Raw genomic sequence first — 72,089 nt, forward strand, 5'->3', positions numbered from 1 at the left:
TTTATCCACAGTATACTGCATCTGCCAAATATTTGCCCATTCACTCAACTTGTCTAAATCGCCTTGAAGCTTCTTTGCATCCTCCTCACAACTCATGATCCCACCGAGTTTTGTATCGTCAGCAAATTGGAAATATTACATTTGGTTCCCTCATCCAAATCATTTATATATATTGTGAATAGCTGCGGCCCAAGCACTAATCCCTGCGACACCCCGCTAGTCACTGCCTGCCACCCCGAAAAAGACCCATTTATTCCTACTCTCCGTTTTCTGTCTGTTAACCAATTTTCAATCCATGCCAGTATATTACCCCCAATCCAATGTGCTTTAATTTTGCACAATAACCTCTTACGTGGGACTTTATCAAAGGCCTTCTGAAAATCCAAATAAAACACATCTACTGGTTCTCCCTTATCTAGTCTATCAGTTACATCCTCAAAAAACTCCAGTAGGTTTGTTAAATATCTTTTCCCTTTCATAAATCCATGTTGACTTTGTCTAATCCCGTTGATATTTTCTCAGTGTTCTGTTATCACATCCTTTATAATAGGCTCGAGCATTTTCCCCACTATTGATGTTAGGCCAGCCGGTCTGTATTTCGGAGCTAAAAGAGGTAAATTATGAGGACAGGTTGCATAGACTAAGCTTGTATTCCCCTGAATAGAGAAGATTAAAGAGTGATCTAATGAGGTGTTTAAGATGATTAAAGGAGTTGGTAGGGTAGATAGAGAGAAACTATTTCCTCTGGTGAGGGAGTCCAGAACAAGTGAGCATAACCTTAAAATTGGAGCTAGGTCGTTCAGGGTGATGTCAGGAAACACTTCTTCACACTAAGGGTACTGGAAATCTGGAACTCTCTCCCACAAAAGTCTGTTGAGGCGGAGGGTCAATACGAAATTTTAAAAAATGAGATTGATAGATTTTTTTTTAGACAAGGGGATTAAGGATTAAGGAACCAAGGCAGGTACATGGTGTTAAGACACAGATCAGCCATGATCTAACTGAATGGCGGAACAGGCTCGTGGAGCTGAATGGTCTCCTCCTATTCGTATGTAAGAAGCTCGAGGGGCTGAATGGCATCCAGATCTTGTATAACAGTCTCAAAGGGCTGAATGACCTCCTCCTGTACCCGTGTAACAGGCTCGAGGAGCTTAATGGCCTCCTCATGTTCCTGTGTAACTGGTTTGAGGGGCTGAATGGCCTTCAGTTCCCAGATAACAGGATCGAGGAGCTGAATGGACTCCTCCTGTTGCTATCTGACAGACTTGAGTGATTTGTTGGCCTCCAGTTCCTCTATAATAGGCTCGAAAGGCTGAATGGCCTCCTCCTGTTCCTATGTGACATGCTTGATGGGCTGATCGGGCTCCAGTACTGTTGTAACTGGCTCGAGTGGCTGAATGGCCTTCTCCTTTTCCCGTGTAACCGGCATGAGGGGCTGAATGGCCTCCCTTAACTGTGCAACAGGCCCAAGGGGCTGAATGGCCTCCTCTCTTCCTGTCGACCAGCCGTGAGATACTTGCCGCTATTTCGTCCAAGATGGCTGCTGTAATTGCCGCCATTTTGCCCAAGATGGCCACCTTACTTGCTGATATTTTCTCCAAGCTGGCCGCCGTGGTTTCCAACATTTTGTCCAAAATGGCCGCCGTACTTGCCGACATTTGTGCCAGAGAGCCGCAAAACTTGTGACCATTTTGTCCAAGATGGCTGCCATATTTATCGTCACGCTAGTCTTGCTTAAATACACAAATATATATGTATATATATATCATTAATTCAAGTTGTTGTTCTGGTAATAGTAGTTGTTGTGGTGGTGGACAAAATGTAAAGACTGCCACTCTAGGATCACTCTGGGGTGTCTGGGCGCTCTCTGGGGTCACTGGGTGCACCCTGAGTTCACTCTGGGTGACTGTGTGCAATCTTGGATCCCTGGGCGCACTCTGCGATTAATCCGGGGTGACAGCGTGCAATTTGGGATTCCTAGGTGCGCTCTGGGATCAATCCGGGATGACTGGATGCACTTTGGGATCCCTCTCGGCTGACTGGGTGCACACTGGGGCCATTGTGGGGTCACTGGGACATTCTGGGGTCACTATCGGATCACTGAGGACAACCTGTGCGGTATTTGCCGTCATTGTGTCCAACGTAACTGCCGTAGTTGCCGCCATTTTGTCCCAGTTGGCGGCCGTACATGCCGCCATTTTGGCCTTATTTAAATACATATATATATATATATATATACCATATATATATATATGAAATATGTATAATATAAATACAAGTTGTTGTTCTTGTAGTAGTAGTTGTTGTGGTGGTGGTCTAAATATAAAGTTGTATTAAAAACAGATAACTTTTTACGCTACACGTAACCCCACCAGCAAAAAAAAAGTTATCTGTTTTTAATACAACTGGACATTCTCTCTCTCTCTCTCTGCCTTTCGGGTCTCTTTCTCTCTCTGGCTTTGTGATCTGACCCAATGTGTATTCAGTATTCTGGTATGTACTGTTTTCCGTGGCTAACCTGTCTGAACACCAACGACACCTTTGATTGGTGTGATCATGTCCCAGCCTAATATAAGATATGCGATTTGAGAACCTTCCATTCACTCACCTGACGAAGGAGATAATCTCCGAAAGCTTGTGATTTTCAAATAAAACTTTTGGACTACAACCTGGTGTTGTAAGATTCCTTACATTTGACAACCCCAGTCCATCACCGGCATCTCCACATCTTGAACCTCTGCAGCCCGTGTGGTGAAGGTTCTCCCACAGTGCTGTTCGGTAGGGAGTTCCAGGACTGGGTGCACTCTGGTGTACTGTGGAGTCACTGGGACATTCTGGGGTCACTGTGGTATCTGCACGGTACTTGCTGACATTTAGTCCTACATGGCAGCGTATTTGCCGCCATTTTGTCCAATATGACTTCCAACTTGCTGACCTTTTCTCCAAGATGGCGGCCGTACTAACAGGCATTTTGTGCAAGACCACCGTAATTAAGGCAATTTTGTCCAGGATTGCCGCCGTACTTGTCGCCATTTTGTCCAAGATGACCGCTGTGCTTCCCGCCATTTTGTACAAGATGGTCGCCGTATTTGCTGCCATTTTGACCAAGTTGGCCTCCGTACTTGCCGCCATTTTGTTCAAGATGTCCGCCGTACTAGTTGCTATGTTGTCGACGATGGCATCCGTTCTTGCCGCTACAGTTTCAAAGTGCGCCGCTGTACTTGTGGCCATTTTGTCCAAAATGGCCGCCGTACTTGCCGCCAATTGGTCCAAGATGGCCGCCGTACTGGCCGCCATTTTGTCCAAGATGGCCTCTGTAAATGCCGCCATTTTGTCGAAAATTGTCGCCGTATTTGCCGCCTTTTTGTCCATGAAGGCCGCCATATTTGCCGCCATTTGTTCCATTTTGGCCGCCGTACTTGCCGCCATTTTGTCTAGGGTGGCCGCCGCACTTGCGTTCATTTTCTTGAAGATGGCTGCCGTACTTGCCACAATTTTGTCGATTATGGCCGCCGTACTTGCCGCCATTTTGTCCAAGGTTGCCTATGCACTTGCCACAAATTTGTCGAAGATGACCACTGTTCTTGTGGTTCTTTTGTCCAAGGTGGCAGACTTCCTTGCCACCATTTTTTCGAAGATGGCCGTACGTGCAGCCATTTTCTCCAAGGTGGCTGCCCTACATGCCGTAATTTTGTCCAAGATGTCCTACGTACTTGCCGCCAATTTATCCCAAGATGGCTGCTGTTCTTGCCTCCATTTTGTCCTAGATGGCTGACGTACTTGCTGCCAATTCGTCCAAGATGGCTGGTGTTCTTGCCGCCATTTAGTGCAAGATGGCCGCCACACTTGCGGCCACTTTGTACAAGATGGCCAACATACTTGTCGCAATTTTGTCCAAGATGGTGTCTATGCTTGCCACCATTTTGTCCAAGATGGCTGCCATTCTTGCCTCCATGCTGGCCGTGTGCAAATACACATATATATATATTATAAATTCAAGTTGCCGTGGTGGTAGTCTAAATATAAAGAATGCCACTCTTGGATCAATCTGGGGTGAGTGGGTGCAGTGTGGGATCACTAAGTGAAGTCTGGGATCCCTGGGTGCACTCAGGAATCCCTGTCTGCACTTTCAGATCAATATGGCGTGACTGGGTGCAATCTGGGTTCCCTGGGTGCACCCTAGGATCACTCTGGGGTGACTGGGTGCCCTCTGGAATCCCAGGATGCGCTCTGGGATGACCCTCGGTTGACTGGTTGCATTCTGTGGTCACTGGGTTCACTCTGGATTCACTGTAGGTTCACTGCGACATTCTGAGGTCACTGCGGTATCACTGGGGGCACTCTGCGCGGTACCTGCCGCCATTTCGACCAAGATGACTGCCGTACCATCGGCAATTTTGTCCAAGATGGCCACCGTACCAATACAAGTTGTTGTTGTTGCATTAGTCGTTGCTGTGGTGGTCTTAATATAAAGAATGTAATTCTGGAATACCTCCAGTGCGACCGATGCCGCCCCCAGTGGGGACGAACAGAGGTCTCCTTCCCTGGAGGGGACGGATGGAGGCCTCCCTCAGAGGGAACCAACCGAGTCCTCCTCCCGCAGAGTGGACTGACCGAGGCCGCCTCCAGAGGGAACCGACCGAGGCCTGCCCACAGGCTGCACTCAAATAAGGTCCACGTGAGTTCGGTCTGTTTATTGCCCTGTGGTTTAATTTCCTCTCTGGGTCCTGGTTTTGGGGCCTCGGTTTAACATGTTCCTGTTCGATTGTGACCGTTGTGATTTAATCAGGTTAAAGCCTGGGGTTAAAGTAGCCCGGCCTGCAATGTTATACAAACACGTGAACCCAGAGTGAGACAAACAGGGGCTGAGAGGAAATTAACGACAGAAACGTGAACCCCTGTACGGGCTTTGAGGGTTTGTTATAATTTCAAAATGATGCTTGTGTTTCGGGGAGATTCGACATCTTTGAGGGGAGAGCGGCCATTTGAGGGGTTTTGATGGAGTAAATAAGGAGAAATTGTTTCCAGTGGCAGGGGGTCGGTCACCAGAGGACACAGATTCAAAATAATTGTTAAAAGAGCCAGGGGTGACATGAGGAAGGATTATTTTTTTATGCAGCGAGTTGAAATGATCTGCAGTTGAGTGTCCGAAAGGGAGGTGGAAGCAGATTCAATAGTAACTTTCAAAAGTGAATTAGATAATTACTGGAAAAGAAAAATGTTTTGGCCACGGGGAAAGATCAGGTTAATGGGACCATCTGGTGAGCTTTTTAAAAGAGCCGACACCGGCACGATGGGCCGAATGGCTTCCTTTTGTGATGTATCATTCTGTGATTTTGCGACGGGTTCACGTCAGCCATTTTGCGACAGGTGCATGGCGGCCATTTTGTGTTGCATGTCGGGAGGCCATTTTGTGTTGCATGTCGGGAGGCCATTTTGTGGGGTCCCAGCTGAGCTCTTTTGCTCACAGTCCATCACATCATTTTGTGTAAACTGCATATCCAGCCTCCCGATTAAAACCCCCCACAAACACACAGACACACACAGTTCACCAGACCAAACAGTCACGTCTGCGATGCCGCTTGGAGGAGGAGGGATGGAATTTCCAGGGGCCTTTATTGAATATTTTAAAACACGAACACCATTTAAAAAGAAATAACGAGGTCAGGCCTGAGCTGAAGTAAGCGGTGGAATTTTATTAACACAGCACAGAGACAACAACTTACATTTATATTGCACCTTTGTAGCAGTACAACGTCACAGGGCGCTTCACAGGAGCGATTCATGTGACACCGAGCCACACAAGGAGTTATTAGGACAGGTGACCAAAAGCTTGGCCAAAGAGGTAGGTTTTAAGGAGAGTATTAAAGGAGGAGAGAGAGGCGGAGAGGTTTCGGCAGGGAATTCCAGAAATTAGGGCCTGGACAGCTAAAGGCACGGCCGCCAATGGTGGAGCAAAGGGAGTGGGGGATGTGCAAGAGGCCAGAATTGGAGGAGCGCAGAGATTTTGGAGGGTTGTAGAGTCACTTGTTGCAGAGTCCGACTCCTCATTGGGAGGGACACACACTGTACAGAGGGATACTTGTTACCCTGAACACTTCCTGTCTGCACATTGACCCAGTTATCATGTCCAATTTAACTACTTTCTGTAACTTTATTCCCCTCTGTTTCAGTTATCATTTTCATTTTTACAATCATCTGTGACGTTATTACTTCTATGATTCTATGAAGATCAGAGAACGAGAAATAACAAATAAAAACAGAGAATTAGGGAGAAACAGAAGGAGAAAGAGGTGGAAACCGATAGAGGGGGAGCAAGAGAAACAGACAGCTCATCCTCCCTCGAGAAAGCAATGGGGAGGGAAAGTGCAGACTGTTTCTATCGCGTTATAACTGCGGCTTAAAGTGCTCGCTTAGATCAGGCAGAGACTCTCTTTCTATAATGGGGGGAGGGGCTGCATCTGAACATAGAGTCAGACACACACTATTTGATAACCAGGTATGACATTTGCTCTCCGTTTTTAGCAGATAACCAACAATGAATCATTTTTTGAATTTGATCCAGAAACATTGAGGTTTATTTAATGATGCCAATGGAGGATTGGATAACTTGAGGAGATACAGAGCTGTATCCTCTCCTCACTGGGCAGACTGATCCTGGGTTTGTACCTCCACAGATTCGGCTTTTCCCATCCTGTCTACTGTCACGATGCACTGGTTTAGTTCTCAGTCCTGAAACTGGGGTCTTCCCCGAGACCAGGTGCTGTCACTCTGAGATCTTCATGTACATTGTATCTTCAAACTGGTTCATATCTTGAGATCTGTAGCGTGGCTCATTCATACAGGTGGATTTAGATTTCATTCCATACTAGTGTTAGCTGTGGTTCAGTGGGAGCACAATCACTTCTGAACCAGAGGGTTGTGTGTTATTAGCCCGTTGGAACGCTGATATTCAGTGTCCCAACAAATACATGGTAAGGGGCCAGATGAACCTTTGACCCCTTCACCTTACCTGCTCACCAAGAACCGTCTGGGTTTAACCTCCCAGCCTATGTCTGGAAGTGAATGAAGCCTAATATTGCTCGCTGAACTGTGTTGCATCTCCCAGTTCAGAATGAATGAGTTCACCTCACCAACCATTAATTAGGATCCCCACAAGCTACTGAGTGAATGGATTCACGCTTTCTTACCAAATCTTCAAAGAAGTCAGTCAGCAAATCATGCACAACAATGGTTTATTGACTTGAAAATCATAATTATTATAATATAAACATTGAATACGCCAATGATAAGTAAATATAAACAGTTGTAGACAGGGTCAAGTAGCAATTTTAATAACAAATAATCAATCAGCAGATAATTAACACAATGAATAACCGATTGTAAAAGCAGCTGAGAGTATTACCGTAATTTCACATTAGCTGGATCACTGATGATCACATTATAGTTCAGATCAGTATCTCACACGACTGCAGATTGGTGAGATGAATTTAAGATTCACGATCCAGATATCTGACAATTTAACCCCATTAGATCGCCAGCCTGGGGAACAGATTGAAAGAATAAATTCACCTCGGGCGTTAGAGCAAAACGGGCGACAGCGAATCGGCAGCTCGTTTTCCACTCTGCTGATTCTATTTTCCATTTAACGCTGCGTTCCCTGATGAGATGTTAAATCAGGGCCCCCTTTGTTTCAGTGGATGTAAGAATGCAGCCCCACCCTGGGCCCTTCCTCTCTGTACATTGACCCAGTGTCCCACTGCAGCCCAGAATGAGCCCCACCCTGGGCCCTTCCTGTCTGTACATTGACCCAGTGTCCCACTGCAGCCCAGACTGAGCCCCACCCTGGGCCCTTCCTGTCTTTACATTGATCCAGTGTCCCACTGAAGCCCAGACTGAGCCCCCACCCTGGGCCCTTCCTGCCTGTACATTGACCCAGTGCTCCACTGCAGCCCAGACTGAGCCCCACCCTGGGCCCTTCCTGTCTGTACATTGATCCAGTGTCCCACTGCAGCACAGACTTAGCCCCACCCTGGGCCCTTCCTGTCTGTACATTGATCCAGTGTCCCACTGCAGCCCAGACTGAGCCCCCACCCTGGGCCCTTGCTGTCTGTACATTGACCCAGTGCCCCACTGCAGCCCAGACTGAGCCCCACCCTGGGCCCTTCCTGTCTGTACATTGACCCAGTGCCCCATTGGTGACCATCCAGCCCCGGATATCCGGCAGAATCAGCGCTGTGGGACCGGGTGACTGAGTCTCGTGACCCTGTCGCTGGGCCTCTGACGTCACAATTTGAGACGACGCTCGCTCAGCTCGAGCGGGAAAACGTTAAAGGGCCGTTCGGATTCAAACCTGGAGCGCGGCCGGTTAAAGGGGAGGGATAGAGAATCGGCCAAAAATGTTCATATATTGAGACCAGGAATGGTTATAAATTGAAATGTTCACACTGTCAAACTCAGTCCGGGTCTGGATTCCCGCAGTGACTCCAGGTTTCTCTTTCCGTTTGGTCGGAACTGATTCCCCCCCAGACTGAAAGAGATGAAAGAGTAAACAGGAAATAAACAGATTGAACAGTGTAAATAACAGGGTGACTGGGGTTAATATTTCAAAAATAATTACAGACAAATATTACCCATGAAAGGGACTGAATCCCATTGATATTTTATTTATTACGTTAAACATTAACACAAACACTCACCAGATCCGCTCCAGACTCCTGCAGGTCTGTAGGAGGGAGCGGAGAGCGGGGACAGATCGGTCTGTGAAGGAGTTTGATCTCAGGTTCAGAACCGTCAGTGACCGGTTTGTACTGAGAGCGGTGACAAGATCATCGGTACAAGAATCTGTGAGACCGACACATTCCAGACTGGGGAATCAGAGAGAGAGAAATGACAGGGAATAATCAATGTTTGTTAATAACATTATTATTAATACGAATAATAATGTACAGTGTTCATTAAAAAACACTACCACTGATATTAATAAAATGTACAGTCTCTATTAATAACACGATTACTGGTACTAATAAAAATGTACAGTGTTTACTAATACTATTAATGATACTAATAATAATGTACACTGCTTATTAATAACACTATTACTGATACTGATAATAATGTACAGGGTTTATTAATAACACTATTACTGATACTAATAATAATGTACAATGTTAGACATCCAGTTATTATAAACACAACCTCACACAGTCTAATACTTACTCCAGTTCCTGTATTTTACAATCCGGGTTCCTCAGAGCCCCAAACAGTAGTTTCACTCCTGAATCTCCCAGTTCATTATTATTCAGGTTCAGAACCGTCAGTGACCGGTTTGTACTGAGAGCGGAGGAGAGATCCTCGCTACAAGAATCTGTGAGAAAGTTCTCATCGAGACTGAGGATCAGAGAGAGAGAGAAATAACAGGAAGCAGGATAAATATTCAGTGTGTATTAATACACTATTATTGACACTAGTAATAATGTACAGTGTTTATTAATAACACCATTACTGACACTAATAAAAATGTGCAGTGTTTACTGATAACACTACTAATGATACGAATAATAACGTACAGTTTTTATTAATAACACTATTACTGATACTAATAATAAACTACATGTTTATTAATAACACAATTACTGACACTAATAATAATGTGCAGTGTTTATAATAACTCTATTAATGATACGAATAATAATGTACAGTTTTTATTCATAACACTATTACTGATACGAATAATAATCTACATGTTTATTAATAACACTATTACTGATAATACTGTACAATGTTTATTAATAACACTATTAGTAATACTAATAATAAAGTACTTTTTTTAGTAACACTATTACTGATACTATTAATAAAGTACAGCGTTCATTAATAACACGATTACAATCACTAATAATAATGTACAGTGTTCATTAATTACACTATTACTGATACTGATAATAGTGTACAGTGTTTATTAATAAGACTATTAATGATACTAATAAGAATGTACACTGTTTTTAAAGCACTATTAATGATACTAATAATAATGTACAGTGATCATTAATTACACTGTTATTGATACTAATAATAATGTACATTGTTTATTAATAACATTATTATTGATGCTAATAATAAACAGTGTTTATTAATAACACTACTACTGATACTAAGAATAATGTAGAGTGTTTATTAATTGCACTATTACTGATACTAATAATCGTGTACAGTGTTTATTAATTAGACTGTTATTGATGCCAATAATGATATACAGTGTTTATTAATAGCACTGTTACTGATACTAATAATAATGTACAGTGTTTAATAACACTATTACTATTACTAAGAATAATGTGCAGTGTTTATTAATACGACTATTACTGATACTAATAATCATCTACAGTGTTTATTAATAACACTATTACTGATACTAATAATAATGTACAGTGTTTATTAATAAGACGATTATTAATACTAATAATAATGTTCTGGGTTTATTAATAGCACTATTACTGATACTAATAATAATGTACACTGTTTATTATTAGAACTATTACTGATACTAATAAAAATGTACATTGTTTATTAATAACACTGGTACTGATCATAATGAACACTGTACATCATTATTACGATCAGTAATAGTGTTATTAAAAACACTATACGTTATTATTAGTATCAGTAATAGTGTTAATAATAAACACTGTACATTATTATTAGTGTCAGTAATAGTGTTAATAATAAACACTGTACATTAGTATCAGTAATAGAGTTATTAATAAACACGGTACATTATTATTAGTATCAGTAATAGTGTTATTAATAAACACTGGATATTATTATTAGTGTCAGTAATAGTGTTATTAATAAATGCTTTTCATTATTAGTATTAGTAATAGTGTTATTAATAAACACTCGAGATTATTATCAGCGTGAGTAATGGTGTTAATAATAAACACTGTACATTATTATTACTAACACTATTACTGACGCTGATAATAATCTCTAGTGTTTATTAATAACACTATTACTAATACTAATAATGTACTGTTTTCATTAATAACACTATTACTGACACTAATAATATTATCCAATGTTTATTAGTAACAATATTACTGATTCTAATAATAATGTACCGTGTTTATTAATAACTCTATTACTGATACTAATAATAATGTACAGTGTTTATTATTAACACTATTACTGACAATACTAATTATGTACAGTGTTTATTAATAACACTATTAATGACACTAATAATAATGCACAGTGTTTATTATTAGCATTATTACTGACACTAATAATAATGTACAGTGTGGGACAGTCAAGAACGACAACAACTTGCAATTATGGAATGCGTTTAATGTCGTAGAACGCCCCCAGGTGCGTCACAGGAGAGTTATCAGGCAAAATTTGACACCGAGTCACTTGAGGAGATATTGAGACAAGAGGTCGGTTTCAAGGAGCTTCTTAAAGGAGGAAAGAGAGGTCGAGAGGTTTAGGAGAGAATTCGAGAGCTTGGGGTCTGGACTGCTGAAGGCACGGCCATCAGTGGTGGACGTGAGGAAACTGGGGATGCACAAGAGGCAAGAATTGGAGGAACGCAGCGATCTCGGGGGGTTCTACAATTGGAGAGGGTTACAGAGATAGGGATGGGCGAGGCCATGCAGGGATTTAAACACGAAGATGAAAATTTTAAATTCGAGGTGTTCCTTGACCGGGTGACATTGTCGGTCAGCGGGCAAAGTGGGGTTGGGTAAATGGGACTTGTTGCGAGTTAGGATACAGGCAGCAGAGTTTTGGATGAAGTCGAGTCGAGGCCATTGGAATAGTCGGGTCTGGAAGTAAGAAACGCATGGATGAAGGTTTCAGCAGCAGATAGGCTGAAGCAGGGGCATGGACGGGCATTAATACGTAGGTGGAAATGACGGTCTTAATGGTGGATACTGAGTTGAAAGTTCAGCTCAGGGTTAAATAGGCCCCTGATGTTGAGAGCACCCTAGTTCAGACTTTGATAGTCGCCATGGAAGGGCATGGAGTCGGTGGCAAGGGAACAGAGTTATTAGTGCGACAGAAGACAGTGGGTTCAGTCTTTCCAACATTTCATTGGATGAAAGTTCTGCTCATCCAATGCTGAATGTCGGACAAGCAGAGGAATAAATCAGAGGCAGTGGGGGGAACGAGAGAGGTGGTGGTGAGGTAGAGCTGGATGTCGTCAGCGTTCACGTGGAACCTGACGTTGTGTTTTTGGATGATGTCGCTGAGGGGCAGCATGTGGATGCGAAATAGGAGGGTGTCAAGGATAGATCCTCGGGGGAAACCAGAAGTAATGTTGCGGGAGCGGGAAGAGAAGCCATTTCAGGTGATTCGCTGGCTATGACTGGATAGTTAAGAATGGAAACAGGCGAGCGCAGTCCCACCCAGCTGAACGATGGAAGAGACGCGTTGGAGGTGGTTGGTGTGGTCAACCGTGTCAAAGGCTGCAGACAGGTCGAGAAGGATGAGCAGGGATTGTTTCTCATCGTCACAGTCACATAGGATGTTGTTTGTAACGTTGATAATGGCCGTTTCAATACTGTGGCAGGGGCGGAAACATGATTGGAGGGATTCAAAGAGTTGCGGGAAAGATGGGCACGGATTTGGGAGGCGACGACACGTTCAGGAAATCTGGAGAGGAAAGAGAGATTGGGGATGGGGCGGTTGTTTGCAAGGACAGATGGGGCAAGGATGCTTTTTTTTAAGGCGGGGTGATGATGGCACATTTTACAATACCTGAGGAGGGGGAACTGTTAACAGCATCAGCGAGCATAAGGACCAGGAATGGAAGTTGGTTGATTTGCAGTTTAGTGGGAATAAAGTCAAGGGATGAAGAGGTGCGTCTCGTGGATAAGATGAGCTCCGAGATGGCATGAGGGGCGATTGGGGAGAATCTGGAGATAGGTTCGAGCTCAGGGACAGGGCATGGGGGAACCTTGGGGAAGTTTGGTGCGCGAGAAGGGGGGAAATGGTCGAGGCAGCTGAACGGATGGTCTCAATCTTAGTGACAAAGAAGTCGATGAGTTCCTCGGAACTGTTGTTGGAGGTGAGGCTGGAGGGGGCAGGGGTGAAGGGTTTAAATAGCTGGTTGGTACAGGAAAAGAAAAGTCGGGGTTATCTTTGCATTCCAGGATGATCCTGGAGTAGTGAGCAGTTTTGGCAGAGGAGAGCAGTGCTTTATATGGTCCAGCCAGATCTGGTGATGAATGGTAATTTAGTTGTCCATAATAAACGTTCAAATCTGCAGCCCTTGAACAAGGGAGCGGATATCGGGACCGTACCATGGGGAAAGACTAGGGTCGGGGAGAGTAATGGTTTTAATGCGGACAAGGGCATCACAGGTGGAGGTGAGAGAGTGGTTGAGCACTTAGGCAGCTGCAGAAGTGTCGGGGTAGGAGAGTTTTTATGGAGAGAGAGGTTATGTCAGAGAGGAAAACAGAGAACTCAGATGAGATCCAGTTATTATAAACACAATCTCACACAGTCTGGGACTTACCCCAGTTTCTGTATTTTACAGTCCGGGTTCCTCAGAGCCGCAGACAATAGTTTCACACCCGAATCTCCCAATTTATTTTTACCCAGATTCAGTACCGTCAGTGACCGGTTTGTACTGAGAGCGGAGGATAGATCTTTGGTACAAGAATCCGTGAGACCGACATCATCCAAACTGGGGACCAGAGAGAAAGAGAGAGAGAAATGACAGAAATCAGCGTAAATCACAGCCTAAATTAATTAATACTTTTTTTTTATTCGTTCACGGGATGTGGGCGTCGCTGGCGAGGCCAGCATTTATTGCCCATCCCTAATTGCCCTCGAGAAGGTGGTGGTGAGCCGCCTTCTTGAACCGCTGCAGTCCGTGTGGTGACGGTTCTCCCACAGCACTGTTAGGAAGGGAGTTCCAGGATTTTTACCGAGCGACAATGAAGGAACGGCGATATATTTCCAAGTCGGGATGGCGTGTGACTTGGAGGGGTACGTGCAGGTGGTGTTGTTCCCATGCGCCTGCTGCTCTTGTCCTTCTAGGTGGTAGAGGTCACGGGTTTGGGAGGTGCTGTCGAAGAAGCCTTGGCGAGTTGCTGCAGTGCATCCTGTGGATGATGCACACTGCAGCCACAGTGCGCCGGTGGTGAAGGGAGTGAATGTTTAGGGTGGTGGATGGGGTGCCAATCAAGCGGGCTGCTTTATCTTGGATGGTGTCGAACTTCTTGAGTGTTGTTGGAGCTGCACTCATCCAGGCAAGTGGAGAGTATTCCATCACACTCCTGACTTGTGCCTTGTAGATGGTGGAAAGGCTTTGGGGAGTCAGGAGGTGAGTCACTCGCCGCAGAATACCCAGCCTCTGACCTGCTCTCGTAGCCACAGTAGTTATATGGCTGGTCCAGTTCAGTTTCTGGTCAATGGTGACCCCCAGGATGTTGATGGTGGGGGATTCGGCGATGGTAATGCCGTTGAATGTCAAGGGGAGGTGGTTAGACTCTCCCTTGTTGGAGATGGGCTCCCTGGTGGTCTAGTGGTTAGGATTCGGCGCTCTCGCCGCCGCCCGGGTTCGATTCCCGGTCAGTGGAAGCAACTTTTAATTGGGGGATTATTTCAAATTGTCGAGCGCTCGCTTAGCATGCGTAGAAGTAACAAGAGGGTGGTTGTCGAGGGTTGTTTTTCAAACTGGATGCCTGTGTCCAGCGGTGTGCCTCAGGGATCGGTGCTGGGTCCGCTGTTACTTGTTATTTATATTAATGATTTGGATGAGAATTTAGGAGGCATGGTTAGTAAGTTTGCAGATGACACCAAGATTGGTAGCATTGTGGACAGTGAAGAAGGTTATCTGGGATTGCAACGGGATCTTGATCAATTGGGCCAGTGGGCCGATGAATGGCAGATGGAGTTTAATTTAGATAAATGTGAGGTGATGCATTTTGGTAGATCGAATCGGGCCAGGACCTACTCCGTTAATGGTAGGGCGTTGGGCAGAGTTATAGAACATAGAGATCTAGGAGTACAGATTCATAGCTCCTTGAAAGTGGAGTCACAGGTGGACAGGGTGGTGAAGAAGGCATTCGGCATGCTTGGTTTCATTGGTCAGAACATTGAATGCAGGAGTTGGGATGTCTTGTTGAAGTTGTACAGGGCATTGGTGAGGCCACACTTGGAGTACTGTGTACAGTTCTGGTCACCCTATTATAGAAAGGATATTATTAAACTAGAAAGAGTGCAGAAAAGATTTAGTAGGATGCTACCGGGACTTGATGGTTTGACTTACAGGGAGAGGTTAGACAGACTGGGACTTTATTCCCTGGAGAGTAGGAGGTTAAGGGGTGATCTTATAGAAGTCTATAAAATAATGAGGGGCATAGATAAGGTCGATAGTCAAAATCTTTTCCCAAAGGTAGGGGAGTCTATAACGAGGGGGCATATATTTAAGGTGAGAGGGGAGAGATACAAAAGGATCCAGAGGGGCAATTTTTTCACTCAAAGGGTGGTAAGTGTCTGGAACGAGCTGCCAGAGGCAGTAGTAGAGGCGGGTACAATTTTGTCTTTTAAAAAGCATTTGGACAGTTACATGGGTAAGATGGGTATCGAGGGATATGGGCCAAGTGCAGGCAATTGGGACTAGCTTAGTGGTATAAACTGGGCGACATGGACATTTTGGTGCGAAGGGCCTGCTTCCATGTTGTAACTTCTATGATTCTATGATTCTATGATTCTATGGTCATTGCCTGGCACTTATCTGGCGCGAATGTTACTTGCCACTTATGAGCCCAAGCCTGGATGTTGTCCAGGTCTTGCTGCATGCGGGCTCGGACTGCTTCATTATCTGAGGGGTTGCTAATGGAACTGAACACTGTTCAGTTATCAGCGAACATCCCCATTTCTGACCTTATGATGGAGGGAAGGTCATTGATGAAGCAGCTGAAGATGGTTGGGCCTAGGACACTGCCCTGAGGAACTCCTGCAGCAATGCCCTTGGGCTGAGATGATTGGCCTCCAACAACCACTACCATCTTCCTATTACTGATACTAAAAGTAATACACAGTGTTTATTGATAATACTATTGCTGATAATAATGATGTACTGTGTTTACTAATAACATTACTAATGATACTGATAATAACGTACAATATTTATTAGTAACACGATTAGACTTTATCGCGAGGGGTTTGGAGTGCAAGAGTAAGGAAGTCTTGCTACAATTGTACAGGGCTTTGGGGAGACCACACCTGGAGTCCTGTGTACAGTTTTGGTCTCCGCACCTAAGGAAGGATATACTTGCCTTCGGGTGGGTGAAACGAAGGTTCACTGGATTGATTCCTGTGATGAGAGGGTTGTCCTATGAGGAGTGATTAAGTAGAATGGGCCTATTTTCTCCGTAGTTTCGAAGAATGAGAGGTGATCTTATTGAAACACATACAATTCTTACAGTGCTTGACAGGGTCGATGCCGAGAGGCTGTTTCCCCTGGCTGGAGAGTTTAGAACTAGGGCGCATAGATTCACGGTAAAGGGTCGGCAATTTAGCACCGAGATTAGGAAAATTTCTTCATTCAGAGATTTGTGAATCTTTGGAATTCTCTACTCCAGAGGGCTGTGGATGCTGAATCCTTGATTATATTCAAGGCTGTGATCGATAGATTGTTGGACACAAAGGGAATCAAGGGATACAGGGATCGGGCGTGAAAGTGGAGTTAAGGTCGACAGTCAGCCATGATCTTATTGAATAGAGAAGCAGGCTCGAGGGGCCGGATGGCCTACTCCTGTTCCCATTTATTATGTTCTTATGTTTTTACTATTACTGATATTAATTAACACTGTACATTATTATTAGTGTCACTATTACTGATACTGATAATGTCGAGTGTTTATTAATAACACTATTACTGATACTGAATAATCTACACTCTTTCTTAATGAGACAATTAATGATACTAGTAATAATGTACAGTGTTTATTAATGGCACTATTACTGATACTAATAATAATGTAAAGCGTTTATTAATAACTGACACAAATAATAATGCAGTGTTGGACATCCAGTTATTATAAACGCAAGCTCGCACAGTCAGTTATTTACCCCAGTTCCTGTATTTTACAGTCCGGTTTCCTCAGAGCCGCAGACAGTAGTTTCACTCCTGAATCTCCCAGTTTATTATTACCCAGGTTCAGAACCGTCAGTGATTGGTTTGTACTGAGAGCGGAGGATAGATCCTCGGTACAAGAAGCTGTAAGATCGTTCGCCCCTAACCTGGAGATCAGAGAGAGAGAGAGAGAGAGAGAGAAATAACACGAATCAGGGTAAAACCCAGGAGTTATTGACAACAATATTACTGATACTACTATTAATGTACAGTGTTCATTAATAACACTGCAACTAATACTGATAATGTACAGTGTTTATTAATACTATTACTGATACTGATACTTCCATTAAAGTACAATGTTTACGAATAACATTATTACTGATACTAATAATGATGTACAGTGTTTATTAATAACTCTATTACCGATAATAATAATGTACAGTGTATATTAATAACATTATAACTGATATCAATAATAATGTACCGTATTTTCAATAACACTATTGCTGATACTAATAATAATTTACATTGTTTATTAATAACACTATTACTGATACTAATAATAATGTACAGTGTTTATAAATAACACTATTACTGACACTAATAATAATCTCCAGTGCTTATTAATAACACTATTACTGATTCCAATAATAATGTACCGTTTTTATTAATAACACTATTACTGATACGAATAATAATGTGCAGTGCTAGACATCCATCCAGTTATTATTGGCACAATCTCACACAATCTGATACTTACCGCAGTTCCTGTATTTTACAGTCCGGGTTCCTCAGAGCCGCAGACAGTAGTTTCACTCCTGAATCTCGCAGTTTATTGCTCCCCAGGTTCAGAACCGTCAGTGACTGGTTTGTACTGAGAGCGGAGGCGAGATCCTTGGTACAAGAGTTTTTAAGACCAACATCTTCCAGCCTGGAGATTGGAAAGATTAAAAATCAAGGATATCAGGGTAAGGCACAGCCTGGGTGAGATTCTACATGTGCGGGGACACAGAACAGACGGTATCACATTGGGTCCCTTTCATATGATCCGTCCGAAATTCCGTTCCACTGACTTCAATAGGACTGGATATCGGGTGTGTCCGATAACGGGCTGCAAATGGGATTACGTCTATTTTGCGTCCTCGCCCATGTCCAATTAAACTCGCAACATTTTTTATACAATTACTGATACTTGTAATAATGTACAGTGTTAGACATCCAGTTATTATAAACACAATCTCACAAAGTCCGGTACTTACCCCAGTTTCTGTATTTTACAGTCCGGGTTCCTCAGAGCCGCAGACAATAGTTTCACTCCTGAATCTTCCAGTTTAATAGCCTGCAGACTGAACACAGACAGAGAGTGAGAAACAGATTGGGGGAAATTTTAACACGGAGACGGGAAGAGGGGGCCCGGGGGATTTCCTGACGGGCGTAACAAGACACAAATGGGATACCGTCAGATGTGAGCAAAACATAGAACTCTGGGACTGAATATTGAGCAGAGTGAATAACAAGAGACCAATGGGATATCGTCTGTTCTGCTCTGCGTCCCTGTTCATGGGCAATTTTAGCCACGCTGACAATTCACTAACACTGGTTTCACGTTATTAGTGAAGACCAATCTCACCCCTCTCATTATGTATTAAATAAGCTGCTGTCTGTGTGAAGCCTTTAAATGTCCCTCAGTCCGGTCTAAGTCCCTGATGATCAGAATTACCCTCCTGGAGGTCAGTGATCAGCCCCGTTATGTTTGGTCCTCGCACACGGTGGGCGGATTACCGGGAAATCCCTTATCCATTACCGGCGGTTTTACTGGAAACCGTCTACGGTGTACGAAACCCAGCTGGCGGTGCTGATTGTACAAAAATGTCACCCGGTCGGGGGATGGGAACCTGAGCGGGGAGTCAGAAGGGAATAAAGTTGAGAGCAGCAAGAGAGGGGAAGACCCAGGGGAAATCTACAATACAAATAGTACAAACAGTTGTTCAAGAACAAGTGAAAGGGAAAAGCATAGAGCAGCGGAAAGAAAGTGTACTTTAGGCACTTTAGGTACTTTAGGCACGACAGATAAAATGAAAACTAGAAGGCGTAAGGCGATTAACCCAGCATCAAAGCTGTGGCAGGGGGTTGGGAACCTGAGCAGGGAGACAGAGGAAAGCGTATCAGGAAGGGACAGAAGGTATGGAGTAAAAGGTAAATTGTTAAAAAAGGAAAAAGCAGGAACTGAGTGTCACAAAACATATTTGAAAGTTCTTCATCTGAATGCACGTCGCATTCGTAACAAAATGGACGAGTTAACGGCACAAATAACGACGTATGGGTATGATCTTGTGGCCATTACAGAAACACGGCTGCAGGGTGACAACGACTGGGAATTAAATATGCCAGGGTATTTATCAATCCGGAAGGACAGGCAGGAAGGAAGGGGAGGTGGGATGGCTATGTTAATAAGGGAAGGAATCACTGTAATACAGAGAAAAGATATTGGGACAAAGGATCAGGATAATGAAACAGTTTGGGTAGAGATAAGGAATAATAAGGGGCGTAGTATATCGGCCTCATAATAGTTGCAACTCTGCTGGAAGAAGTATTAACCAGGAAATAGTCGGGGCATGTAATAAGGGAACAACTATAATTATGGGGGATTTTAACTATCATATTAACTGGACAAATCAAATTGGGCAGGGTAGCCTTGAGGAAGAGTTTATTGAGTGTATTCGGGATGGATTTCTTGAGCAGTATGTAACTGAACCTACAAGGGGGCAAGCAACCTTGGACCTGGTCCTGTGTAATGAGCCAGGATTAATTAATAATGTCCTAGTTAAGGATCCCCTTGGAATAAGTGACCATAACATGGTTACATTCCATATCCAATTAGAGGGTGAGAAGGTTGGTTCTCAAACAAGCGTACTGAGCTTGAATAAAGGAGACTATGATGGTATGAGAGCGGAATTGATTAAAGTGGACTGGGAAAATAGATTAAAGGGTAAGACGGTACATGATCAGTGGTGTTCATTTAAGGAGTTAGTTTACAACTTTCAAAAAATATATATTCCACTGAGGAAAAAAGGGTGTAAAAGAAATGACAGCCATCCGTGGCTCAGTAAGGAAATCCGACTAAAAACAAGGACATATAATGTAGCCAAACTTAGTGGGAGGATAGAAGATTGGGAAGTCTTCAAAAGACAGCAAAAAGTAACGAAAGGATTGATTAAGAAAGGGAAGATAGATTATGAAAATAAATTAGCAAAAATATAAAAACAGATAGCAAAATTTTCTACAGTTATATAAAAAGAAAAAGGGTGGCTAAGGCAAACGTAGGTCCCTTAGAGGATGAGACCGGGAAATTAATGGTGGGAAACTTGGAGATGGCAAAAATGCTGAACAAATATTTTGTTTCAGTCTTTACGGTAGAGGACACTAAGAATATCCCAACAATGGACAAACAGGGGGCTCGAGGGGGGAGGAGCTAAATACGATTAAAATCACGAAGGAATTGGTACTCAGTAAATTAATGGGACTCAAGGCGGATAAATCCCCTGGACCTGATGGCTTACATCCTAGGGTCTTGAGGGAAGCGGCAGTGGGGATTGTGGATGCTTTGGTAATAATTTTCCAAAATTCTCGGCAAAGGTCCCGGCAGATTGGAAAACTGCCAATGTAACACCCTTATTTAAAAAGGGTAGTAGGCAGAAGGATGGAAATTATAGACCAGTTAGCTTAACATCTGTGGTGGGTAACATTTTGGAGTCTATTATTAAGGAGACAGTCGCAGAACATTTGGATAAACATAATTTAATAGGACAAAGTCAACATGGCTTTACAAAGGGGAAGTCATGTCTGACTAATTTGCTTGAGTTCTTTGAGGATAGAACGTACAGGGTGGATAAAGGGGAACCAGTGGACGTAGTGTATTTGGACTTCCAGAAGACATTCGACAAGGTGCCACATAAAAGATTATTGCTCAAGATAAAGAATCACTGGATTGGGGGTAATATTCTGACATGGGTGGAGGATTAGTTATCTAACAGGAAGCAGAGAGTTGGGATAAATGGTACATTCTCGAACGGGCAACCTGTAGCCAGTGGTGTTCCGCAGGGGTCGGTGCTGGGTCCCCAACTCTTTACAATCTATATTAACGATTTGGAGGAGGGGACCGAGTGTAACATATCAAAGTTTGCAGATGATACAAAGATGGGAGGGAAAGTAGAGAGTGAGGAGGACATAAAAAACCTACACGGGGATAGAGACAGGCTGGGTGAGTGGGCGGAGATTTGGCAGATGCAATACAATATTGGAAAATATGAGGTTATGCACTTTGGCAGGAAAAATCGGAGAGCAAGTTATTATCTTAATGGCGAGAAACTGGAAAGTACTGCAGTACAAAGGGATCTGGGGGTCCGAGTGCAAGAAAATCAAAAAGTTAGTTTGCAGGTGCAGCAGGTGATCAAGAAGGCCAACGGAATGTTGGCTTTTATTGATAGGGGGATAGAATATAAAAACAGGGAGGTATTGCTGCAGTTATATAAGGTATTGGTGAGACCGCACCTGGAATACTGCATACAGTTTTGGTCTCCATACTTAAGAAAAGACATACTTGCTCTCGAGGCAGTACAAAGAAGGTTCACTCGGTTAATCCCGGGGATGAGGGGGTGGACAAAGGAGGAGAGGTTGAGTCGATTGGGACTCCACTCATTGGAGTTCAGAAGAATGAGAGGCCATCTTATTGAAACATATAAGATTGTGAAGGGGCTTGATCGGGTGGATGCAGTAAGGATGTTCCAAAGGATGGGTGAAACTAGAACTAGGGGGCATAATCTTAGAATAAGGGGCTGCTCTTTCAAAACTGAGATGAGGAGAAACTTCTTCACTCAGAGGGTGGTAGGTCTGTGGAATTTGCTGCCCCAGGAAGCTGTGGAAGCTACTTCATTAAATAAATTTAAAACAGAAATAGAGAGTTTCCTCGAAGTAAAGGGAATTAGGGGTTACGGGGAGCGGGCATGAAATTGGACATGAATTTAAATTTGAGGTTAGGATCAGATCAGCCATGATCTTATTGATTGGCGGAGCAGGCTCGAGGGGCCGATTGGCCTACTCCTGCTCCTATTTCTTATGTTCTTATCTTATGTAAGTCTGTGTCCTGCGATACAATCGGGCAACCGGGGAGTTTTGGAGCCTTTAAAACAATAGCATGTTGTGTTATTTAAAGAAGAGTATTGGGTAAAATGTTAAACAAGTAACCGCCGAAAACGTCCCTTGACCTCATTTTCTCAATCTCACACATTATTGGCCCTCGGCGGAAGCCATTTTATGTATCCTGATACAAAGGACTTATTTTACCTGGTGTTCTGTGTACTTGATATGGTAAATTATTCGTACTTTTAAAATTATTTTTAGCTGCACTGGTGTTGGGGAATTAATAACCAATCCTCTTATCGTTTGTAATATTTGTGTTGAATCTGTTTCTCTCTGGTTTTACTGAACTGTTTGTTTCCCTTCATTACGGAGCAAGAATACAATCCGTGACTGTTCTACACTTGGCCGAACAGTTGGAGACAAATAAACAGTTACCTCAACACTTGGCATTTGTGTAATGCGGGTCCCAGCCGCTGGAGTCCTTCAGATTGAATGGAGCAGTGCTCTAGATTGAGGTGCTTTATTGTATCACAGAGTCCAATAACATGAGACAGCACCGTACAGTCAATCGGGGTCAGTCGTAATGCCCGCCGTGAATCCCAGTGTCCAAATGTAAGTGTTTCCACAGATCCCACTGTGGCCTGAGCCAGTGTTTTATTCTGAGACTCAAACAGGTAGTGGAATGTGTTCAGGAGGTCCCTTTTACCAGCTTGACTCTCTGTATTTCCAATCTGTCCTTCAACCTTCTCCTTCACCCAATCAATCACTCCGCAGGTTGTTTGATGGAGGAATGGGCCCAGCAACTCCTCCAGGGGCCGAGCTGACTGTGAGGAGGAGAGACCAACAACAAAACGGAGAAATATCTCAAATCGCCCATCTTCCTTGTTCTGGGCTTCATTGAGGAGTTTCCGGATGTCCCATGGATTTGGAGTCAGGAATTGTGCGAGTGCGGCTACAAACTCTTGGATGGTGAGGTGCGGGAATGTGTAAACCACACTCTGGGCAGAATCATCTCTCTCCAAAAGTTCCATCATGAACCCAGACAGGAACTGGGAAGGTTGCAGATTGTACTTGATCAAATCTCCATTTCCAAACACAATCTTCTTCTCGGAGACTCCTGTGAAGGCCATCATACCGATCGTCAGTAACACATCACGGGGGGATTCAATCTCTCGGCCATGGTTTTTCAGAATGTTGTAAATATAGCAGGAATATAGTTGGGTGATGGTCTTGGGAATTTGTTGCTGTTTTATGTCTCTTTGTGTGAAGAAGGGACCCAGTGACAGACCGAGGATCCAGCAGTAGGAAGGGTTGTAACACATGGTGTACAGGATCTCGTTCTCCTCCACATGTTTGAAAACAGCTGCTGCCACCGACTGATCTTCAAAAAACTTGTTGAAATATTCCTTCCGTTCTTCACCAACAAATCCCAGGATTTCAGCCCAGACACTGATCTCAGCTTTTTCCAATAAATGTAATGCAGTGGGGCGGCTGGTCACTAGCACTGAACATCCTGGGAGCAGCTTGTGCTGTATTAAACTGTACACAATTTCAGACACTTCGCACTGGTCTTCCGGATCTGTGCACATGTAATCAGCCTCTGTATTTCTCCGATTGTCACCAAAATCGATACTGTCCTTGAATTCATCTAAACCATCGAATATGAACAGTAATCTCTCTGGATTCTTCCAGAGCTCTCCCAGAATATTCCCAAAGTAAGGATACAGATCCAGTATCAGATTCTTCAGGTTTATTCTACAGTTAATAGCGTTCAAATCCCGGAATTTAAAGCTGAAAACAAATTGAAAGTGTGGGTATATTTTCCCAGTGGCCCAATCATAAACAATCTTTTGTACCATTGTTGTTTTTCCAATCCCCGGGACTCCGTTCACTGCTGCTGAACTCCCAGAACTGGATCGCTGGAATGAGCTCCTCATTTTCTGCACCAAACTGCCACTTCTTGAAAAGCTGCTCTGGAACAATTGATCAGTTCGGATTTTTTCCAGTTCTCTCCGGAGATGTTTCTCTCTCCACTTTTCATGGTCTCTGCCTCTTGCCAGCAGTTCATGTTCTACAAGTGTCCGATCTCGAACAGTAGAAATGACCGTTAGCTCAGTGTATAGAGTGACCAGCTGGAAAATCTTAACCTTCTCCTTTATTAGGATCGTGTTCACTCTCAGTGTTTCAGTTTGTCCCCGAAGTGTTTCCTTGTGTTTCTTTTGAACAGCTTCAATTAGAACGGACAAAATGGTTCTCAATTTTAGTTATTTTGACAACTTCTCAATATCACTTTACTATTCAGTGTTATTTCGTCAGGCCTTGGGCAGGTTATCTTTGGTATTGTGGGCACTGGGAGAGGGACAGACTGTGAACGGACAGAAGTTCCACTGTTATTGTATCAAACCTCGGGCAGATTATCTGGGATGTTGTGGGCATTGGGAGAGGGACAGACTTTGAATGAACAGAAATTCCACTGTTATTGTATCAGGTCTAGGGCAGGTTATCTGGGATATTGTGTGTACCGGACAGACTGAATGGACAGAATTCCATTGTTTTAAATCAGTTGTGGGGATGCTTTTAGAAACGATAATCCTGAACAAAATTAATTTTCACTTGATCAAGTGTGGATTAATTGACTGAAGCCAGCACCGATTTGTTCAAGGCAAATCGTGTTTAACTATCTTGATTGAGTTTTTAAGTGAGGTGACAGATAGCGTTGATGAATGCAATGCGATTGATGTGTATATGGACTTTCAAAAGGCGTTTTATAAAGTGCTGCATAATAGGCTTGTTAGCAAAGTTGAAGGCCATAGAATAAAAGGGGCAGTGGCAGCATTGATGGGAAATTGGCTCAGTGACAAGAAATGGAGAGTTGTAGTGAACGGTTGTTTTTTGGCCTGGAGGAAGGTATACAGTGATGTTCCCCAAGGGTCGGTACTAGGACCACTGCTTTTTTTGATAGATATTAATGACTTGGATTTGAGTGTGCAAGGCACAATTTCAAAATTTGCAGATGGCACAAAACGTAAAAATGCAGTAAATAGTGAGGAGGATAGTGATGGACTTCATGAGTACATAGAAAGGCTGGCGGAATGGGCGGACACATGGCAGATGAAATTTAATGCAGAGAATTGCGAAGTGATACATTTTGGCAGGAAGAATGAGGAGAGGTAATATAAATTAAATGGTATAATTCTAAAGGGAGTGCAGGAACAGAGAGACCTGGGGGTGTATGTGCTCAAATCTTTGAAAGTGACAGGACAAGTTGAGAAAGCAGTTAAAAAAGCAGACGGGATACTTGGCTTGAAAAATAGATGCATAGACAACAAAAACAAGGAAGTTACGTTGAACCTTTATAATACCCTGGTTTGGCCACAACTGGTGTATTGTGTCCAATTCTGGGCACCGCACTTTAGGAAGGATGTGAAGGCCTTGGAGAGAATGCAGAAAAGATTTACTAGAATGGTTGCACGGAAGAGGGACTTCAGTTAAGTGGATAGACTGGAGAAGCTGGAGTTGTTCTCCTTACAGCAGAGAAGGTTGGGAGGAGCTTTGATAGAAGTATTCAAAATTATGAAGGATTTAAATAAATTAAATAAGGAGAAACTTTGCCCATTGGCAGGAGGGTCGAGAACCACAGGGCACAGATTTAAAGTGATTGGCAAAAGAACCGAAGGCGAGATGAGGAAAAACTATTTTTAAGCAGCGAGAAGTTATGATCTGGAATGCTTTGCCTGAAAGGGTTTGTGGAAGCAGATTCAATAGTGGCTTTCAAAAAGGGATTCATTAAATGCTTGAAGGGAAAGTTTTGCAGGGCAACGAGGAAAGAGAAGGGGAATGGGACTAACCTGATAGCTCTTAAAAAGAGCCGGCAGGGGCTCGAGGGGCCGAGTGGGCTCTTGTGTGCTGTAAACATTTTATGATTCTAATGTATCAGATCCTGGGCAGGTTATCTGGGGTATTGTGAGCTCTGCGAGAGGGACAGGCTGTGAATGGACAGAAATTCCATTGTTATTGTATCAGACCTCGGACAGGTTATCTTGGATATTGTGGGTACTGGGAGAGGGACGGACTGTGAATGGACAGAAGTTCCACTGTTATTGTATCAGACCTCGGACAGGTTATCTGGGATATTGTGGGCACTGGGAGAGGGACGGACTGTGAATGGACAGAAGTTCCACTGTTATTGTATCAGACCTCGGGCAGGTTATCTTGGATATTGTGGGTACTGGGAGAGGGACGGACTGTGAATGGACAGAAGTTCCACTGTTATTGTATCAGACCTCGGACAGGTTATCTGGGATATTGTGGGCACTGGGAGAGGGACAGACTGTGAATGGACAGCAGTTCCACTGTTATTGCATCAGATCTGTATTTCTTTAGTCACCATATCACAGGTAAATATTACTGCCGTTCTAAAAGTACAGAGGGGAATCAGAAAGACGATTAAAGGTATTAGGAGTTTAGGGTGAGGGAATGGTGAGCGGGTTTGATGTATTTCGATTGAGCAAGAGACTTCGGTATTGAATCATTTCAACGTAATTCACAATATTAATGCAGGAAACAGGCTAACACTCACGAAAATAATTAGAGACGGAGAAAATTGGAAGTCAGAAGTAAGAAAGGAAATCAGAGCAATTTTCTCACCCAGTTAACAGAGTAGGACACGAAAGGGGCAGTGCAAGTGGGGTCAAGAGACAATCGGACGTGTTTCTGTGGATATACTGAGAGGAGCGGTCGGCGGGGTCACCTCTTCGAACAGGGACAGGCTTATTTGGGCCAAATAGTCATTTCCAGTCTCCAATCATTCTCCTGTTATATTGTGTTTCAGAAAATGCAAACAATTTTTCAGCAGTTTTACACCTTCATTGAATGTGTTTTTCGAACAGTTCTGTCATATCACCGATTAGAATTAGAATTAGAACTACTGCCCACATCACTCAGTGCAATGTTAGAGCAGAAAACATTCACAGTTCATTTCAACGATTCTCCCAATAATTATACTCCGTTGTTTCATTTTGGTCTCAATTTCTTATAATGCAGGTTTGGGAAATTACAAATTTGTTTTCGTCAGTCATTAAATTGGGTCTAAAAGACCCTGAGTTAAAGGACTATTGTTTGAGTACTATAAGGTTCTCTCTTTCTGTGCCATTAGGAAGCCAGCCCAGAACTTCCGAATTACCCTGAACATTGTGTTTCCCTCACATTTCTCCAAGGATTAATGATCCATTGTGTGAACATCTGTACATCGTCACAGATCAAATCGAACACTTTGACGTCTCATTCTGTGCTGTGAAATTATAACATTTCAATATTTCTCCATCTCATCCCCTGCAGTCTGTGATGGGTCAGATTTCTAGGGGCGCAGTTAACACTTAACGTCTGGATCATAACACTGCTCTTTACTTGTGAGCCCAGAGCGTCTGGGCGGCACAAAGGATATGTGTATTAGTGTTCAGAGTGTCGGAATCCTACCAGGTGTGTATCGGGTCTCACAGTGTTACAGGATCCTGACAGATGGGTCTGGGGATTCAGAATATATCAGGATACTGCCAGGTGTGCGTGGGTTTTCATAGTGTATTAAAATCCTGCCAGGTGTGTATGGGGTTTGACAGTTTAAATGGATCCTGCCAGGTGTGTATGGGGATTCACAGTGTTTCTGGATCCTGCCAGGTGTGTATGGGGATTCACAGTGTATCAGGATCCTGCCAGGTGTGTATGGGGACTCACAGTGTGTCAGGATCCTGCCAGGTGTGCATGGGGATTCAAAGTGTATCCGGATCCTGCCAGGTGTGCATGGTGATTCACCGTGTATTAGGATACTGTCAGGTGTGTATCGGGTATCACATTGTATCAGGTTCCTGCCATGAGTGTATGGGGATTCACAGTGTATCAGGAACCAGCCAGCTGTGGATGGGAAGTTACAGTGTATCAGGATCCTGCCAGCTGTTTATGGGGTTTCACAGTGAATCTGCAACCTACCAGGTTAGTACGGGGATTCTGCCAAGTCTGTGTGGGGATTAATAGTGTTCGCCATCCTGACAGGTGTGCATGGTGATTCATAATATATCGGGAACCTTCCCTGTGTGTATGAGGATTCACAGTGTTTCTGGATCCTGCCAGGTGTGTATGGGGACTCACAGTGTATGACGATCCTGCCAGATGAGTATGGGGATTCAATGTGTATCAGGATGCTGCCAGGTGTACATTGGTTTCAGAGTGTATGAGGATCTGGCCAGGTGTGTTTGAGGATATATAGTGTATCAGAATGCTGCCAGGTATGTAAGTGGATTCACAGTGGTTCTGGAACCTGCCAGCTGTATATGGGGATAGACCATGTATCGGGATCCTGTCAGGTGTGTAAGGGGCTTCACACGTTATCAGGAACCAGCCAGTTGTGTATGGAGATTCACAGACTATGATGAACCTGCCTGGTGTGTCTGGGCTCTCAGTGAATCATGATCTTGCCAGTTGTGTATGGGGAGTCACAAAGTATCAGGGTCTCTCAGATATATATGGGGACTTACAGTGAATCATGATCCTGCCAGGTGTGCATGGGGATTCACAGTAAATCGTGATCCTGCCAGGTGTTTATGGGGATTCACAGTGAATCATGAACCTGCCAGGAATGTATTGGGATTCACAGTGAATCAGGATTCAGCCAGGTGTGTATGAGGATTCACAGTTGATCAGGATCCTGCCAGTTGTTTCTGGGGATTCGGCGTGTATCAGGATCCTGCCAGGTGTGCATGGGGATTCAGGGCGGATCAGGGTCCTGACAGGTGTGTATGGGGTTTTACTGTGCATCAGGAAACTGCCAGGTGTGCCTGGGGTTTCATAGTGTTTCTGGATCCTATCAGGTGTGCACGGGGTTTCAGAGTGAATCAGGATCCCGCCTGCTGTTTATGAGGATTCAGATTGTATGAGGATACTGCCAGGTGTATGTGGGGATTCACATTGAATCTGGATCCTGCCAGGTGTTTATGGGTTTTCACAGTGTATCAGGATCCTGCCAGGTTTGTATGTAGATTCAGCGGCTATCAGGATCTTGCTAGGTGTGTATGGGGTTTAACAGTGTATCAGGATCCTGCCAGATGTGTATGGGGATTCAAAGCGCATCCGGATTTTCGCCCCAGGTCTGTATGGTGTTTTACTGTGTTTCAGGATTTTCCCCCCAGTTGTTGTATGATTTTTCACAGTGTATCAGGATACCGCGAGGTGTTGATGGGAAGTCACGTTGTATCAGGATCCTGCTAGGTGTTTATGGGGCTTCACCGTGAATCTGGAACCTAACAGGTGAGTATGCGGATTCAATGTGTATCAGGATCCTGCCAGGTGTGTATGGGGATTAATAGCGTTTCGCGATCCCGAGAGGTGCGCATGGCGTGTCGGAATGTATCGGGAACCTTCCAGGTGTGTATGGTGTTTCACAGAGTTTTGGGGTCATGCCAGGTTTGTATAACCGGTGACCTCCGGTCAACACCATCTATCGGGAACCTGCCAGGTGTCGATGGTTATTCAGAATGTATCAGGAGCTTGCCAAGTGTGTATGGGGATTCACAGTGTATCAGGATCCTGCCAGGTTTGCATGACGATTAATGGTGTGTCTGGAAACTGAGGGAAGTGTATGGGACTTCACTGTATATCAGGAGACCCCTGATGTCTATGACGTTTCATAGTGTATCAGGAACCTCCCAGGTGTGTATGGGGCTCACAGTGAATCAGGATCCTGACAGTTGTGTCCGGCGATGGACAATATCTCCGGATCCTGTCAGGTTAGCATGAGCATTCGAAGTGTTTCACGTTTCTGCCAGGTGTGTATGGGCATTCAGTGTGAATCAGGGTGCTGCCAGGTGTACATGGGGTTTCAGAGTGTAGGAGGATCCAGCTCGGTGTGTATGGGGATACACAGTGTGACAGGATGCTGCCAGGTGTGTATGGGGAATCAGAGTGTATGAGGATCCTGCCAAGTGTGTTTGGGGATTCACAGTGGTTCTTGAACCTGCCAGGTGTGTACGGCGCTTCACATGTTATGAGGAACGAGCCAGTTGTGTATGGAGCTTCACAGACTATTAGGAACCTGCATGGTGTGTCTGGGCCTCTCAGTGAATCAGGATCCTGCCAGTTGTGTATGGGGAGTCACAAAGTATCAGTATCTCTCAGATATATATGGGGATTCACAGTGAATCATGATCCTGCCAGGTCTGTATGGAGATTCGCAGTGAATCATGATCCTGCCAGGTGTGTATGGCGTTTCACAGTGTTTCAGTATGCTGCCAGGCGTGTATGGGGTTTCACAGTGTATCATTATCCTGCCAGGAGTTTATGGGGATTCACAGTGTTTCAGTATCCTGCCAGGTGTGTATGGGGTTTCCCAGTGTATCAGGATCCTGCCAGGTGTGTATGGGGTTTCCCAGTTTATCAGGATCCTGCCAAGTGTGTACGGGGATTCACATTGAATCTGGATCCGGCCAGGTGTTTATGGGGATTAATACTGTTTCGCGATCCTGAGAGGTGTGCATGGTGAGTCAGCAGTATCGGGAACGTTCCAGGTGTGTATGGTGTTTCACAGAGTTTTGGGGCCATGCCAGGTTTGTATAACTGATGACCTCCGGTCAACAGCATCTATCCGGAACCTGCCAGGCGTCTATGTTTATTCAGAGTGTAACAGGATCCTGCCAGGTGTGTATGGTGATTCAAAGTGAATCAGGATCCTGCCAGATGTGTGTGGGGATTCACAGTGTATCAGTATCCTGCCACGAGTTTATGGGGATTCACAGTGTTTCAGTATCCTGCCAGGTGTGTTTGGGGATTGAGAGTGTATCAAGATCCTGCCAGGTGTTTCTGCGGATTCACAGTCTATCAGGATCCTGCCAGTTGTGTATGGGGATTCACAGTGTATCAGTATCCTGCCAGTTGTGTATGGGGATTCGCAGTGTATCAGTATCCTGCCAGGTGTGTATGGGGATTGAGAGTGTATCAGGATCCTGCCAGGTGTTTCTGCGCATTCACAGTCTATCAGGATCCTACCAATTGTGTATGGGGATTCACAGTGTATCAGGATCCTACCAGGTGTGTATGGGGATTCACAGTGTATCAGTATCCTGCCAGGTGTGTATGGTGATTCAAAGCGAATCAGGATCCTGCCAGTTGTGTATGGGGATTCACAGTGTATCAGGATCCTACCAGGTGTGTATGGGGATTCACAGTGTATCAGTATCCTGCCAGGTGTGTATGGTGATTCAAAGTGAATCAGGATCCTGCCACGAGTTAATGGGGATTCACAGTCTACCAGGATCCTGCCAGTTGTGTATGGGGATTCACAGTGTATCAGGATCCTACCAGGTGTGTATGGGGATTCACGGTGTATCAGGATCCTACCAGGTATGTATGGGGATTCACAGTGTATCAGGATCCTACCAGGTAAGTATGGGGATTCACAATGTTACAGGATTTCCCCCCCAGTTGTGTATGAGTTTTCGCAGTGTATCAGGATACCGCCAGGTGTGGATGGGAAGTCACGGTGTATCAGGATCCTGCTCGGTGTTTATGGGGTTTCACAGTGAATCTGGAACCTACCAGGTGAGTATGAGGATTAATAGTGTTTCGCGATCCTGAGAGGTGTGTATGGCGATTCAGAATCTTTCGGGAAACATCCAGTTGTGTTATGGTGATTCACAGAGTTTCGAGGTCATGCGAGGTTTGTATGAGGATTCAACATCTATCGGGAACCTGTTAGGTGTCTATGGTTATTCAGAGTGTATCAGGAACCTCCCAGGTGTGTATGGGGCTCACAGTCAATCAGGATCCTGCCAGTTATGTTCGGCGATTGACAATGAATCCGGATCCTGTCAGTTTGGCATAGGCATTCGATGTGTTTCAGGTTCCTGCCAGGTTTGTATGGGCATTCAGTGTGAATCAGGGTGCTGCCAGGTGTACATGGGGTTTCAGAGTGTAAGAGGATCCATCCAGGTGTGTATGTGGATACACAGTGTGTCAGGATGCTGCCAGGTGTGTATGGGGATTCAGAGTGTATGAGGATACTGCCAGGTGTGTTTGTTGATTCACTGTGGTTCTGGAATCTGCCAGGTGTGTTTGGAGGTTCATCGTGTATTGGGATCATGTCAGGTGTGTACGGGGCTTCACATGTTATCAGGAACCAGCCAGTTGTGTGGGGGTTTCATTGACTATCAGGAACCTGCCTGGTGTGTCTAGGCCTCTCAGTGAATCAGGATCCTGCCACTTGTGTATGGGGATTCACAATGAATCTGGATCCTGCCAGGTGTTTATGGGTTTTCATAGAGTTTCAGGATCCTGCTAGGAGTGTATGGGGATTCACCGTGTATCAGGATCCTGCCAGGTGTGTATGGGGATTCAGAATGTATCAGGATCCTGCCAGGTGTGTATGGGGATTCACAGTGTATCAGGATCCTGCAAGGAGTTTATGGGGATTCACAGTGTATCAGGATCCTGCCAGGTGTGAATGAGGTTTCACAGTTTATTTGGATTTTGCCCCCAGGTGTGTATGGGGATTCACAGTGTTACAGGATTTTCCTCCCAGTTTTGTCTGATTTTTCACAGTGTACCAGTATACCGCCAGGTGTGGATGGGAAGTCAAGGTGTATCAGGATGCTGCTTGGTGTTTATTGGGTTTCACAGTGAATCTGGAAGCTACCAGGTGAGTATGAGGATTCAATGTGTATCAGGATCCTGCCAGGTGTTTATGGGGGTTAATAGTGTTTCGCGATCCTGGGAGGTGTGTGTGGCGATTCAGAATGTTTCGGGAAACTTCCAGGTGTGTATGGTGATTCACAGAGTTTCGGTGTTTGCGAGGTTTGTGTGGGGATTCACCATCTATCGGGAACCTGACAGGTGTCTATGGTTATTCAGAGTGTATCAGGAACCTCCCAGGTGTGTATGGGGCTCACAGTCAATCAGGATCCTGCCAGTTGTGTCCGGCAATTGACAATGTATCCGGATCCTGTCAGTTTAGCATGGGCATTCAAAGTGTTTCAGGTTCCTGCTAGGTGTGTATGGGCATTCAGTGTGAATCAGGGTGCTGCCAGGTGTACATGGGGTTCAAGAGTGTAGGAGGATCCAGCCAGGTGTGTATGGGGATACACAGTGTGTCCGGATGCTGCCTGGTGTGTATGGGGATTCAGAATGAATCATGATCCTGCCAGGTGTGTATGGAGATTCACAGTGAATCATGATACTGCCAGGTGTGTATGTGGATTTACAATGTATCAGGATCCTGCCAGGTGTTCATGGCGTTTCACAGTGTTTCAGTATGCTGCCAGGTGTGTATCGGGTTTCACAGTGTATCAGTATCCTGCAAGGAGTTTATGGGGATTCACAGTATATCAGGATCCTGCCAGGTGTGAATGGGGTTTCACAGTCTATCAGGATCCTGCCAGTTGTGTATGGGGTTTCACAGTCTATCAGGATCCTGCCAGTTGTGTATGGGGATTCACAGTATATCAGGATCCTGCCAGGTGTGAATGGGGTTTCACAGTCTATCAGGATCCTGCCAGAAGTGTATGCGGATTCACCGGCTATCACGATCCTGCCAGGTGTGTATGGGGTTTCACAGTCTATCAGGATCCTGCCAGGTGTGTATGGGGATTCACAGTCTATCAGTATCCTGCAAGATGTGTATGGGGATTCACAGTGTATCAGTATCCTGCAAGGAGTTTATGGGGATTCACAGTATATCAGGATCCTGCCAGGTGTGAATGGGGTTTCACAGTCTATCAGGATCCTGCCAGTTGTGTATGGGGATTCACAATGTATCAGGATCCTGCCAGGTGTGTATGGGGATTAATCGTGTTTCTGGAACCGGAGGGATGTGTATGGGAATTCACAGTGTATCAGGAAACTCCTGATGTCGATGGGGTTTCATAGTGTATCAGGCACCTCCCAGGTGTGTATGGGGCTCACAGTGAGTCAGGATCCTGAGAGTTGTGTCCGTCGATTGAGAGTGTATCCGGATCCTGCCAGTTGTGCAAGGGGAGTCACAAAGTATCAGGATCTCTCAGATGTATATGGGGATTCACAGTGTATCAGGATCCTGCCAGGTGTGTGTGGTGATTCACAGTGAATCAGGATCCTGCCAGATGTGTATGGGGATTCACAGTTTATCAGTATCCTGCCACGAGTTTATGGGGATTCAAAGTGTTTCAGTATCCTGCAAGATGTGTATGGGGATTCACAGAGCATCAGGATCCTGCCAGGAGTGTATGCGGATTCACCGGCTATCACGATCCTGCCAGGTGTGTATGGGGTTTCACAGTCTATCAGGATCCTGCCAGGTGTGTATGGGGATTCACAGTCTATCAGGATCCTGCCAGGTGTGTTTGGGGATTCACAGTGTATCTGGATTTCCAAACCCCCCCCCCCCCCCACCCCGCCTGATGTGTATGGGGATTCAATGCGTTTCAGGATTTTCCCCCCAGTTGTGTATGAATTTTCAGTGTATCAGGATACCGCCAGGTGTGGATGGGAAGTCACGGTGTATCAGGATCCTGCTCGGTGTTTATGGGGTTTAACAGTGAATCTGGAACCGACCAGTTGAGTATGGGGAGTCAATGTGTATCAGGATCCTGACAGGTGTGTATGGCGATTCACGGAGTTTCGGGGTCATGCCAGGTTTGTATGGAGATTCACTGCCTGTCGGGAAACTGCCAGGTGTCTATGGTTATTCAGATTGTATAAGGATCCTGCCAGGTTTATATGCGGATTAATAGTGTTTCTGGAACCTGAAGGATGTGCATGGGACTTCACAGTGTATCAGGAAACTCCTAGTTGTTTATGGGTTTTCACAGTGTTTCAGGAACCTCCCAGATGTGTATGGGGCGCACACTGAAGCAGGATCCTGCCAATTGTGTCCGGCGATTGACAGTGTATCCGGATCCTGCCAGTTTGGTATGGGGATTCGACGTGTTTCAGGTTCCTGCCAGATGTGTCTGCATATTCAATATGAATCAGGATGCTGCCAGATTTACATGGGGTTTCAGTGTGTAAGAGGATCTGACCAGGTGTGTATGGGGATTCACAGTGTGTCAGGATGCTGCCAGGTGTGTATGGGGATTCGGAGTGTATGAGAATCCTGCGACGTGTCTTTGGGGATTCACAGTGTATTAGGATCCTGTCAAGTTTGTACGGGGCTTCACATGTTATCAGGAACCAGCCAGTTGTGCATGGAGCGTTACAGACTATCAGGAACCTGCCTGGTGTGTCTGGGGCTCTCACTGAATCAGGATCTTGCCAGTTGTGTATGGGGAGTCACAAATTATCAGGATCTCTCAGACATATATGGGGATTCACAGTGAATCATGATCCTGCCAAGGCTTTATGGGGATTCACGGTGAATCATGATCCTGCCAGGTGTTTATGGGGTTTCGCAGTGAATCATGATCCTGCCAGGTGTGTATGGGGATTCGCAGTGCACCAGGTTCCTGCCAGATTGATATGAGGATTCGCAGTAAATCAGTGTACTGCCTAGCTTGCATGTGGGTTCACAGTGTAGCAGGATACTGTCAGGTGTGTTAGGAGGGTCACATTATAGCAGGCTCCTGCCACGTGAGGATGGGTTATCACATTTTATCAGGTTGCGGCCAAGAATATATGGTTTTTTGAGAGAATATAATTATCCTGCCAGTTGTGCATGGGGTGTCACAAAGTATCAGGATCTGCCAGAGGTGTATGGGGACTCACAGTGAAACACGATCATGCCAGATCTGTATGAGAATTCACAGTAAATCAGTATCCTGCCATGCGTTTTTTGGGTGTTCAGAATGTATCAGGATGCCACCAGGTGTGAAAGGGGTTTCACAGTGCATCAAAATAGTGTCAGGTGTTCATGTGGATTCACAAAGTATCAGGATTCTGTCAGGTGTGAATGTGGGTTACAGATTATCAGCATCCTGCCAGGTGTTTATGGGGATTGACAGTGTATCAGGATCCTGCCAGGTGTGTATGGGGATTCACAGTGTATCAGGATCCTGCCTGGTGTGTATGGGGATTCACAGTGCATCAGGATCCTGCCAGGTGTGTGTGGGGATTAACAGTGCATCAGGATCCTGCCAGGTGTGTATGGGGATTCACAGTGTATCAGGATCCCGCCAGGTGTGAATGTGGGTTCACAGTGTATCAGGATCCTGTCAGGTGTGTATGTGGGTTCACAGTGCATCAGGATTCTGCCATGTGTGTATGTGGGTTCACAGTGCATCAGGATCCTGCAATGTCTGTATGTGGGATCACAGTGTATCAGGATCCTGCCAGGTGTGTATGTGGGTTCACAGTTTATTCGGATCCTGCCAGGTGTGTATGTGGGTTCACAGTGTATCAGGATCCTGCCAGGTGTGTATGTGGGTTCACAGTTTATTGGGATCCTGCCAGGTGTGTATGTAGGTTCACAGTGTATCAGGATCCTGCCAGGTGTGTATGTGGGTTCACAGTTTATTTGGATCCTGCCAGATGTGTATGTGGGTTCACAGTGTATCAGGATCCGGCCAGGTGTGTAAGTGAGTTCACAATGTATTAGGATCCTGCCAGGTGTGTATGGGGATTCACAGTGTATCAGGATCCTGCAAGGAGTTTATGGGGATTCACAGTGTATCAGGATCCTGCCAGGCGTGTAAGTGGGTTCACAATTTATTAGTATCCTGCCAGGTGTGCATGGGGATTCACAGTGTATCAAGATCCTGCCAGGTGTGTATGGGGATTCACAGTGTATCAGGATCCTGCCAGGTGTGTATGGGGATTCACAGAGAATCAGGATCCTGTGACGTGTCTTTTGGGATTCACAGTGTATCAGGATCTCGTCAAGTTTGTACGGAGCTTCACATGTTATCTGGAACCAGCCAGTTGTGCCTGGAGCTTTACAGACTATGAGGAGCCTGCCTGGTGTGTCTGGGACTCTCACTGAAGCAGGATCCTGCCAATTTTGTATGGAGAGTCACAAAGTATCAGGATCCCTCAGATACATATTGAGATTCACAGTGAATCATGATCCTGCCAGGTCTTTATGGGGATTCACGGTGAATCATGATCCTGCCAGGTGTGTATGGGGTTTCGCAGTGCATCATGATCCTGCCAGGTGTGTATGGGCATTCGCAGTGCATCAGGTTCCTGCCAGATTTACATGAGGATTCGCATTAAATCAGTGCACTGCCATTTGCATATGGGGAATCAGAGTGTATCAGTATCCTTCAAGGTTTGTATGGGGATTCACATTGTATCAGAATCCTGCCTGGCGTGCATGTGGGTTCACAGTGTATCAGGATCCTGCCAGGTGTGTTAGGAGGGTCAGAGTATTGCAGGATCCTGCCACGTGATTATGGGTTATCAGAGTGCATCTGGTAGCGGCCAAGAATGTACGGGGTTTTGAGAGAACATAATTATCCTGCCCATTGTGCATGGGGTGTCACAAAGTATCAGGATGTGCCAGATGTAAGAACATAAGAACATAAGAAATAGGAGCAGGAGTAGGCCAATCGGCCCCTCGAGCCTGCTCCGCCATTCAATAAGTTCATGGCTGATCTGATCCTCACCTCAAATCTAAATTCATGTCAAATTTGCTGCCCGCTCCCCGTAACCCCTAATCCCCTTTACTTCAAGGAAACTGTCTATTTCTGTTTTACATTTATTTAATGATGTAGCTTCCACAGCTTCCTGGGGCAGCAAATTCCACAGACCTACTACCCTATGAGTGAAGAAGTTTCTCCTCATCTCAGTTTTGAAAGAGCAGCCCCTTATTCGAAGATTATTTGTGTGGGGACTCACAGTGAATCAAGATCCTTCCAGATTTGTATGAGAATCCACAGTAAATCAGTATCCTGCCATGTGTTTTTTGGGTATTCAGTGTGTATCAGGAAGCTACCAGGTGTGAAAGGTGTTTCACAGTCCATCAAAATAGTGTCAGGTGTTCATTGGGATTCACAGTGATTGGGGATCCTACCAGGTGTTTATAGGGCTTGCACAGTCAATCAGGATCCTGCCAGGTGTTTATGGGGATACACAGTGCATCAGGATCCTGCCAGGTGTGAATGTGGGTTCACAGTTTATTCGGATCCTGCCAGGTGTGTCTGTGGGATCACAGTGTATCAGGATCCTGCCAGGTGTGTATGTGGGTTCACAGTGTATCAGCATCCTGCCAGGTGTGTATGGGGATTCACAGTATATCAGGATCCTGCCAGATGTGTATGGGGATTCATAGTGTATCAGGAGCCTGCCAGGTGTGTATGTGGGTTCACACTGTATCAGGCTCCTGCCAGTTGTGTATGGGGTTTCATAGTGTATCAGGATCCCGCCAAGTGTGTATGAGGATTCAAAGTTTATGGGATTTCTGAACAGATCGTGATCAGCAGCCGGGCCAAGTGAAATAATGCAACCTGCGTATCTTTGCAGGATATGTCAGAAATCGTACAATCGTTGAGGATTGATTTTGAATCAAAACGAGGTTCATTTCTGTTCCCTCCACCCTTTGAATTTCTGATTACCAGATTCTGAAAATCTCTAAACAAAAGACTACAGTCAGACATTCTGAATTTCAGAAGTGAAATAAACGGTTTGAAATCTCCACTTCATCACTTACCTTTCAGGTGACTGGGTATTTCAGATAAACCTCGTCCGATGTTCATATAATCAAATGGATCAGGACCTGTTTAAATCAATGAGCTTTCATGAAATCAGATCTGTGTAATATTATAGTAAATTCTGCAGTGTTTCAATCTGAAATTGAATTCAATGTGTGATTTTAATGTACCAAGTTCCTGCATCTCTTTCAGTATTTTGTCCAACTTTGGTACCACATGGTGCATTTTCACAAAGGATTCCCACATCACCCTTCGAGCCGGAGAGCCTTTCTCCATCACCAGACTTAGGAGAAGTTTGGAACTGTCCGTCCTGTTTCCCTTCTCCACGAGATCAACGACTTTCTGTAAACAATAACAATGAATATATTGGTCCCGACTTTTCCCACTCAAACTTAAACTGTTTCCCTTCTACTTTCAGTCCAACACAAGAGTTATACCCGAACCGTTCCCCTGTCCTTTGTACAGACACTGTCCGATCCACTGGGTATTTTCACCTCTTCGTATCATTGTTTCAGGTTCACTGTATTTTCAGTTTGATCAATTTCTTTCCGATTTGACCTGTTTCTGTTCTGTCACATTCAATGATTCTAAGATCTGATATCCTGTTAGCTCTGTGATGTTTAAATAATCCAAATTTATTCTGCGTCCCTCCCACTTACCCGATGTTCCTGTCCACTGAAATGCCTCTCGTATGTTAACAACGAGCTGACTCCGTCCACCACTTCTTCAATCGCCTGTTCTAATCTGTCCCGGTAGAATTTCGTCAACTGGAACAGCTGGTAATCGTCGCACTTTGTCAGGAACTCAGTGATTGCAGCGGTCGGATCTGTGAACAAAAATGGAGAAAACTAAACACATTATCGACTTTCTATCCGGGCGGCTACATTTCCTCTTAAACCAAACGGCTGAAACCTCCTGTGAGCCACATTATCAAATACCTTCTGAAAACCCATATACACCGCATGTGCTGCATCCCATCGATCTGTACAGTCAATTATCAACAAAGCTGTATCAAATTTGTCAAATACGACTTGTCTGCCGCGAATCAGTTCCAGCCTCCCCTGATCATCCCCTGTTTCTCCAAATGTTCACTAATTCGACCTGGAATTACAGATTCGAGGAGTTTGCCCACTGTTGACGGAGACTAATTGGTCTCCAGTTACCCGTTGATCCTCTCTCCCTATTTTAACAGAGACATTACTTGGGCTCCTTCAGTCCACCTTGATATTTTTGATAACAAACGAGGATTGAGAAATTGTGATCAGAGTCCCTCCTTCTCCTCTCTGACTTACTTTAACAGCCTCGGGAGTGTTAACTCTGGGCCCAGTGATTTATCCACCTCGGCGATTTTTCTCAGATCCAAATCCTTCTCTACAGTTATCTCTAACTATGGTCCCACATCCTTCTCTAGTACACCAACATTTTCACTTCCACCATCATATTTAAAAACTGAAGGAAATATTTTGTATCTCCCCAAAACTTCATCCACAACGAGTTTTCCCCAGTTTCCCCTCTATCTCACCTCCACTGATTGCTGGCCTGAAAAGCCCACCGAGAATTGTGCTGCTTCTCTTCCTCTTGCTTAACTAATTACATGTGGATTCGATGTTAACATAGCTCCCTGGAAGATTCTTATGTTCTAAATCTCTCCTTTCCTCGACCTCTCTGTTCCCCTTTCAGACTCTCCTTAAAACCTATCTCTTTGACCAAGCTTTTGGTCACCCGTCCAAATATCTCGTTATTTGACTCGGTCTCAAATTTTGTTTGGTAATCGCTCCTGTGAAGCGCCCTGGGTCGTTTTACTACTTTAAAGGTGCTATATAAATGCAAGTTGTTATTGTTCTAACTCTGTCTTAGAACCTTTTACTAATACCGGCGTCCAGAACAATATTTCTCTCCACTCAAAATGTTTTCATCAGAAACATTTCGCTCTGAGCCCTGTGAAAACTCAGGCCCTGTCTTCCAGATACTAGATCACATCTCTTACACTTCTGATTTTCCGAATATGTTTGGAATGAGTTGTATATTCACAGACATAACTCACAATCCTAACTCCGATTTTTTGATATGTTGACCCGTTTCCGTTTCATTGCTTTTTTAAAAATACGAAGTGACTTTATCTCTCAATATTTCAAAACCACCTTCCTTTATTCCTGCTAATAAATTTTCGCTCTTTCATAAATCTTCTGTTCTGCTCCAACAGTTTTATTAATCCCAATCTCTAGCCTCAGTAACTGAGATTTCCCATCCTCCAGTCATATCAACTGAAACCCTCCTGCTTCATTCATCCAGTCTGTAAAAACATTGTTGGTCGGTTCAGACCGTGACCGTCCCTTCCCTTCTCCCTGAACTCACTTCAGTCCCCAAGACCGTGAACCATTCCCTCCTGCTCCATTCACCCAGTCTGTAAAACCATTGTTGGTCGGTTCAGACCGTGACCGTCCCTTCCCTTCTCCCTGAACTCACTTCAGTCCCCAAGACCGTGAACCATTCCCTCCTGCTCCATTCACCCAGTCTGTAAAACCATTGTTGGTCGGTTCAGACCGTGACCGTCCCTTCCCTTCTCCCTGAACTCACTCTACTCCCCAAGACCGTGAACCCTTCCCTCCTGCTCCATTCACCCAGTCTGTCAACCCATTGTTGGTCGGTTCAGATCGTGTCCGTCCGTTCCCTTCTCCCTGAACTTACTCTAGTGTTACAAGACCGTGAACCCTTCCCTCCTGCTCCAAACTCCTACACATTGAACTGCCTCATATATCCCTCCTTAAGTGGCCCAGTGTAAAACTGTGGCACCCCATCCACCACCCTGAACATTCACTCCCTTCTCCGGCGCAATGTGACTGCAGTGTGTACCATCCACAGGATGCACTGCAGCAACTCGCCAAAGCTTCTTCGACAGCACCTCCTAAACCCATGACCTTGACTACCTAGAAGGGCAAGGACAGCAGGCACATGGGAACAACATCACCTGCACGTTCCCCTCCAAGTCACACACCATCTCGACTTGGAAATATATCGCCGTTCCTTCAGCGTCGCTGGGTCAAAATCCTGGAACTCCCTTCCTAACAGCACTGTGGGAGAACCGACACCACACGGACTGCAGCGGTTCAAGAAGGAAGCTCATCACCACCTTCTCAAGGGCAAGTAGGATTGGTAACATACTGGATTACAAATAAATGCTGGCCTTGCCAGCGACGCCCACATCCCATGAACAAATAAAAAAAAATCCAGTGATCACCACTTAGAGGCCTTGTTTTTTAGTCTCGAACTTAAATCTTAATATTCCCTCCATAAACGTATTGCTCTCCATGTTACTGGTTCCAACCATGACTATTCTCTGCTCTCCTTTCCATCCCAGAGTTGGTCCTACCTGTTACAGGATGTTCTTCCCTCTGATACCAGGAAGGTAACTTACCATTCGGGACCTGCTCAGAGCTGCAGAAGAGTCTGTCTATTTTCCTGACGATAGTATCTCCCACCACTATCGCTCTCCTAATCCTGTGCCCCACCTGCCTCTCACGCCCGCTCCACTCGGGGTGTCCCCCTGCTCCCTGGTCTCACATTGTTACTCATGAAGGCCATCCTCTGAGTCATTGTCTCTATCCACCTTACATCCCTAACACCAGGTATTGATTCGACAGTTCCAGTACTCAGGAGATCCCTCCACCTGTGACTGCACTGTCCCTCTGGATGGTCACTCACTTCCCTCTTTCTACACAGTATCTGTGCAGTTACCTCTTCCTGTGTGAGCTGCAGGTTCTTCCTCGAGATCTGAACCCTTTGTCAGGACAGAAAATATATTTTGATGAATTTTGTGAACCTACCTGTATCCATTGTCATTCTTGGTGAAAATGTTGGATCTTCTCTCCTGTTTGATCCTTCAGCCATGGTGGTGACAGATTCCCAGATTCTGATGCTCTGTAATAAATACAATATTAATAGGAGTGTTAGACAGAAATACTAAAATGAGCAAGAGAACGTACCCTTGTTAAGCATTCACGACCCTCTGTGGGAAGATATTCCTCCTCATCTCAATCTTGAAAGGCCAACCTCTTATCCTGCAACTATGCCCCTGAGTTCTGGACTCTCTAGGTGGGGGAATTCAGTTTACTTTATATTCCATTTTCTCCCTTGTTATCAATGTTTTGATCGTCCATTGTTGGTTTCTGAAACTCTCCCAATCTCCAGGCTTATTACTCTTCTTCGCAACATTATAGGCTCTTCTTTCAATCTAATACTCTCCTTAACTTCTTTACATTCCAATGGGCGGATCACTTTTCCAGTGAAGTTTTTATTTCTCAACGGAACGTAGACTTGTTGTGAATACTAAAATATTTCTTCAAATGTTTGACATTGATTTTCAACTGTCAAACCATTTAATTGTATTTCCCTCTTTTTCTTCGACAACTCGCCTGTCATACCTTTGTAATTGGCTTTATTTAAGTTTAAGATTCTAGTTTCTGACTTTCGAACGTTTCTTTCAAACTCAATGTGAAATTCTATCATATTATGATCACTATTCTCCAGAGGTTCTTTCACTGTTAAGTTTCTAATTAACCCTATCTCATTACATAATACAAGATCGAAAATAAAATGTTCCCTGGTTGGTTCCATGAAGTATTGCTCTTGGAAACCGTCTCGAATACATTCCGTCAACTCGTCTTCCAAACTACCTTTGCCATCCTGATTTGCCCATTCTGTACGCAGATTAAAGCCCCCCGTAATGACTGCATTTCCTTTGTTACAAGATCCCATTGTTTCATAATTAATACTCTATACTACGGTATTAGTAATATTAGGGGGTCAATAAATTACTCGCACCAGTGTTTTCTGCCCCTTTTTATTTATAATTTCCACCCATATTAATTCTACTTCCTGATCTTCCGAGCCAAGATCCTTTCTCACCATAAAACCAGAAGAGATAGGAGCAGGAGTAGGCCATTCGGCCCCTCGAGCCTGCTCCGCCAATCAATGATATTATAGCTGATCTGATTTTTACCTCAACTCCACTTTCCCGCCTTTTCCCCATTTCCTTTGACTCCCTTGCTGATCAAAAATTTGTCAAACTCAGTCTTGAATGTATTCAATTACTCAGCTTCCACAGCTTTTTGGGGTAAAGAATTCCAAAGATTCACGACCCTCTGGGAGAAGAAATTCCTCCTCATTTCCGTCTTAAACGGGCGACTCATTATTCTGAGATTCCGCCCCCGAGTTTTAGATTCTCCGATGAGGGGCAACATTCTCTCAGCATCTGCCCTATCGAGTCCCCTCAGGATCTTGTATGTTTCAATAAGTTCTCCACTCATCCTTCTGAACTCCAACCTGTTCAACCTTTCCTCATAAGACAACCCTTCCATGCGCGGAATCAATGTAGCGAACCTTCTCTGAACTGCCTCCAAAGCAAGTATGTCCTTCCTTAAATAAGGGCACCAGAACTGTATGCAGTACTCCAGGTGTGGTCTCATCAGCTCCCTGTACAGTTGTAGCATGACTTTCCTGCTTTTATACTCCATACCCCAAGAAATAAAGGCCAATATTCCGTTTGCCTTCCGGATGACCTGCTGCACCTGCATGTTGACTTTTTGTGTTACGTGTACGAGGACACCCAGATCCATCTGTACCGCAGCATTTTGTAATATTTCTCCATTCAAATAATGTTTTGCGTTTTTATTTTTCCTCCCAAAGTGGATGACTTCACATTTTCCCACATTATAATCCATCTGCCAAATTTTTGCCCATTCGCTCAACCTGTCAATATCCCTTTGCAGACACTTTGTGTCCTCATCACAACTTGCTTATCCACCTATCTTTGTATCATCAGCAAATTTGGCCACAAGACAGTCTGTCCCTTCATCCAAGTCATTGCACCTGTCCTTAGGTCATCCTTTATTAATTGGGCTACGCACCCATCATTTCCATTCTGCCCATCTTTTCTAAAACATCATGTTCCCTGGAGTATTTTGTTCCCGACCTTCGTAATTTTTCAACAATGTATCTGTAATTGCTATTAGGTCAAACCCATATATCGCTATATGTGCAATTAATTCATCTATCTTGTTCCGAATGCTCCGTGCATTCAGATAAAGAACCTTAAATTTTGACTTTTCACCAGTTTTTCCCGCTTTGCCCTTCCTTGTTGTTGCATTATTATTGGAAAACTCCCTGTCCCTTCCTGCCACACTCTGGTTATCTTTACCCAAGTCACCAAACTGTTTCACTGTCTTAAATGTTCTCATTAGATTTCTAAATTTTTCCTCACCTGAACCCTCCCCACTTTTTTCAGTTTAAAGCCCTTTACAGGAGAATAGTTGATGAAAATATCGACTGTGTAAAGGTCAAACTAATTTTCCCTCACTAATGTTAAATAAAAATCAAATCGTTGAATTGTTGCTGATTGAAAGCTGACACCTCCCTCAGGAAACAAACCACTGAGCCAGTCCCATATCGACACCACACTGACCCAGTCACAAACCGAAACCCCATTGACCCAGTCCTACACCGACACCCCACTGACCCAGTCCCACACCGACACCCCACTGACCCAGTCCCACACCGACACCCCACTGGCCCAGTCCCACACCGACACCCCACTGACGAAGTCCCACACCGACACCCCACTGACCCATTCCTGCAACGTCACCGCACGGACCCAATCCCACACCGAAACATCACTGACCCTGCTCCACACCGAAACCCCACTGACCCAGTCCAAAAGCGAAAACCCACGGACTCAGTCCCACACCGACACCCCAATGACCCAGTCCCAAACCCGCACCCCACTGATCAGTCCGACAACTACACCCCACCGACCCAGAAACAAACCGACACCCCACGGACCCAATCCCACACCGACACCCCACGGACGCAGTCCCACACCGACACCCCACTGACCCAATCCCACACCGAAACCCCACGGACCCAGTCCCACACCGACACCCCACTGACCCAATCCCACACCGACACCCCACTGACCCAATCCCACACCGAAACCCCACTGACCTAGTCCTAAACCCATATCCCACTAACCCAGTCCCACACCGACAGCCCACTGACCCAGTCCCACACCGACACACCACTGACCCAGTCCCACACCGACACCCCACTGACCCAGTCCCACACCGACACCTCACTGACCAAGACCCACATCGACACCATACTGACCCAGTCCCACACCGACACCCCACTGACCCAGTCCCACACCGACACCCCACTGACCCAGTCCCACACCGACACCCCACTGACCCAGTCCTACACCGACACCCCACTGACCCAGTCCCACACCGACACCCCATTGACCCAGTCCCACACCGACACCCCACTGACCCAGTCCCACACCGACACCCCACTGACCCAGTCCCACACCGACACCCCACTGACCCAGTCCCACACCGACACCCCACTGACCCAGTCCCACACCGACACCCCACTGACCCAGTCCCACACCGACACCCCACTGACCCAGTCCCACACCGACACCCCACTGACCAAGACCCACATCGACACCATACTGACCCAGTCCCACACCGACACCCCACTGACCCAATCCCACAGCGAAACCCCACGGACCCAGTCCAACACCGACACCCCACTGACCTCGTCCTAAACCCATATCCCACTTACCCAGTCCCACACCGACAGCCCACTGACCCAGTCCTAGAGCCACACCCCACTGACCCAGTCCCACATCGACACCCCACGGACCCAATCCCACATCGACACCATACTGACCTAGTCCGATACCAACACCCCACTGACCCAGTCCTACACCGACGCCCCACTGACCCAGTCCCAAACCGAAACCCCACTGACCCACTCCCACACCAACACCCCACTGACCCAGTCCTACACCGAAACCCCACTGACACAGTCCCACAGAGACACCCCACTGACCCAGTCCTAAACTGACTCCTCAACGACGCAGAAATACACCGACACCCACTGAAACGTTGTGTTATTAAATGTAGTAACTTCCTCTTTACCATTTAAATGATTGAATAAACTGATCCGTGACACATGATCCGCACCCAGGTAATTATAAACCTCGGTAATTCTCCAGGGTGCTCTGTGTTGTATTTATCACAACATGTCGCTGTGAGATCACCAACAGTTTAAACCAAACAAACTGCACTGAAAGCAGCAGGAACTTTAGTCAATCGTCACTTTGCTATCTTTGTTTCAGTGAGGCCATCGGGGAATAAATACCAGATCTCTAATATTACAGCGAAGAAAAATATTTTTCATTATCGTTCTGTTGATTTGTTTTTACTGCATGATCTATTTCACCAAAAGAAATTATAACATCGAACATCGATCCAAAAACGTTGGACTAAATCAAAAGCATTGTGGTGTTTCAATTTACCCGATATCCTTGATCACTTAAGGGTTTCTTGTATGTTAACACAAAGCTGCCTCCCTCCACATATTCATCAATTGCCTGTTCTCTTCTATTCTATCATGGGTGGACATCTTGATATTTAACAGCCCGGCAATCGTCGGAAATTGCAGGGTCTCGGAAATTGTGGGGCTTCGATCTGTGAAGAGAAAGTCAAGGAGACAAAGGCGTTGTATATTATCCATTTGGTGTTAGTTTATCAATCCTGGAAGGTTATAATATCAGCAGATTAGTGATGGACCCTACCACCTGTTGGCAATTTGTGTAGTTACTTTTTATATAAAGATTAGTGATGGACCCTCCTACCTGTTGGTAATTCATGAAGTTACTTTTCATATAAAGATTAATGATGGACCCTCCTACCTGTTGAAATTCAAAGCATCCCCACAAATTACCTTAATTAATGATCAGGAACCTCCTATCTGCGTGAAAGATTGTTTCAGCCCTGAAACGGTTTCCATCAAAACATTCCTGATTTTTTTCTCTCCAAAGGGAGCGGCGTCTCCGTTTTTCAGTTGAGTCAGTCTGGCAAATAAATTCCTCAGTAATTCGAACTTATTTTCGCAGAAGCGGCATTTCCTGCTCTATTTTCCCACCTAATGCACATCCGTTTCCAACTGACACTGTCACATTAAACAGAAATGAATTATTGTAATTAATCTGCATCAAGTTTTATATCCGAAATTGCTCCTATCATTTGACTGGATCGCGTTCAGTCCGGCCTCGGGTAACCAGAGGCTGATTTTCCAGCTGCCCAGCTGAGATCGATAATCGGCCAGAGCGAATGTGTGAACCCTTCGCTGAGCTGAACTGTGTGTTCGGTCTGAACAGATGGTCCCGCCTTTTATCAGTTAAATAAAAGTGTACCGGGCACCAAAGCGTCCAGTGAGTAAAAAGAGCCAGTGTTACAGTAAAAATAAATACATATGGACTGAGAAATGACGAGCTATCCACCCCTGTTTACTGAGCTTCAAATTGTAAAATAGGGAGGAGGCGCCGTTGGACCAGAATGGGTTAAATCCCCAGCGTTCATGTTCCTACTTTCTGTCCCGTAACCGCTCTTATAATATTGTGTCTGTGGGGAGACTAGTGGAGACCCGAAGAGGGTTTAGCCCTGAAATCCCCGGTGTAAAATATCCCGCCTTCAGTCACTCTCCGAAAGAACAATAAATGAATTGTTACACCCGCGAAGAATACAGAGCTCCCCACGCCGGGGAACATATCTGACCGCGGGAAATCGGCTTTAAAAAGAAAGAGGATAGGGAGAAAACGATAATAAAATAACAATATGAAGCTGAGAAACTACATTAACCTACCTTAATCCCGCAAGGATTTTCTCTCTCTCAATGTCCGTGTCGATTTTGCAACTTGTATCCTTGTTATTTCATTGCGACCAATCAGGTGGAATTCCCTTGTTTTATTTGAACAGGTCCTCAATTGTGAATTTGATCTGATCCTTGTGATGTGAGATTCTGAACTCCGCCCTCTGTGTGAAAGCTGCTGTCAAACCTCAGGATGGATTTTAACTCAAACATTCCTCGTTTGTTTCAGGACAGGAAGCGGCCTCTCTGGTGAAATCAAATCATAAAATCATAGAATCGTTACAGCAAAGAAGGAGGCCATTCGACCCATCGATCCCGTACCGGCTCAATGCAAGAGCAATCCAATTAGTCCCACTGGCCCGCCCTATCCCCGTAGCCATGCAAATATTTCCTTCCAGTCCCTTTTGAAAGCCACGATTGAATCTGCCTCCACCTCCGCCTCGGGCGGTGCATTCCAGATCCTAACCACTCGCTGATAAAAAAGTTTTTCCTCATGTCACAGTTGGTTCTTTTGCCAATCACCTTAAATCTATGTCCTCTGGTTCTTGACCCTTCCACCAGTGGGAACAGTTTCTCTCTATCCAGTCTGTCTAGATTCTTCATGATTTTGAACACCTCGATCAAATCTCCAAGCAACCTTCTATGTTCCAAGGAGAACAACCCCAGCTTCGCCAGTCTATCCACGTAACTGAAGTCCCTCATCCCTGGAAACATTCGAGTAAATCTTTTCTTCACCCTTTCCAAGGCCTTCACATCTTTCCTAACGTGAGGTGCCCAGAACTGGATAGACGTAGCTTTTCAAGCCTATCTGAGTAGCTATGATGTTTTAAACTGGGAATCAATCTTGTGGCCCTCCTTCTATAAAGCTTCAATATCACCCACCATGTGCGGGGGCCAATACTGGACATAGTATTCTAAATGAGGCCTAACTATGGACTGTACAAGGACACAATGGCATGTCTCGTTTTATATTGAATAGTCCTGTGAATTCAGCCCAGTACCCTATTTGCTTTAGATACAGTAACACGACATTGGTAATGAACTTTTAGAGAGTTATACACTATGACGCCAAAATCTTTTTCTTTCTCCACAGGCTTTAGTCCTGTACCATGTACGGTGTGTGTATACTTAGTGTTGGTCCGGCCCACATAACAGTACATTTCTCTCAGTTAATTATCGAAGGCATCAAGGGATAGGGGATCGGGCGGGAAAGTGGATTTGAGGTTGAAGATCAGCCATGATCTTAATGAATGGCAGAGCAAGCTCGAGCGGCCGTATGGCCTACTCCGGCCCTTATTTCTTATGTTCTTATGTTTGCACTTTCAACCTAGGTCCCAACAGCCAGTGCCTTGTCAGTGAGCTGAGGGGGAGGCTGTTTCTGTAAGTGAGGACATTAACCATTTAACCGCCGTATTAAACTATCCCTGAGCATCAATCACCTCAGTTACTTGGCAATGAGTGCCTACTTTCCGCAATTATATTTACCATGGTAAATATTCAGCAGATACACCAGTTACATTGTTAAATCCAGAAAGGGCCGTTCCTGTGCTGTGGTCGGTATAAAGATTGGATTTTCTTCATTTTCAGGGGGGTTAGCAGACAGTAATAAATAACACTCCTCGGGATGGAAGTGAGAAAGTGTTTGAGGACAGATTGTGGTGATAATTCCGAGGGACTGATTGTTGTGATCAATCCCAGGGACTGATTGCGATATTTTGTAATTTTCTCTCCAATTTCCCCTTTGTTTTTTGACCAGGATTAAGGATTCATTCAGGCCGAAGGCACAACCTGAAGTGATTGGCCCCAAAATCCCACAATATTTGTCTTCATGTGAACTCTCCCTCCACAGACGATCTCTTTCTTGCTTGTTTCAATCTATCGTTATTTTAAGTGGTGAGTTATTCATTTTAAGAATAAACATTCAAACGAATAAGCCAATCTCATTAAATTCACTGTTAAATGGACAGTGTGGGTAAATGATGGGTTTTCATTCAGTCGGGGTACGTTAATTGAGATTTTTAAAAATTATAAAAGGATTCGATAGAATATTACATAACATAATATCGAACGTACAGCACACAAACAGGCCATTCGGCCCAACAGGTCCATGCCCCCCACTAGTCTCCTCCTTCCCTACTTCACCTAACCCGAGCAACATATCCTTCTATTCCTTTCTCCCTCATGTGTTTATCCAGCTTCCCCTAAAATGCATCTATGCTATTCGCCTCAGCTACTCCTTGTGGTTGTGATTTCCATATTCTAACCACTCTCTGGGTAAAGAACTTTCTGCGTAATTCCCTATTGCACTTATTAATGAATATTTTAAATCGATGGCCCTAGTTCTGGTCTCCCCCTCAACTGGAAACATCTTATCTTCGTCTATCCTATCAAACCCTTTTATAATCTTAAGGTCGACTGTCAGGCTACCCCTCAGTCGTCCCATTTCTAGAGATGAGACGCCCAGCCTGCTCAATCTTTCCTGATAAGTATAACCTCTCAGTTCTGTTTTCATTCCAGTAAACCTTTTTGCACCTTCTCCAGTGCCTCTATATCCTTTGTATAATAAGGAGACCAGAACAGTTCACAGTACTCCGTGTGGTCTAACCAAGGTTCCATAAAAGTTTAACATAACTTCTCTGCTTTTCAAACCTATCCCTCTCGAAATGAACCCCAGTGCTTGGTTTGCGGTTGTATGGCCTTATTAACCTGCCTCGATACTTTTAATGATTTGTGTATCTGTACGCCCAGAACCCTCTGCTCCCCATTCCCAAGTAGACTCTTATTATCCAAGCAGTATGTGGCCTCCTACCAAAATGGAATACCTCACACTTATTACAAAATGTAATACCTCAGACTTATTACGAAATGTAATACCTCACACTCAACATGTACATAGAAGGCGTTACCTCTGATGGGAGAGTCCTAAACAAGGGGGCACAATTTAAAAAAGGGCTCGGCCGTTCAGCAGTGAAATCTGGAAGAAGTTTTTCACACAAGGTGTGGGGAACACCACAATTCGCTGTGCAATAAAATGTTTCCTCATGTCGCTTCTGGCTCTTTTGCCGATCACCTTAAATCTGTGTCCTCTCGTTACAGACCCTTCTGCCACTGGAAACAGTTTCTCCTTACTTTCGCTGACAAAATCGTACATGATTTGGAACACCTCTATCAAATCTGCATTTAACCTTTTCTGTTCTAAGGAGAACAACTCGAGCTTTTTCAGTCTCCTCGTATAGCTGAAGTCCTTCATGCCTGGCACCATTCTAGTCAATCTGTTCTGCACCCTCTCTAAAGCCTTGACAGCCTTCCTAAAGTGTGGTGTCCATATGTGAACGCAATACTTCAGCAAATGCCTATCCAGTGTTTCATAAAGGTTGAGCATAACTTCCTTGCTTTTGTACTCTATGCCTCTATTAATAAAGCCCAAGATCCCATATGCCATTTTAAAAGCCTTTTCCACTTGTCCTGCCACCTTCAAAGATTTGTGTGTGTGCATGCCAGGTCTCTCTGTTCCTGCACCCACTTTAAAATTGTACTATTTGTTTATATTGCCTCTCCTCATTCTTCCTACAAAAATACCTCACGTCACACTTCTTTGCATTAAATTTCATCTGTCATTTGTCTGCGCATTTCACCGGTCTGTCCATGTTTTCCTGAAGTCTGTTACGATCCTTCTCATTGTTTACTACATTTCCGAGTTTCGTCTCATCTGCAAACTTTGAAATTACACCCTCTATACCCAAGTCCAGGTCACTAATATATATCAAAAAGAACAGTGGTCCTAATACTGACCCCTGGGGAACTTCCCACCAGTCTGAAAAATACCCGTTCACCAGTACTCTCTGCTTTCTGTCCCCTAGACAATTTTGTATCTGCGCCGTCACTGTCCCTTTAATTCCATGGGCTTTAATTTTGCTAATAAGTTATTACCTGGTACTTTATCAAATGCCCTTTGAAAGACCATATATATGAAATCAACCCCACTACCCTCATCGACCCTCTCCGCTACTTCATCAAAAAGCTCAATAGTCAAACACGATTTGCCTTCAACAAACCCACGCTGACTTTCATTTATTAGCCCACACTTTTCCAAGTGCCAATTTATTTTGTTGCGGATTATTGCCTCTAAAAGTTTCCCCACCACCGACGTTAGGCTGACTGGCCTGTGATTGTCGGGTTTATCCCTCTCTCCTTTTTTAAACAGGGGTGTAACAAATGCAATCCTCCAATCCTCCGGCACCATCCCCGTATCTTAGGGGGATTGGAAGATTATGGCCAGAGCCTCCTCAATTTTCACCCTTACTTCCCTCAGTAACCTAGGATGCATCCCATCTGGACCGGATGATTCTATACTTTGATTACTGCCAATCTTTTAAGCATCTCCTCTTTATCTATTTTATCCTATCCAAGATCGATGCTACTTCCTCCTTTCCTGCTACAATGGCAGCATCCTCTCCTCCAGTGACGAGGGATGTGTTCATTTAGTACCTCAGCCTTGCCCTCTTAATCCATAAAAAGGTTTCATTTTTCGTCCCTAATTGGTCCCACGCTTCCTTTGAATACTCTTTTCCTATTTATATGTTTATAGAAGACTTTTAGATTCCCTTTACTTTTCACCACTAATCTATTAGTATACTCTCTGTTTGTCCCTCTTATTCTCTTTTTTAGATCTCCTCTGTACTTACTGTGTTCAGCCAAGTTCTCTCCTCTATTAAGAACGTTACATTTGTCATAAGTATCTTTTTCTGCTTCTCTATATCTTTAGTCATCCAGGGAGTTCGAGCTTTGGATGCCCTTCCTTTCCCCCCTCGTAAGGACGTGGCTACTCTGTGCCCGAACCAAGTTGGCTGTGTTTGGCTGTTTTTATTTAAGGCTGAGCTCCATTTGTTCGGAACGTCACAGAATTCCAGGGGAGCAAAGATGAGATAATCGGTGCGAGTGAATCGAGGATAAACTTTCTTACATATAGTTTAGTAAAAACACTCCAACTGTTCCGCCCAGTGTCCAGTCAGACTTAAACTGTGTCCCCCTGAATCTGAACCTATGGTTTTATTTCGGGGACAGTTAAAAGTTCGGTCCAAAACATTGTCTCTATAAATTTCAATTACTATTGTCCTGAAATCGATGCTTTTTGTATCTGCCGAAATGCGAACCTGATGTATCCTGGATTCTGGATCGCAATTCACCCGCCATCCAAACCCACTTTATAATAACAACCTTGCAGTTCGCTCGATTAATAGTGAGACAGATCGGAACACCGCACGCTCTCAGGCGCCGTTTCGGAGTCTCCGCCTCTGCCGGGCGAGTCCCAGCAGTTCTCCCACACCCACCTGGCGGGACAAGACAACACTTGTACATAAGGATGTTTTTTAGTGTGTGAGTTGCCCAGTGCATCCTTCTAACTGATGAGCTGTAACAGCAGCCATGCACAAACACAACCTGCTGGCTCCAGACATTTATCGGTGCAATTTTAAGCTACCCTTCCATAGTGCTCTGGACTGGGCATGGATTGTCGGCATTAATCCGATCCTGGGGTAGAATATTATGGTCTGGGTGTTCCTTCCTGGCATTAACTTCTTCTCATTTCTGGTCTCCCTTGTTCAAAGTATTATTTATCTAACACCTATCAGGAAAGAATGAACAGGCTGAGGCTCTTTTCTCTACAAAATGAAGACTGAGAGATGACCAGTCTTTCATATTATGAAGGGGTTCGCTCGGGTAGATGTGGAAAGGATATTTCCACCTGAGGGCAGTCCAAAACTTGAGGCCATAAACATAAAATGGTTACCAATAAATCCAATAAGGAATTCAAGATAAACTTATTTGCTAAGAGAGTGGCGAGAACATGGAAGTCACTACCACGTGGAATGGTTGAGGCGAACTGCAGAGATGCATTTAATGGGAAGGCAGATAAATACATGAGGGGAATAGCAAGAGAAGGATATGTTGATAGGGTGAGATGAATTAGTGCGAAGAGGAACATCATGTGGAGCTTAATTCCCGACATAGACCTGTCGGGCTGAATGGCCTGTTGCTGTGCAGTAAAATAGAATGCAATTCTGTATTTGTTTCATTATACCAGGCCTTCATTAACACAGATACTGTCAGTAATATCAGCGCAATATTGCGCACAGATACTCTCAGTAATATCAGCTCTAAATTGAGCACAGAAATTGTCAGTTATATAAGCTCTATAATCAGAACAGGTAATGTCATTAATATCAGCTCCATAATCAATACAGGTGCTGTTCGTGAATTCAGCTCTATAATGAATAAGGGTACGGCCAGTAAAATCAGCGATAGAATCAATAAAGTTACTGTCAGTAATAACAAGTCGATAGTCATGAGAGACACAGAGCTTAATACCAGCTCTATAATCAGTACAGGTAGAGTCAGTAATTGCTGATGTATAATCATCACAGATACTGCCAGTAATATCAGCTGTATAATCAGAACAGGTGCTGTCATTAATATCAGCTCGATAATCAATACAGGGCTGCCAGTAAACTCAGCTCTATAATGAATAAAGCTGCAGTCAGTAAATTCAGCTCCAGAATCAATAAAACTGCTGTCAGTAATAACAACTCCATAATCAGTAGACATATTGAGCTTAATATCAGCTCTATAATCAGTACAGGTACAGTCAGTAATAGCAGATCGATAATCATCACGGATACTGCAAAAAATATCAGCTCCGTAAACAGCACATATATTATCCGTAATATAAGCTCTATAATCAATACACGTACTGATAGAAATATCAGCTCTATAACCAGTACATACACTGTCTCTAATATCAGCTCTATAATCAGTACAGATACTCTCAGTAATATCAGCTCCATAATCAGTACAGACACTCTCAGTAATATCAGCTCTATAACCAGTACAGATATTGTCTGTAATATCAGCTCTATAATCAGTTCAGATACTCTCAGTAATATCAGCTCTATAACCAGTACAGATACTGTCTGTAATATCAGCTCTATAAACAATACAGGTATTGAGCGTAATATCAGCTCTATAATTAGTGCAGATACTGCCAGTAATATCATCTCTATAATGAGTGCAGATACTGCCAGTAATATCAGCTCTATAATCAGTACAGGTACTGTCAGAAACATCAGCTCTATGATCTGTTTAGATACTGTCAGTAATATCAGCTCTATAATCAGTACAGATACTGTCAGTAATATCAGCTCTGGAATCAATACAGATACTGTCAGTAATATCGGCTCTATAATCTGTTTAGATACCGTCAGTAATATCAGCTCTATAATCAATGCAGGTACTGTCAGAAACATCAGCTCTATGATCTGTTTCGATACTGTCAGTAATACCAGCTCTATAATCAGTACAGATACTGTCAGTAATATCAGCTCTATAATCAATACAGATATCGTCAGTAATATCAGCTCTATAATCTATTTAGATACTTGCAGTAATATCAGCTCTATAATCAATACAGATATTGTCAGATATATTAACTCTATAACCAATACAGATAATGTCAGTGATATCGGCTCTATAATCTGTTTAGATACTGTCAGTAATATCAGCTCTGTAATCAATGCAGATATTATCATTAATATCAGCTCTATAATCAATACAGATACTGTTAGTAATATCAGCTCTTTAATCAGTACAGATACTGTCAGTAATATCAGCTCTTTAATCAGTACAGATACTGTCAGTAATATCAGCCCTATAATCAATACAGATATTATCATTAATATCAGCTCTATAATCAATACAGATACTGTTAGTAATATCAGCTCTTTAATCAGTACAGATACTGTCAGTAATATCAGCTCTTTAATCAGTACAGATACTGGCAGCAATATCAGCCCTGTAATCAATACAGATATTATCATTAATATCAGCTCTATAATCAATACAGATACTGTGAGTAATATCAACTCTTTAATCAGTACAGATACTGTCAGTAATATCAGCTCTATATACAGAACAGATACTGTTCGTAATATCAGCTCTATAATTTGTTCAGATATTTTCAGTAATATCAGCTCCATAATCAGTACAGGTACTGTCAGTGATGTCAGTTCTACAATCAGTACAGATACTGCAAGTAATATCAGCTCTTTTATCTGTTCAGGTAATGTCAGTGATATCAGCTCGACAATCAGTACAGATACTGTCAGTGATATCAGCTCTATAATCAGTGCAGATACTGTCAGTAATATCAGCTCCATAATCAGTGCAGATGCTTTCAGTAATATCAGCTTGATAATCAGTACAGATACTGTCAGTAACATCAGCTTTATAATCAGTACAAATACTGTCAGTAATATCAGCTCGATAATCAGTAGAGATGGTGTCATCAATAGCAGCTTTATAATCGGTTCAGGTACTCTCAGTACTTGCGTCTCTATAATTAATACAGTTAATATCAGTAACATGAGCTGTTTTCAGTTCCACAGATGCATACTGTAAAGGGGCTTATTGAGGGTCTGTGTAATAAGGGTGTCTGATGTGCTTAATGTCTAAGTAAGTGAAAGCTGTGCGTTAATGTATCGATTGGACAACGTAACTGACTGCTGCTTATTCTACTGAAATGCAAATTGTACTAACTGTGACTGCTTGCTGGAACTTGTAACCACATTGTGAAACGAGACAGGCTTATGATGAGATAATGAGCCTCGGATACTGATAGAAGCAGGACAATGTTGCGAGATTTATATTGTTAACTCTATGATTACTGTGAAATCAATTGGCCATCTGGAGTTCTGTGACGAACTAACTCATTTCTGGGGGTCTTGCGAACAAGAATAAAACAATCAGGGTTGTTTAGTAAGAAAAAACGGTGAATATGAAACGCAGGACAAATCTACATTTTATTGTAGAGGTCGAGATGCAGCACCGCAGTGAGCAGCTGAACTGTACGGTCTGCCGAGAGGAGGAACGGGGTGGGATAATTTTACTTGAGGGAACGGACCAGGCTCTGAGTGGGCGGGCCGGGGTCTGAGGGGGCGGTCCCGGGTCTGAGGGGACGGGCCAATGTCTTATTTAAGGTTGAGTGCCATCTGTTCCGAACTTCACAGAATTCCAGGGGAGTAAAAGATCAGATAATATTTGCGAGAGGATCGAGAGAAAAAATGTGAAATATAGTTTCGTAAAAACACCCGCTGTTCCTCACTATGCCAGAATTAAACAGTGACTCCCTAAAACTTACATGTGATTTTATTTCGGGGACAGTTAAAAGTTCGGCTCAAGACATTGACTATTTATAAATTTCAATTACTGGGGTCCTGAAATTGATGCTTTTTGTATCTGCCGAGATGCGAACCTGATGTTTCCTGGGTTCTGGATCGCAATTCACCCACCACCTAAACCCACGTCATAATAACAACCTTGTTGATTACTCGATACATATTGAGACAGGTCGGGACACCGCAATCTCTCTGGCGCCGTTTCGGAATCTCCGCCTCGGCCGGGCGAGTCCCAGCAGTTCTCCCGCACCCACCTGTCGGGACAAGACAACAATTCCACAGAAGGATGATTTTTAAAATGTGAGTTGCCCTGTGCAGTCCTTCTAATTGGTGAGCTGTAACCGCAGCAATGTACAAACACGGCCTCCCGGCTCCAGATATTTTGTTGGTGCAATTTTAAGGTATCCTTCCACAGGCACTGGATTGGGCCTAGATTGTCGGCATTAATCCGATCCTGGGGGAGAATATTATGGCCTGGGTGTTCCTTCCTGGCATTAACTTCCTTTCATTTCTGGTGTTCCTGTTGAATGTATTATTTATCTAACAACTATCAGGAGAGAATGAACAGGCTGAGGCTCTTTTCTCGACTAAAGTGAAGACTGGCAGATGACCTGTGTTTCATATTATGAAGTGGTTCACTCAGGTAGATGCAGAGAGGATGTTTCCACCTGAGGGCAGTCCGACACTCGAGGCCATAAATATAAGATAGTTGCTAATAAATCCAATAAGGAATTCAGCACACACTCCTTTATTTAGAGACTGATGAGAATATGGAACTCACTCCCACATCGAATTGTTGAGGCGATTAGCAGAGATGCATTTAATGGGAAGGTAGATAAATACATGAGCGGGATAGCAATAGAAGGATATGTTGATAGGGTGAGATGAAGTAGTGCGGGATGGGCGTCATGTGGAGCATAAATCCCAGCATAGACTTGTTGGGCCGAATGGCCTCTTGCTGTGCGGTAAAACAGTATTTTTTTCATTATACCAGTTCTTCCATTATCACAGATACTGTCAGTAAAATCAGCTCTATAACCAGTGCAGACACTCTCAGTCATATCAGCTCTATAATCAATACAGATACTGTCAGTCATATCAGCTCTATAATCAATACAGATACTGTCAGTTATATCAGCTCTATAATCAATTCAGATATTGTCACTAATATCAGTGCTACAATGAGTACAGATACTGTCAATAATATCAGCTCTATAATCAGTACAGAAACTGGCAGCAATATCAGCTCTCTAATCAGTGCAGATACTGTCAGTAATATAAGCTGTATAATCAGTACAGATACTGTCAGTAATATCAGGTCTGTAATCAGTGCAGATACTGTCAGAAACATCAGCTCTATAATCAATACAGTTACCGTCAATAATATCAGCTCTATAATCAGTACAGATACTCTCATTGATATCATCTCTATAATCAATACACGTTCTGTCAGTAATCCCAGATCTCTAATCAGTATAGATACTATCATTAATATTAGCAGTATACTAAGTACAGATATTGTCAGTAATATCAGCTCCACAATCAGTTCAGATGCTGTCAGTAATATCAGCTCTATATTCAATACAGACCCTGCCAGTAATATCAGCTCTATAATCATTACTGATACTGTCGGTAATATCAGCACTATAATCAGTTCAGATACTCTCAGTAATCTCAGCTCTTTTGAGTTTCACAGATGCCATGTAGGGATTTGAACTCAGGAACTTTGGGATCCTGGTGCAGTTTTGTAACCACTGGGTTTGAACTTTCGAACGGTCCCGAAACTCCAGTGCCAATGCACATTCACATTCCCTCGATACATTATTTCAGGGACTCTATAGTCGCTCTGATGCTCCGACGCGGGATAATAACGTACCCCCACGGGTTTTCTGCCAACCGGGGGTTCTATTTCTCACACAAACCCACTGGAGTCATTATAAGGAGCGGGGCCCAGGACCATGTATCAATAAATCTCTGATTGTCCTTCAGTGTGGGAGGAGGTTTAACCCACTGGAGTCTGCATAAGGAGGGGGGCCCGGGACCCTGTATCAATAAATATCTGGTTGTCCCTCAGTGTGGGAGAAGGTTTAACCCACCGGAGTCTGTATAAGGAGCGAAATTTCGGGGCGTTCCTGTTCAATTCTGACTGGACACCGAGGGATCAGTGGGTGTTTTTAAGAAACTTGGTATTACAAAGTTTGTCTTCGATTCTCTCGCACGCATTATTTGATCTTTTCTCTCCTGGAATTCTGCGAAGTTCAGAACAGATGGAACGCAGTCTTAAATAAAAACAGCCAAACATATCCGTTTAACGGGAATGATCAAACCTCCAGCGCTGAATTAAATGTGGAGGGAGAGTTCACATGAAGACAAATATTGGGCGATTTTTCGGACCGCCGCTTCAGGCTGATAATCCAGCCCGAATGAATCCTTAATCCTGGTCAAAAACAGAGGGAAAATCAGAGAGAAATGGGGAAAATATCGCAATCTGTCCCTGGGATTGATCACAACAATCCATCCCTCGGAATTATGACCACAATCTGTTCCTGGGATTGATCACAACAATCCATCCCTCGGAATTATGACCACAATCTGTCCCTGGGATTGATCACAACAATCCGTCCCTCGGAATTATGACCACAATCTGTCCCTGGGATTGATCACAACAATCCGTCCCTCGGAATTATGACCACAATCTGTCCTCAAACACTTTCTCACTTCGGACACTTCCATCCCGGGGAAGGGATATTTATTCAAAAGTTAAATAATGTGGATGCTGGAAATCTGAAATAAGAACAGAAAATGCTGGAGAAGCTCAGCAAGTCAGGCATTATCTGAGGAGAACGAAACACAGTTAACGCTTCAGGTCGAAGACATTTCTTTAGAACTGGAAGGTGTGCAAAAAGTTAACGTTTTTGAGCAAGTACAGAGCCAGGGCAAAGGGATAATTATAACTGTCTGAGAAACCCCCTGAAAATGAGGATAATCCAATCTTTATACCGACCACAGCACAGGAATAGTCCTTTCTGGATTTAACAATGTAACGGGTGTATCTGCTGAATATTTACCATGATAAATGTAATTGTGGAAAGTCAGTGCTCATTCCCCCAGTAACGGAGGTGATTGATGCTCAGGGATAGTTTAATTCAGCGGTTAAATAGTTAATGTCCTCACTTACAGAAACAGCCTCCCCCTCAGCTCACTGACAAGACACTGGTTCTTGGGTCCTGGTTTGAAAGCGCAAAAACATCAGGAAATCGATGGGACTTTTAGCAAACAATGTCCCAGATGGAAATGTAACAATTTCTTTCTAACCAAGTATCTGTTTTACTGAACTTCCCTGGAACAAGAAGAGATGAAGTGTAACTAACTTTGTTCACAGTTGAAGTGGCAGCGAACTGTCAAACCGGTTTGATTAGATTTCACCAGAAAGGCCGCTCCCTGTTCTGAAACAAACGAGGAATGTTTGAGTTGAAATCCATCCTGAGGTTTGACAGCAGCTTTCACACAGAGGGCGGAGTTCAGAATCTCACATCAGAAGGCTCAGATCAAAATCACAATTCGTGACTTGTTCAAATAAAACAAGGAACTTCTACCTGATTGGTTGTAATGAAATAACAAGGATATAAGTTGCGAAATCTACACAGACATTGAGAGACAGAAAATCCTTGCGGGATTAAGGTAAGTTAATGTAGCTTCTCAGCTTCATTTTGTTATTTTAATATCGTTTTCTTCCCTTCCTCTTTTTTTCTAAAGCCGATTTCCCGCGGTCAGATATGTTCCCCGGCGAGGGGAGCTCTTTATTAATCGCGGGTGTAACAATTCACTAAGGGCCCGATTTTACCAGGGGTGCGGGTTGGCAGCGGGTGGTCGGGCGGGCTCCAGGAAAACGCGCCGGCCAAATTGAGTGCGTTGCGCACGCGATCGCGGGATGATTGATGTGATTAGCCGGCAGTTACGGGTTCCGCGCTTCTCAGCTGCGTGCCGGCGGCCTGCGCATGCGCATTGACGTCTGAGCGATGGTTGCGCTCTATTTAAAGGGGCAGTCCACCAAAGCCCCTCCAGCCACAAACTACACTCCATCAAGGATGGAGGAGCACAGGGGTAAGGCTGCTCCCCGTTTCACGGACCACGCCCTCCAGGTGCTGCTGGACGGGGTCCGCATGAGGAGGGAGACGCTGTTCCCCACGGATGGAAGGAGGTGCCCTGCCAGCGCCACCAAGAGGGCATGGGATGAGGTGGCCGCGGAGGTCACAAGCAGGGGAAACACCACCCGCACTTGGATTCAGTGCCGCAAGAGATTCAATGACCTCACCAGGTCCGGAAAAGTGAGTACACTAACGCATTCTGCATCACTCCGTCTTCCACATCACCTCAAACACCTCACAACCCCATCTCCACTGACAGTACTGCGCTCCCGCACCAATCCTCACAGCCACCCAACTATCATCCTCACAGTGCCTGCACGTACCCACCGTCCCTGTCCCCACTCGACCACTACCACACACCCCAATGCCCATACAATGGGATGGCCATGTGGCACACGCATCCTCCCATCCATCTGGCACACGTTCAACCCAATCACACCAATGCTTGAAGCGTCTCACATTGTAATCATCACTCAATAACGTTTTTGTGTTTTGCCCTCACAGGAGAAGAGGGCCAGGAACGCACGCGATAGGGCATGCACCGGAGGGGGCCCGCCACACGAGATGGCCCTGACAGACGCCGAGGTCGAGGCACTGGAGATCAGCCGCACGCTGCATTGCCTGTCGATGGCGGATGGCGAGTCTGGTTAAGAACATAAGAACATAAGAAATTGGAGCAGGAGTAGGCCAATCGGCCCCTCGAGCCTGCTCCGCCATTCAATAAGATCATGGCTGATCTGATCCCAACCACAAATCTAAAGAACACAAGAAGTCGGAGCAGGACCCGGCCACATAGCCCCTGGGCCCTCTCCGCCACCCACAGGGCATTGACCGATCCGAACTCAGCTTCATGTCCAATTTCCTGCCCGCTCCCCATAACCCCTAATTCCCTTTACTTCTAGGAAACTGTCTATTTCTGTTTTAAATTTATCTAATGATGTAGCTTCCACAGCTTCCTGGGGCAGCAAATTCCACAGACCTACCACCCTCTGAGTGAAGAAGTTTCTCCTCATCTCAGTTTTGAAAGAGCAGCCCGTTATTCTAAGATTATGCCCCCTAGTTCTAGTTTCACCCATCTTTGGGAACATCCTTACTGCATCCACCCGATCAAGACCCTTCACAATCTTATATGTTTCAATAAGATCGCCTCTCATTCTTCTGAACTCCAATGAGTAGAGTCCCAATCTACTCAACCTCTCCTCATATGTCCGCCCCCTCATCCCCGGGATTAACCGAGTGAACCTTCTTTGTACTGCCTCGAGAGCAAGTATGTCTTTTCTTAAGTATGGAGACCAAAACTGTATGCAGTATTCCAGGTGCGGTCTCACCAATACCTTATATAACTGCAGCAATACCTCCTTGTTTTTATATTCTATCCCCCTAGCAATAAAAGCCAACATTCCGTTGGCTTTCTTGATCACCTGCTGCACCTGCATACCAACTTTTTGATTTTCTTGCACTAGGACCCCCAGATCCCTTTGTACTGCAGTACTTTCCAGTCTCTCGCCATTAAGAAAATAACTTGCTCTCTGATTTTTCCTGCCAAAGTGCATAACCTCACATTTTCCAATATTATATTGCATCTGCCAAATCTCCGCCCACTCACCCAGCCTGTCTATATCCCCTTGCAGGTTTTTTATGTCCTCCTCACTCTCTACTTTCCCTCCCATCTTTGTATCATCTGCAAATTTTGATATGTTGCACTCGGTCCCCTCCTCCAAATCGTTAATATAGATTGTAAAGAGTTGGGGACCCAGCACCGACCCCTGTGGAACACCACTGGTTACTGGTTGCCAGTCCGAAAATGAACCATTTATCCCAACTCTCTGCTTCCTGTTCGATAACCAATCCTCCACCCATGCCAGAATATTACCCCCAATCCCGTGATTTTTTATCTTAAGTAATAATCTTTTATGTGGCACCTTGTCGAATGCCTTCTGGAAGTCTAAATACACTATGTCCACTGGTTCCCCTTTATCCACCCTATACGTTATATCCTCGAAGAACTCAAGCAAATTTGTCAGACATGACTTCCCCTTCATAAAGCCATGCTGACTTTGTCCTATTAAATTATGCTTATCTAAATGTTCCGTTACTGTCTCCTTAATAATAGACTCCAAAATTTTACCCACCACAGATGTTAAGCTAACTGGCCTATAATTTCCAGCCTTCTGCCTACTACCCTTTTTAAATAACGGTGTTACATTAGCAGTTTTCCAATCTGCCGGGACCTCTCCTGAGTCCAGGGAATTTTGGAAAACTATCACCAAAGCATCCACAATCCCTACGGCCACTTCCCTCAAGACCCTAGGATGGAAGCCATCAGGGCCAGGGGATTTCTGGCGAAACGGCCGGTAAGGGAAAGCTGGCACTCATCACTCATGATCGTGAATGATCGTAGCATCACATGGCATATGCCGCACCGCCACATTTGGTCACATGCCTGATATTTCCCTCTGTTCTCTTCCAGGACCGTCTGCGATCGACGTCTCGGTTGAGGGCGATTCCTCAGAGGACATGCCCGTCTCTGAGGGTGCATCGTCACACATGAGCCTTGCATCCACCAGCGCAGATACACACACCTCGGTGGGTCCCCCCCCTCAGCTAGTTGGGATTGCACATGGTGAGTCACCGCGCACACATGAGCATGAGCAGACCCTGGTGGCAGGGTCAGCCGCGGAGGGTCCGCGTCGGTGGGAGCACTCTTCTCCAGGCTTTGCTCAGCCGGACCCAGATGCTGAACCCAGGGGGCCACCTGTCAAAAGGAGAGTCGTCGAGGGGCACCAGAACATTGCTGAGGTACTGGGAGAGGTGCCACGCGCACTCTCCACAATCGCACGGAGGATGGAGGAGTCCAACTCCTGCATGAGGGGAATGGTGGCACAGGTGCAGGAGGGTATCGCCGAGATAGTGTCGCAGGGACGTGAAGGCATCTCTGAGATAGTGTCGCGGGTAGGTGTGGGAACGTCTGCGGTGGAGGACAGGCTAGCCTCCCTCGAGCGTCACACACAGCTCACCAATGAGTCCATCCAGGCCCTCACAACGGCTGTTCGGATTCAGGGTGAACAACATTCTGCCGCCATCAACAGGTTGACAGATACATTGGAGGTGGCCTTGCAAGGTCTCACCCACGTCATCCAAACTGCCGTCCAGCAGGGTGGAAGGGGTGATGTGGGCCTTGGCCATGAGAGGGAAGATGGTGAACGGGGAAATGGAAGTGTGGACGCTACTCAAGGCGCCCCCAAGTCTCACCCGTTGCCCCCCTCTCAACCAGTGCCCGCAATAGTCCATCCTCTCCAGGTGGCCGAGTCTGCCCCTGCACAGGTGCAGGAGGAGCAGTCTGTGGAGGTGCCCTCACGGGCACCGAAACCCAGGGGGCGTCGGCCCAAAGCATCTACCCGGTCAGGGCACGAACAGGAGCAACCTGCCACCACCTCTGCTGGAGCCACAGGGGTAGCACCACGTAGGGGGTCCCGAAAACGAATGCCTAAAGTTCCGTGAGCACACAGGGATTGCACCAGGGTGTTTGTCGTTTTTTTTTAATTTTCTACTCTTTGAATGTCACCACAAAATAAACTCACTTTTTCTCACCAATGCTGCCACCTCTTGTCCATAATTCTGCGGCTTGTGCAATATGTCCCTTCCCTGTGCCTCATCATGACGACGACCACCCCGTCCCACCCATTGAGCATAATCCAGTGGGTGCAGGTGTACAGGCACCACTCTTCTGTGGAGGGAGCCTGTATGGACCCTCGTCTGTGCACGTTATGACATGTGAACGCCTCACACAGTGTGATGTTAGGAGAACCGTTGGCATATGAGTGCCTCCCTGGCCTGACGAGCACGCAGGTGAGCCGGTGTTCGGCGCATGGGTCGTTCCTCCTCCTCTCCCTCTTCCTCCTCCTCCTCTTCCTCCTCCACCTCCTCCTCATTGTCGTCCTCAATGTGGGTGGCGGGTGTGCATGGGGCCTCCTCCAGCGGCACCCCTCTCTGTAGTGCCATGTTATGCAGGGCACAGCAGACAACTATAATTCGTCCCACTCTGAATGGCGTGTATTGGAGCGCTCCCCCGGAACGATCAAGGCACCTGAAGCGCATCTTGAGCAGCCCTATAGCCTGCTCAATTGTAGACCTGGTAGCAATGTGGCTGTCATTATACCGACGCTGTGGCTCGGTAATGGGGTTCCTCAGAGGTGTCATAAGCCACGTGTGCAGGGGATATCCCTTGTCGCCGAGGAGCCAGCCGTTGCCGGCGTTGGGTGCGTGGAAGAGGGGCGGGACGGTGGACTCCCTGAGGACGAAGGCATCGTGGCAGCTGCCAGGGTATCTGGCGCACACGTGTAGGAATCTCTGGCGGTGGTCACAAATGAGCTGGGCGTTCATGGAGTGATACCCTTTCCTGTTGATAAACAGCCCTGGCTCATGTGGAGGTGCCCGTATTGCTATGTGGGTGCAATCGATTACACCCTGCACCCGTGGGAAGCCAGCCACAGCATGGAATCCAACCGCCCTCTCCGTCTGGCTGCGCTCATCCATGGCGAAGTTGATGTAGGTCGAGGCCCTGCGGAACAACCCATCGGTGACCTGCCTTATGCACTTGTGTGCAGACGACTGACAGACCCCGGTGATGTCCCCCGTGGCACCCTGGAAGGATCCGGAGGCGAAGAAGTTGAGGGCAGTGGTGACTTTGACGGCGACGGGTCAGAAGATGCTGCTTGGCCCATCCGGGAGCAGCTCGTCATTGAGGAGGCTGCAGATGTCGGCGACTACCTGGCGAGTGACTCTGAGCCTCCGTATGCACTGCTGCTCAGAGAGGTCCATGAAGCTGAGCCTCGGTCTGTAGACCCTGTGCGGAGGGTAGTGCCTCCTGCGACGCATCTCTCTCTGCGGATGCCCTCCATCCTGCTGTGCAGGTGGATGTGCCGCAGCACCGTGTTGTGGGGATGCATGTCTCTGAGGCGGACGGCGTGGACTGCGAGGCTGCTGAGGCTGGTCATCCTGTTCGTCCTCCGAGGATGTCAACGCAGCACCCATCTGGCAGGTTTAGGTTTGCGGGGTTGTGCACGCTAGAAAAGTGTGTCCTCGCACAGGGGTTGGACTTCCACGCCGGTGAATCTTCTTGCTTGGAGGAGGGTGGTGGAGGGCAAGCGTTGCCCAATGTTACGGAGTGTCCTCCTGCGTTGGTGAAGGCTCTCCCCCCCCCCCACCTGTGGAATGCACCTTGGCAGCTGCCACAGGCTGCTGGCTGCAACACGTCCGTTGAGAGTGTGAGTGTTTCCCCCAGTATGGGAAACAGTCTCATTTCACTGTAAAATCCGACACCTGTTAAATAAACAGCTCAATCAGGTCATTTAATGACCTGAAATGCCAAGATAAATACACTCAAGTGGAACCCCGCTGGCTTTAATTGCCTGCGGGATTCCCACCAGCGGGGCCAACGCACGCACCCCCGCACGTCATCGCGCAACCCGGAAGTGGGCGGGATCGAGGCGCGATCCGGTCCCGCTCCTCGAAACCGGGATTTTAGAGGCCCCCCCGCCGAGAACGCACCCGGAACCGGGTGCTAAAATCGGGCCCAAAGTGTTTGTTAAACTGACTGTAACTAATAGCAATGATCAGGAGTATAACCGTGTCAGTGGAGACTTATCCCCTGTATAAATCAGGGCTTGTTGGAATGGATCAGCTCAGAGTGTCTGCTGGAGCTGTGGTTTCCAGGCCAACAGAAGTCAGTGCTTCTCACAGAAATGGGATATCCAGTAATCCATCAGATAATACGGATTTATTATCCAGTTCTTGCAGCATTTGGAGTTCCGGGTAAGCCGTTATCTCAGCTGTTAATGGTGTAAATCGGTGTTAACTCTGCTGCTGTACTTGGAAAATTGTTTTGTGTCCCTACATATTTTATACAGTCACTTGTTCTGTTCTATTGGTTGAATGGTGGAATGTGTTAAGTCTCTGCTCTTTCGGTATTGAGGCGCTGCATTATATCTGTCATGAATTTGTCTATCCAACCCTGGCATTGTTACTGGATTATTCTCTGTACTGAATGTATTGGGCTAAGAGTTGGTGTCAGACCATCAGGAGATGATAACAGTTTCTTGTTGTGGAACTAACCTGTCCTGGAATATGTTTTCATCAATGTGTTTTCAGTGATTGATAATGAGACAGCTCACGGTCTCAGTGTTACAAGGAGGCAGTGGAATGTCCTCCCTCCTCAATAACATGCTTCAGTTTAACTGGGATTTCAATGTATTTATTGGTGATCACTGTTATGAAATATTATTTCATTATGTGTGTATCTGACGTCGCTTCAGATGTCTGGTTACTGAACTGAGTTTGATGCTGCCTCTTTCACATCTCCTTCTCTGCTTCACTGTGGATGAATTCACTGACTGTCACTGGACTTCACTGTTAAATGAAATGTTTTGATGTTTTATGGTCTCAATTTGCACTGTCCCTGTTGGAATCAGCAGCCCTTCTCTGTACCTGTAGTTTATCAGTATGATGTTGGCGTTTTGTAAATTGAACAGTCCCGCCATCTATCCCTGTACCCTATAATTACTGGAGAAGGAATCTCAATTATTGTGAGATCTGCCTGGGAGAGTGATTCGATTCTGTTTATTCCATGATTTGTAGATTAAGTGAACAGTGTTGGTGAACAGGTGGAGGATTGGGTGATCTGTAGAAACATTAAACTATTCCACAGAGGCTTCACTATTTAACAAACTAACACTGAGAATAGGATCGGTGAAACACGGGGCTGGTGAACAGAATGCAGGCACAGGATGATAGGATTTAATCGGATATGAAAATGAACTTGAGAAAGAGAGTAGAGTGAATGATAGAGAGGGCGACTGAGAGGGAAAGCGAGAGGCTGTGGTGTGAATAATTCATCAGAATGAACTGCTGAAACTTCCAGTACAATTAAACAGAGAAAATGTGATTTGAAGGTGTTATTGTGATGTGGTCAGATTGGGTGAGTTTTTATTGTGGGACTCGCTCCTCATGTTTATATCCCTGTCAGGTCCTCAGTCTGTTTTTGTGAATGTTCCTTGTTTTCCAACTTAACACTAAACATAATTAAAATTTACTTCAAGAATAGAATCAGAAATTTCTTGATTGTAATCAATTATTCGGAAACTGTTTTTTTCAAGCTCGGATCAGTTCAATAACAACGTGATTAATTTTATTAATACTTTTCATTTTAAGTTTCATTGAATTTGCAAATTAAATTTATTAAACACATTTTGTACCAAACACAGGTTCCCTGACACCAATAACTACCGAAATGAACTGTTAAATGTAATAGTTGGATTGTGTACAGTCTCTCCCTGTGAATCGCAGCCTCTGCTCACACTACAATGAATCCTCTGTCTCGTCGGTTCCTTCAGTTTGTCAATTCTCCCAAACCATCTACTCCTGACTCCTCTCCATCTCCGACACGTTCATGTACACTACTCTTTTCCTTGACTCCCTCCCAATCTGACTCACTATCGACTCTCTTAACCCAGAGCAACACACAATTTGCACCTCCCCCTGTCCCCCACCTTCCGACACTTCCCTCTCTTTCCCATCCGTCTGGAGCCCAAACCCGGCTTTAATCCGCTGGATTCCCGGTGTGTAAAACCCCTTCTCCCTTCCCCACCGGCACTGAGCCCTCTCTCAGCCCTTCCAGTGGATCCGGTGCTCACTTTATTCACTTTCTGTATCCATCTCCCAATTCATTATTGATCATTGTGTTTAAAAACATCTCTCTGCCCGAAACCGCTGCCCAGGTCAATCAATCACTTTCCACCCTTCGATGCAGCAACAAAGCTGGAAATTTCACCCCAGATCCTCTCAAACTGCTGCTTTGTCTCCAGGTCTGATCAGTAATTTCTCTGATTCCTTTTCTCTCTCTTACAGTTAACTTGGTGGCGATTGTGATCCTGTCCCGAGGAAAGTGCGGTCTCTCCAAATGTATCAGTGTCTACCTGGTGGGAATGGCAGTGGCCGATCTCATGGTCGTTATCACTGATCCGATATTGAGGGCGATTAATGCGATATATTTCCCAGGGTCATTCCTGAGCATTACTCCCGTGTGTAGTTTTATTATAGTCTTGGGTGGTGCAGCCACTGTGGTTTCTGTCTGGTTCACAGTCGCTTTCACCTTTGATCGATTTGTGGCCATTTGTTGTGAGAAGCTGAAAACTACATATTGCACCGAGAGAACGGCGGCTGTGGTTCTGGGAACAGTGAGTGTGCTGAGCTGTTTGGAGAGTGTCCCCGCGTACTTTGCATTTGAACCTTTAGAGAAAATTGATAATGTTCCCTGGTTTTGTGTGACTAAACTGAGCTTCCGTACTTCCCCCGCATGGGCAGCATTTGAGATGTTTTACCTCATTTTAACCCCTTGTGTCCCGTTCTGTCTGATTTTGCTGCTCAATGTTCTGACGGCCAGGCGTATTTTAATGTCCAGTCGAGTCCGCAGGGGACTCCGGGGCCGCAGTAATGGAGAGAATCAGAGTGATCCAGAGATGGAGAACCGAAAGAAATCCATCATTTTACTCTTCAGTATATCGGGCAGTTTTATACTGTTGTGGATGACATATGTTATATTTAACATTTATATGCGAATTGCAGACATTCGGTCTTTTTACTCCTACACTGACCCTGCTTTTATCACACAACACACAGCAGCAATGCTGCAGCTTCTCAGTTCCTGCACAAACACGTGTATTTATGTCCTGACCCAGACTAAATTCAGAGAGGAGCTGAAGAACGCGGTGAAATACCCATTCAATCTAATTGTTAAATTAGTGAAATCATAGAAAGAGCTGAAGGGTTTCAAGCACTAGAACTAAATCCCATTTCATACTCCATCCCTACACTTCCCGGGGGATGGAAAGTACATTTTATATTAGCAGCACAGAGCCCTGAAATGATCTGAAATATGGTTCTGATGTTATATGTTATTGAAACTCTGACCTATTAAGGCAGGATTTACTCTGCAGACGACACATGCATTTTACTCGAAATAGCGGCACTAAAGAGCCGAGCTGGACTTCAACTAAATGCTCATCCAGCAAAATGTGCAAAGCTGGGATTCAAAGTAGCTGCTTTGGGCCAGATCAGAATGGGTGCACTCCAAATAAATGGCGAGGGAGAGAGAGAGAGAGAGAGCGAGGTGGAGAGGGGGAGAAGGAGCGAGAGAGAGAAAGTCAGAGAGTTGGAGAAAGACTGAGACAGGCAGATATACACAGAGGGAGTGAGAGAGGGGAGAGTGACTGACATGGAGACAGAGAGGAACCTAAAGCGATAAAGAGTGAGAGAGAGCGAGATAGTGATATAAAGAGCTAGGGAGAGATAGAAAGTGAGAGCAAGAAAGAGAGAGAGAGAGGCAGAGAGCGACACAGGGAGAGCGTGAGAGAGATCAGAGAGAAAGACAGGGAGATAGTGGGACAGAGAGAGTAAGAAATACAGAAAGACAGGGAGAGAGACAGAGAAAGACAGAAGGAGAGAGAGATGGAGAGAGGAGTGGACAGAGACAGAGAACACAAGGCAAAATAAATATAATGATTAAATGGCGCAGAAAATTAAAACAGGTTCACATAAAGGGGAGAGGGTCTGTGACAAAGAGAGGGAGATGGAACCAAAGAGGGGTAGAGACAGAGGTACACAGAGCTGGAGATAAATAAAGTGAGTTTGTTAGACTGGAGAGAAAAAATAAAGAGAGAAAGAAAGAGTGAAAGAAAGCATATATATATATATATATAATGAGAGAGAGCAAGCAGACATGGATGGAACGAGAGAGAGAGACTGACAAAGAATTGCAAAGTGGTGGAAGTAGAAGTGGAAATAACAAGATAGAAAAACACACAGAAAATAAATAGAGACAAACGACATAAACAGAGAACAGACACAATGAAGTACGGACAAAAATAACTATGTAATCAGCCTGGAGTGTGTGAGAGTGCTGACCAGCAGAAGAGCCGCAGATGAAGCAGGTCAGACAGTTCATGTTTGTTCTGGGCCAACACTCTTGTGGATTTAATTTTGACATTTCTCAAGGTGATGCCTTGAGCTGCACAATAAATTCACTCAGCCTTGTGTACCTGACCCTGACCATTACTTACTGCAGGAGTTTCCCAGCTGCTCTGTGTAGTAAAAATTCATCTGATAATCGAAAGCC

General features: G+C 44.9%; 1 protein-coding gene across 1 annotated transcript; it reads right to left on the minus strand.

The window, feature by feature from the left end:
• Positions 1-8,379: 8,379 nt before the first annotated feature.
• LOC137316331 (NACHT, LRR and PYD domains-containing protein 3-like) lies at positions 8,380-48,824 on the minus strand. Its single transcript, XM_067980396.1, has 14 exons — positions 48,538-48,824; positions 47,617-47,844; positions 47,189-47,360; positions 42,654-42,747; positions 39,489-39,655; positions 39,000-39,171; positions 22,667-24,458; positions 18,352-18,438; positions 17,853-18,023; positions 17,086-17,256; positions 13,517-13,687; positions 9,220-9,390; positions 8,700-8,867; positions 8,380-8,530 (listed from the first exon to the last, which is right to left on the minus strand). The coding sequence occupies exons 4-14, from the start codon at positions 42,715-42,717 to the stop codon at positions 8,443-8,445; spliced, it is 3,222 nt and encodes a 1,073-aa protein (XP_067836497.1). The 5' UTR covers positions 42,718-42,747; positions 47,189-47,360; positions 47,617-47,844; positions 48,538-48,824; the 3' UTR covers positions 8,380-8,442.
• Positions 48,825-72,089: the final 23,265 nt, after the last annotated feature.

The sequence above is a fragment of the Heptranchias perlo genome, unplaced genomic scaffold (genome assembly GCF_035084215.1).
Source record: "Heptranchias perlo isolate sHepPer1 unplaced genomic scaffold, sHepPer1.hap1 HAP1_SCAFFOLD_59, whole genome shotgun sequence".
NCBI classification, from domain to species: Eukaryota; Metazoa; Chordata; class Chondrichthyes; order Hexanchiformes; family Hexanchidae; genus Heptranchias; species Heptranchias perlo.

Coding starts and splice junctions, on each gene's coding strand:
- LOC137316331 (XM_067980396.1), bottom strand. CDS start 42,717: ATGGCTGAAGGATCAAACAGGAGAGAAGATCCAACATTTTCACCAAGA. Junction 18,024..18,351: donor TGTAAAATACAGAAACTGGG/GTAAGTACCGGA, acceptor TCCAATCTCCAG/GCTGGAAGATGTTGGTCTTA. Junction 17,257..17,852: donor TGTAAAATACAGGAACTGCG/GTAAGTATCAGA, acceptor TCTGATCTCCAG/GTTAGGGGCGAACGATCTTA.